At 36.1% G+C, this 72089-nt stretch overlaps 4 protein-coding genes across 4 annotated transcripts; 2 read left to right on the forward strand and 2 right to left on the reverse strand.

Moving 5' to 3' along the window:
- The first annotated feature begins 1903 nt into the window (after positions 1–1903).
- On the forward strand, positions 1904–6525 carry LOC113288816 (zinc finger CCCH domain-containing protein 6-like). Its single transcript, XM_026537938.1, has 4 exons — positions 1904–2362; positions 4617–4829; positions 4963–5087; positions 5182–6525. The coding sequence occupies exons 1-4, from the start codon at positions 2303–2305 to the stop codon at positions 6224–6226; spliced, it is 1443 nt and encodes a 480-aa protein (XP_026393723.1). The 5' UTR covers positions 1904–2302; the 3' UTR covers positions 6227–6525.
- A 471-nt stretch (positions 6526–6996) lies between these two features.
- LOC113288817 (B3 domain-containing transcription factor VRN1-like) lies at positions 6997–8929 on the reverse strand. Its single transcript, XM_026537939.1, has 5 exons — positions 8686–8929; positions 8417–8502; positions 7985–8339; positions 7653–7879; positions 6997–7437 (listed from the first exon to the last, which is right to left on the reverse strand). The coding sequence occupies exons 1-5, from the start codon at positions 8768–8770 to the stop codon at positions 7168–7170; spliced, it is 1023 nt and encodes a 340-aa protein (XP_026393724.1). The 5' UTR covers positions 8771–8929; the 3' UTR covers positions 6997–7167.
- A 7114-nt stretch (positions 8930–16043) lies between these two features.
- LOC113286032 (B3 domain-containing protein At3g18960-like) lies at positions 16044–17080 on the reverse strand. Its single transcript, XM_026534754.1, has 3 exons — positions 16890–17080; positions 16496–16593; positions 16044–16419 (listed from the first exon to the last, which is right to left on the reverse strand). The coding sequence occupies exons 1-3, from the start codon at positions 16972–16974 to the stop codon at positions 16150–16152; spliced, it is 453 nt and encodes a 150-aa protein (XP_026390539.1). The 5' UTR covers positions 16975–17080; the 3' UTR covers positions 16044–16149.
- A 925-nt stretch (positions 17081–18005) lies between these two features.
- LOC113286033 lies at positions 18006–21794 on the forward strand. Its single transcript, XM_026534755.1, has 2 exons — positions 18006–18443; positions 21485–21794. Exons 1-2 carry the CDS (start codon positions 18087–18089, stop codon positions 21512–21514), a joined length of 387 nt encoding a protein of 128 aa, XP_026390540.1. The 5' UTR covers positions 18006–18086; the 3' UTR covers positions 21515–21794.
- The last annotated feature ends 50295 nt before the right edge of the window (positions 21795–72089 follow it).

Genomic DNA, 72089 nt, shown 5'->3' on the forward strand with positions numbered 1-72089 from the left:
TTATAAGAGGAACATATCATCAAAATATTAGACTTGAATTCATTGTCGTTTGGGTTTAGCGTAGAAAATGACGCAAATCATGTCTGACCTTGTCCATCTAAGAATGTCCATGGATCTCCCCTCTTCTTTATAACAATCACACATCTTCTTAGCAACACCTTCAAGTACTATTCCGGAAAAATCAAGCTGGATTGCCGAGTCAAGTTGAGTTTGAAATTCTGCCACTTGAGAATTTTGAAAAAAAATAATATTAGAGATTGAGAAAGATAGAAATAGAAAAAAAATTTGAGTAAAATTTTTGCTGGAAATTTTGAGTTTGAAAATTACATATTTATAGGAGACAAAGAACTAGCCGTCGGCGTTCGACTTTCCATCGAGCGGTATTAAGAAAATCGCCTGTGATAAAGACTATATTGCTGGCGCTAGTATCAATATTGTCTGCTAGAGATTCTATCACTCAGCTCTATTGTTTTCCCATAGTGGTGCGGCTGGTTTGCCATGCACATGGTATGAAAAATATATTCATTTGACACGGTGTGCGGGAATATGCCTTATGCGTTTAACACGAAATATGTGGAACCTACATAACTATTAGACCATTTTTTTTTGCCATCGTGAACGGGAAACATGAAAAGTTGTGAATCTACGTAAAAATTAACCTAATAGTATAAGGTTTTCTTGTTTTCCTTAATGGATCTTCGTAGGACGTTGTTGTTTTCGTAAAAATTGAACCACCACCCCTAAGTTCGATGGGTAAGCCAAACATTTCAAATTGAGGCATCTTTTTTTTTTTGTTTTTTGCAAAGGTCTTCAAAAAGATTAATAATTTTCCTCAATGATTGGTAGAAGCCACATTAGAGGAACAAACCCGTACATAATAAACTTGTTTACCGCAATAGCTCATGAGCAATAAAATTATATAATATAGGTTGGAAAGTAAATAAACAAGCAATTAAATAAGAAGTAAATAGCATCCGCTCTCGGATAACTATTCAACCTCCCAGTAGAAAATGGGTTTTATTATCCTGTGCATGCACAAGATAACACCCAATCATTGCATCGGAAAAGTGCAAAACCAATTAAAAAAATAAGAGAAAGAATGTTTTCTTGCATTGAAGATTGTAAAACTTCACTCCTAACAAATGCATGTATGATAAATCTATGTATTTGCATTTCCAATACAAGAAAAGACTATCTTTCTTATCCAATGCAAGAAAAGACTATCTCTCCTATTTTTTTAATTGATTTTGTACTTTCTCGATGTAATGACTGGGTGTTATTTTATGCATTCATGCCCAAAATAACAAAACCGGTAGAAAATTGGTTAATGAAATCTTTAACATCACTCTTAATAACAATGTGAATAAGATTTTGCTCCACAATTTTTTTGAGAACTGCCCGAGCTCCGGCTTCATTTTGAGCAGCACATTCAACTTCAAAATCTATTGAAGCACAAAAAGAAGCGTTAATTGAGGCGTCCTTGAAGTTTGATCATTTGCATAGAATTCATGCTTCGGAGACGAAATGCTTTTCCACGACCTCATGTCGAGAACTCGACCATTGGACATCTTGGAAAGTGAAAAATCACTTGATTCCGTGCGAGTACAGTCCACGAGGCGATGAGGGCTACGGGCAGGTAACCTTGGACCAAGAAAAGACATCACCTAAATACCAAATCACCCTTTGATTAGACTTGGGGCGCAAATATCCGATTGGTAGGATGAGGCCGCTTCGTGTGCCACTTTCTCCCGTGGGTACGATGAATATGAACTGGACTCTAGATCCACCCATGTGTATCGGCACCTTTAATTAATTAATTATTTAAAATAAAAACAGAGAGAGAAAAGGAAAAGAAAATAAAAAGATATAAAAACAAAATTAAATTTTCAGTTTTTAAGATCAGAAAAACACAGAGCGGAGCGATAAAGAGAGGAGAAAGGGAGAGAGACGCGAAAACTTGATGCGTCTGTAAATGGCTGCTCTCTCAATAGTTTTCGTTAATCATTAATAAAAACACTCGATAAAATTATTTTCTGAGAAACTCTGTTGTATAATACCTAAAAGCTGAACGATTTAGGGTTTTGAAATAATATTTATTAATTTAGGGTTAAAAAAAAGAAGAAGAAAGAACGAAAAATTAATCATCAGTAGACATTTTAGGGTTTAGAAATTTCAATAGGTTTAGGGGTTTTTATGGATCGTAAATCCTTTCAATTGATTGTTTAACTATCTGATTATTACTCATTCAAGCAAAGAAGGAAAAAGAGAAGGGGATTTTATCAATCAAGTGTAGTGTGTTAATATGCGAGGATCACATAAATCAAAAAGGGTTTCTTGGGCAACAGATGAAAATCTCCGGCAGGTAAAATAACTAATTTAATTGGCTTTTTTCTTTATCTTGTATAAATTTTCCCCCAAATCAATTAATTCAGTTTATAATTTTAGTTTTTGTTTTGGTTTATCATTCATCCAGTAATCAATCTATTTGACCTGAACCATTCTTCCTTTTTTTGTTTTTTTGAAGTTTTTATAACTAGTTTTGCTTAATTTCCCCATTGAGTGAATCAAAAAAAGAAGATCCTTTTAACGAAAGAGCAGATAGAATGAGGTTCAAAGTTAAGAATCAAAGAGATGGTCTGCAACAACTAAGATGCCGATGATAAAAATAAAATGTTGCAATTTAAAGCATCTCATATGTCAACCAGATTAAAATTGGTTCACATATTTCATTGAATTACACAATGATTAAAAGAAACAACTTTTCTTACTCTCTTCGGTGGGTTAACTGACCTTGGACAACATAAAGATGGTGAAATTAATCAAAGTAAATAATTTTTGTTACGCATATGAACTTAAAAAGCAGAAATTGAGAATGTAGCATTGTACTCCATCCAGATCTTATATCTAGCGATCTGGAAGTTACAATATGAAAGTTATTGCGGTGAACTGGGATGATCAACTTGCATACCCCTTATTCACAAATTACAAACATATGAAATTGTTTTTGTGAATGATTAGTTTCCTTGTACAGTTTGACGTCAATGCTGAGGATGAATGTTTAGCCTGTAGAATTTGATTGATTTACACTTGGGATGCAATCACTTTGAATTAGCTATGAGTTATTAGAATGTTGAGGTTTTGGCCAAAAGAGCATCGTTTGATGCTTGACTGCTTCATCTGCCTTGTTAGTATGATAGTATCACTGAAAACTTTGCTCACAGACTGCCGGAAAAGTGCTGAAATACGTAAGGATACCAATATAAATGAATCAGTAGTTTCTCAAAAGGAAAAGGAAAGCTGAAGTAGGCATAAATCTGGATGCTAGAATGCAACTTGTTCAAACTCATGCAACACTTAAACACTGAATAAATGCAGAAATTCAGTAGGTTATAAACGAACTAAATCATTGTTCATCCAACATTTACAGAGGATTTATTCTATGTAATTTCTGTACTTGTGACAGTTCTATGTCAGACCCTAAAATATCAAATGGAAGTGTGAACAATAAATTTGAATTCAAAGGTGAAAGAAATCAGAGGAAAAGTTTATTAAATTTCAACATTCAAAAGCATGGCCACTGAATTATATTTCAGAATACGCACTCACATTTTGCTGTGAATTTGTAAGATATATGATTTTGCTAAAAATAGCTTCTTGGATCCACCGTTGTATGGTCATGTAGAATTTGCGAATGTTTGGAGAGAACAGTTGTAGATCTTGTCTAGGAAGAAACCTTTTCATCAGCTCAGTATATTATGTTCTGTAGGTAGTTATTAGGTCATAGTGTTCTATATTGTTTTGGTTAACTTTCTGATGGAGTGCGAAAATTCACTAGTGTAATCATCTCATTGTGTTGTTTGCATAGGTGTCTGTAACTTTTGAAATGTCTATCTCATATTGTTTATGTCCTCTACCAGACATTTGGAGTGGGAACTTCATGAAAGAGCATGCAGAGGATCTTTTTCTCTGCTCTATGAGGGAATTTTTTGAATTGAAAAATTAGAAGGCGCTTAGTAAGAACACTGGTTCGGGCCTGAGGTTATTTGACTGTGGGACACATAATTGTAGATTAGTTGGGGTGACATTGGAATGGAATAAAAGAAGCAAAGCTTTGCTGATTAACTTGAAAGTTTTTGCAAAGCTTTGCTAGTTATTGAGTTTCTGCTGGTTTCTAATAGCTTACTTTCCTAGTTTTAATTGGTTTAGTAGAACTTACATTCCATATTCTGACTTCTACTATCCTATTAAAAGGAGCAAAATCCTACAGAAATACATTCAATTCTCCATGTCAAGTTAATATATCCAGTTAATCTCTGGGTTTACTGAACTTTTTCTGGGGGTTTCATTCTATTGTCTACACAAATCTCTGCTTGGTCTGGGACAATTAGTTTTTTTTTTTTTTTTTGCTACTTTAAACTCTTCCAAGCTTTTCTATATATTATGCTGGTATGTTTGACAGTATCAAAACACACACAGACACTCACTTTCTCTCTCGGTTTCTCTAATATATCAAACCCCTTTTATGAATCACTACTTAAATCTGTCAATTCTGGCTTTCATCACCTGTTATATATAGTAATCGACTTCTAAATCTCTGATGCCATTTTATTGAACAGGTGAGGCTATTTCTGTCAGAGGATTCTCCTTCGCAAGTGGGATTAGGAGTTCAGGATCATCTCCAAGCAAAGAAATCATGGTTATTGCATTCCGCTGGTGGAGGAACAGATGATCAGCTGCCACCCGGGTTTGAAGATTCTGCACATTCTGAGAGTCAGTTAAAGAAAGAATTATCTCAGATATCTTTGGTCAAATGGCAATGCCCTCCACGAGTAAGATCGTTTTCTGATGTTTGTTTTCTTGACTGACCCGTGACCAAAATTTTCTAAATCCTTAATGAAATCTTGTGAATGTCAATTTGTCGTACTTATGCTTGTTCCTGTGTTCCTATTTTCTCTGATGTAGTTTTTCTTGGATCCGCATTGGCAAGTAGTGGCTGGTCAAGAAAGTAAAGAGGGTGGGATTCAAAACCAGCGAGAGATGAGGGTGTTGGAAGCATATTATCCACGCCGAGATGATATACCTGATAGGTCTCTCTCTCTTCCATGAATTTATTTTTTCTCTTTATGTAGTCCTCTTATTGTTGCTTGTTTTCCAAAACTGACATCACCATCTTCTACATAGCCCATCTGTTCCCTTGGAATGTGACAATATTCCTTACGATGATCGTCAAACTCCTCTTATTCCCGTCACTCCCATTGAAGATGAAGATACTTCCGATCCATCATTCAGTTCAACAGCAGCAACGGTTAATAATCCCCAGATGTCACAGCTACCAGTACTGTCTCAGACACCTCCCCAACACATGTCCACTTCTGTTAATACAGCCACCGTTGGAAAACCACATCGCGTCGGGTTTGTCCCTGGTGTTCAGCCAGATGCAGTTGGTGCTGCTGCCTCTGCTGCCTTCTCCGCTATCATGAAGACAAACGAGCAGGCAAGCATGATCGACCCCGAGTTGCTCATACAAATACTTAACAACCCACAACTGATTGAAAAGCTGGTTAGTGATTATGGACCATCACCTGCCAATGGCAACTTACAGAACAACACAACAACCAGGGCAAGGTCACCCCCATTGAACTTGTCGGCCCCACAGTCTAGTTCACTTCCTTTTCATATTAATAGGTTAGCCCCTGAAGCGAGTTCGATGTCAACCATGCATACCAGTGGACACTATTATCCTGTGAATAATGCTATGTCGAGCATGCTTCATGCACGTCCTCTTCCACCTCCACATGGCAGTGGTAATGTTCAGTTCTCCACCACTCCACCAATAGTAAACGTCCCACCTCCTCCGCCGCCTCTGAGAGACATGTACTACTATAAGAGCCTGATTCAACAACACGGTGGGGAAAGATCAGAAAGCGAGAATCACTCGCCACCTCAGGCACATCAATTTATCGGTAATAACCAGCAGCAACAGCACTTTGGGGCAGCAGTAGCGAACCAAGAACATCATCTATCATCATTACATAATTCAAAACAAAGGGAGACCGGAAAACCCAAGATTAACAAGCCTTGCATGTATTTCAATAGTTCTAGGGGATGCAAAAATGGAGCAAACTGTGGGTTTCAGCACGACCCATCTTTTAAACCGCGGATGCCAGAGTCTCAACATGGTGCAAAGAGAATGAAACTAGATAGAGAGATAACAGGAAGGACATAACCTTCTTTCCCATATTATAGCTAAATATTTATATGATCTCTTGCCCAATCTTGTAATGGTATGCCGTTTTTCCAGGCTCCTTTTTCCCCTTTCTCTTTTCCCTCCACTTTATTATAGTAAAATAGAGATTCCTCATTTTGCTTTTCTATTTTGCAAGTTCTGTTGTTTTTCTTGATCTTCTTCCTGTAGAGGCCATGACTTCGGAATCTCATAATTTACTCTGAAAAGGGTTGTTAACAATGCCAAGAGAATTGCTTGGGTTGGAGCTTATGGTGAAAAGTAGTTGTATTCTTTTGTCAGACTTTTGTTCCCTTAGCTATCTTGTTGCTGCATTGCTTAGTTCCAATGATTATTGCCAGTTTCCTCCCTCATCTCTCACCAGACTCTTCATTGTGGAGTTGCAAGTTTGAAATCATCCTATCAAACCTCTGTAGGGAAAGCTAAATATGCAGTTAAAATGCTCAGCAAAAGAAAGTAACAGATTGTTTACAAGCATCTGGATTGCCGCGTGCAGCTCAATTGAAAACGACCTTAGAATCCATAGTGCCACTGGTGTGTATATGGGGAATTTTGACGCATTGTAGTTCTAGACTCGGAAAGTGTTGCACATCTGGTACCATAGAATGAACGCCGCTCTTTTATCTGTTTTTCTTTGATGAGGTTTAGCTGATTAGTTTTGTCTGATCTTGATAGAATTCTACCTCGAAAACTGTTAACTTATAACTACCAAACGACTCTGGAGATTGCTCTGTAGCTTTTGGTCTCGCAAATATAAGTACGGAGTTCTCAAAATTGAAAAAACGTGATAATACAAGTAAAGATCAATTAACTTGTGCACCAATTAGTTAGAAAAGTCTGTTGTGCACACTGATAACTACTTAAAAATCTGAACTTAACAGAAATCAAGGTAGCTCAAGTACTCTTCATTGATAACATAGTTTTCAGTCACGATTAGCACGAAAGATATGAACTTTAGCATCAAGATAACTGGACTTCATATCCTTCATTAGCTCTACCAGTATAACATCTCCTGCATTCAGATAATTATCTTTTAGAAGTGGTGCAACTCCAACTGTTAACCTTCGCTCATCCGGCTTTCGCTCCCTGGGGAACCCGAGAATCCAAAAATCTTCACTTCCATCTTTAACCTGAGCTCTAATTTTTTTTCCGGGGGTAAACATGTGCATATCATTGAATGAAGTTGGTATTTGCTGCACACATATCATAAGAAAAGCACTTCATTAATTGATGCACAAATGATCGTGCAGCATTAAACTAAAGCTGATTTAGTTCATTTTGTTCATGTGAGTTTATAGAGCAGCCCTTAAGGTTGGTCGGTCTGGACTCCGGAGATTTACTAATTCTTCACTCAGGCATTATTAACCATTTTGCACAAAATTATATGTTGAAGCAAGATCAAACTTACCAAGTATTTGCGTTTGATGTAAGCTGGTTGGAGAGCAAGTGTGAAAAAAGGATTTTCAGACTGGAACTCATCACCGATAAGAGTTGCTCTTTGTCGCATACCTCGCATTGAGCTATCCTCGGCTTTACTCTTCAAATGAGTATGTTTCTTCTTCTTCTTCTCAACAACTGCGACTTCTTTTTCCTCTGATGATGATGACAACAACGATGCAGATGATTCATCTTCATCTACATCCATATGCATTTTACCAACTCAAATAACAATCTAAGCTAAAACAATTTTTTGAGTAAGTAAAGACATGCACAAAACAAAATAGCAATAACCATATATACCAGTAGAAGCATGAACGTAGTAATCTTCTTCTTCACTGCTCTTGATTTCGGAGGATCCTCGGTGGTCATCATCATCATCAGCAGCAGGATACTTTATTTCACAAGCACTTATGTCCAATATTATACCAAGGAACTGAGAATTTCCATGGTACTTGAACAGCAAAAGATGTCCAGCGCGTATAGAGTAGTACTCAAAAAATTGGTCTAGCTGACCAATCCGAAAGCTAACAGCACCATTGCCACCATTTGAATCTCTCTTCAACTGAACATCCCAGGTTAGACCATCTGGAACTCTGAGGGTTACATGGTGAGATAAATCAGCCCCATGTTTCGCGACGAACCTTGGCGGGATAATCTGCATATCAAGTTGATGAAGCTAATTAGCAGACAAATCACTTCGTTAAGCATTCATTAAGTAATCCTCCTACTTACCAAATTTCCATCTTGAATTATGGCATTATGTATTATCTGGAAGAATTGAGGATGTCTACGACCGATCTCATTAGTTCCATCATCATCTGAAAATTTTGTATTTTTGAGGAGAAATGTTATACTGAAATAGACTTTTGATTGTAAAGACTATTTCAGGAGGCGCAAATGAAAGCAATTATGTCTCAAACAAATCTACACATCACAAAGTAAGAGAACCAAAACGAGAAGAAAAACAACACACTATTACTAAGAGAGATTGATAAAGTTACCAGCAGAAGCGACAAAGTTTCCCTGAGAGTTGGACAGATCTGTTCCTGGTGTTCTAGTTGCTCTTTGATTTCGAGTGATCGCCATTTTGATATGTGATATGAGAAGAACTTTCAGATGTTTTGTTGTATGAGGTTTGGTTTGATGAAGTGAGGTTTTACTAGCGATGTGTTTTGTTAGAACAGAATTATAAGCTGTTCTTTTGAGGAACTCAAGTTCACATCCAGTATCGATGGTCCTAGATTATAAAAATGAATGCATTCAAGTTCCTAGATTTATGTGTTTGCTGATTAAGGAAGGGTTTTAATTTTCATCAGAAACTGAACGTGGGAGGACCTCAGCTCCATGCAGAGCAAGCTTATGGGTTTCTTGATTGAAGTAGATAGATAAAACGTCATGCTCAAATTAGTCGTCATCAAAACCTAAATAAAAAAAGGACCACCAGCATCCCTCCCTCCCCCATTCTTCCAACCTTGGTTGATATTAATTTTTTGAAAAAGAACAAAACTAGCTAGTTTCCCATGCACAGAGTTGGGGATATCAAGCATTTCACGTGATAGATTGCGATGTGTATCTACCACACAAATCACTATAATCTGTATCAAATTTTGCACGAACCGTTTTCTGGGCATAACCCCATCTTGTTTATAAGGCTATGTCAAGCATGCTTCATGGCAGTGGTATTGTTCAGTAAATATCATTTAAGTTTCAACAAATAACTTGGCCTCCTGTCAACTGTACGTAAAGATTCTACGATAGACAGCTCAACTGAATAACATTTTAAGTATGCGTAGTGCCAGTATATGGTGAATTTTGCTGCGTTGTAGTTCTAGGCTCAGTAACAATACAAGCAAAGATCGATCAATTAACTTGCGCAACAAATAGTTAGAAAAGTATCTGAAAAATCTATACTTAAATGGAAATCGAGGTAGTTTAGCTTCAAGTCTTGTTGATCGCACAGTTCTCAGGTACGGAAGATGTGAACTTTAGCATCAAGATAATCGGACGTCTTCTCCTTCATTAGCTCTACGACTAATACATCTCCTACACCCAAAGCATTATCTTTTAGAAGTGATGAAACTCCATCAGTCAACCTTCGCTTGTTAGGGAGTCCGAGAAACCAAAATCTTCCATTTTCACCCTCAGCTTTGATTTTCTTTCCACGGGTAAACATGTGCATCTCGTCAAATGAGACTGGTATTTGCTGCACATTATATCATAAGAAATGCCCTTAATTTACTTAACAAACAAATGATTGTGCTGCTTGCAAAAAATTAAATGTTGGCACATGATCGACTCACCAAGTATTTGCGCTTGATATAAGCTGGTTGTAGAGCAATTGTGAAAAAAGGATTCACGGACTGGGATTCATCGCCGATCAATTCTGCTCTTAGTCGTGTACTTCTCAATGCTCTATCCTCATCTTTATTCCTCGAATGACTGCGCTTCTTCTTGTTCTTCTCAGCAACTCTGACTTCTTCTTCTTCCTCTGATGATGATGACAATGGTGATTCATCTCCATCTTCATCTGCACGCATATGCAGTTTACCAACTCAAATAACAATAGAAACTACAACGGTTATCTGAATAAATAATAACATGCACTAAACATATATACCAGTGGAAGCATGAACGTAATAATCTTCTTCATCTTCGTCACTGCTCTTGATTTCAGTGGATCCTCCTTCAAGGCTGTGGTCATCACTGGTATCCTCATTATCAACAGTAGGATACGTTGGAAAACGATTAATAAAAAAATAATTTTTTAAAGTTTTAATAAAAAATTATAATTTATTGTTTTGTTTTATGAATGAAACTTTTTAATCCCATATTGTGGAGTTTCCAATTTTTAGTAGTTTTAAGAAACTATATAAACTTATTAGTCCCACATTGTGGTGTTTCCACTTCTTAAATTGTTTTATTCCATTATATAAAGAAATCCACTACTTTTGTAAAATCGATGGGAAAGGGGTTGCTCTATATTTTAGAGGGACCCCTAAGGGAAAATATTTTATAGTTTCTTAAGTTCAGATTTTCCTTAACGGTTTTTTCGGAGTTGCCAAGCTCAAGTTGAGCATCTACTACATATGCTAGTAGTAGGTGTAGTAGGGTGTTTTATCCTGGAGATATCCGTCCTGTGAGGGCTATAGCATCACTCTTGAGTGTATCCGGGCGCTAATGTCTTAAGGGCAACGTGTTGAACACGTGACTCACTCTGTTTTTCCAAAGTTTTGCCTTGTTGCTGTTGTGGAGTATGAGAGCTCGTTCGTTTCATCAATCGATCACTTCCATTATAAAGGAGCTAAGTATCAATAACTTTTGCTTATTTGATTTTTCTTTTTTTATTATTGCACCCAACAATCTTAAGACATTATATTTGTAATAATCGAAAATGGTTGGTTGGTTTGTGAATCATGGATGTTAATTGTGGAGTGAAAAACAAAAACGAATTTTTTGGTCAGCTGTAGAGTTTCGAGATTATCTCTTAACCTAGAAGAATTTCGATGAACCCTTTTGACACAATAGTAGACATCCTGATAGTTACCCACGTAAAATTTCAGAATTTTTGGAGTTGTAAAAGTATTTTTTTGATATTTTACAAAACAGACAAATGTTCCTGAAAAATTCTGACGGGCAAATTTTGTTGTTAACTAAAGTATTTTTTATGGGGTAATCATGAGTTTTTTGATATGGTGGTTCAAACGAAGTTTGTAAATCTAGATATTATCTTCAAAACTCATATTTTATCTTCCGTTTCGGAACTAAGGTTTGTGAGATGTGGTGTATTAGGTGATTGGGAAATTACCGTGTCCGTGGTCAGAGTATAAACGAAGATTGTGACATGAAATTGAAAAGGAACATGGCTACCAGGCGCATGTGGATGAACACAAGTCTTCCAAAGCTGACAAAGGCGAGAACATCAAACACAACTCTAAGCGTAGTCTTCATAAGAAAGGTATGTTTCGTAAAACTGAATCCGGCATTACTTTAATTAAAGGTGATTGTTATGTTTGTAAAATTCCTGGCCATACGGCAGTAAAGTGTAGACAACATAAAACCTTAATAAGTAAAAAGTTAATGCTAATTTAGTTGAAACAAATTATAACGAGTTCATTGACATGATGTCGGAAGTTATTTTAATAACCAATGTGAGAGACTGGTGGGTGGATTCTGGAGCCACTAAGTATGTTTGTTGAAACAGAGACCTGTTCACCTCTTATCAGAGGATAAGGGATGTCGAGAAACTCTATATGAGTAACTCATCTGCGACAGAGGTTTCATAAAAGGGAACGGTCGAGCATAAGTTCATACCTGTAATATTCTCACACTGAATGAAGTTTTCATGTTCCTAGCATATGAAATAATATTGTATCTTGTTCTCTTGAAGATGGTAAAAGATTGAAGATCTTAATTAAATGTGGAAAACTTGTTATAACTAAGGGTATTGATTTGTTAGGCAACAGTTATAGGACTTAGGATCTATATAAGTTTGAAGGAAAATCTGATGAAGTGAACATAGTTGATTCTTGTGCTTTCTTTTGTGTGTCTTTGAATGTTTTGCATGGTAGACTTGGAACCGTAAAATTATAAGTCAATGTATAAACTGCCTAGCATAGGCTTCGTACCCAAATTTAGTTTGGATGTTGAACACAAAAGTGAAATGAATATGCTATAAAATCTTTTAGCACAAATGTTCATAGTAATTCCAATCCCTTAGAATTAATTCAGTTAGGCCTAGTTGACATGAGTTCAACCCAAAACCACTATGGTAAAAGATGGTTTATAACTTCCGTAGATGATTGTACGAGGTACTATCTTGTATAATTGCTTAGGGATAAGGATGATGCCTTAGAAGCCTTAAGATGTATAAACTTGAAGTTGATAACCAATTAGAAGCCTTGAATATATTAATTGTATCCTTAAGGAGATCATAATTACCATGTTGATTAGTTCAGGATTACCTGCGGTCTTGTGGGAGGAGGAAGTCCTCTTAACTAGTATATCCTGAATATAGTACCCTTAAGGATCAGATGAAACTCCATATGATTTATGGAAAGGTAGATGACCTTTTTATGAATATGTCAAAGTGTGGGGGTGTTTGACTAAGATTGTCATTCCTCTTCCTAGAAGAACTAGATAGAAACCAAAAATGGTGATTGTGTCTTCATATAAGGATGCTGAGTATACTTCTACATATAGATTTTTGGTTGTGTGTTCTGATTTTTCATACTTTTGGTGTGATTTTTCTGACTTTGTTGTGAATACTATTACATAATCTAGGGATGCTGAGTTCTTTGAACATGTTTATTCTTAAACCTGTACCTCATTAGAGATGTGTTGTTGATCCCCTAGATTTATTTTCAAATAGTCAGAACTTATCTTAAAGGAAGATGAAGTTAAGGTTGAGCCTAAGAGAAGTAAAACAATTAGACTTGAGACTTCTTATGAAGCCGACTTCATAACATGCCTAGCGTAGTCTAAGCCCTGGACTTGTAAAGAAGCCTTGATATCTACTGAAACCCCATTCTGGTAAGAAGCTTAATTTAGTGAAATGGACTCAGTCCGTCGGAACCTGACTTGGGAGGTTTATAGTTTACCTCCAGAGAGTAAGACCATGAGATGTAAATGAGTCTTTAAGAGGAAACATTAGGTATATGGAACTATAGAAAAATATTAGGCTAAGTTGGTAGCTAAAGGCTATAAACTAAAAGAAGGTGTATATTTCCTTGATTCTTATTCACATTTGACGAGATTTACTTACGTTGAGATGCTAATTGTTATTGCTGTCATAAACAAATTAGAGATACATCAGATGGATGTTAAGACAACTTTTCTAAAATCGTGAATTAGAAAATAAATTTACATAGACCAACCTGAGGACTTTGTAGTGAAAGGTTATGATAACAAAGTTTGTAAGTTGAACAAAATTTTGTATGGTTTATAAAATAAGCACGTAAATAGTGACATGGAAAATTTGATCATGTGATAATGTGTAGTGGATTTAAGTTAGTGAATCTGACAAGTATATTTACAAGTAACTTGTTAAGGATGCCTGTGTGATTGTATGCTTGTATGTTTATGATATGCTTATACTTGATACAAACATAAATGTGATTAATTCCACTAAAAACATGCGCTGAATGAGAACGTTGACTTGAAAGACTTAGGCCCTGTTGATGTAATCTTAAGGATGAGGATTAGAAAATAATCTAACATATGTAGTCTTAGTCATTCTCATTATGTTGAATTTTGTGCTTAAGAGATACAATCAGTGTGATTGTGAGCCTGCATGTACTCCGTACGATTATTCTTGTAGACTCAAGAAAATTAAGGATAGTGGAGTATCTTAACTTGAATACTCAAGAGTTATAGGATGTCTGATGAATTTAATGAACTGTAAGTGTCCAGACATTGCCTATAGTGTGAGTAAGTTAAGTAGATATACTTGTTGTCCAGAGCAAGAGCATTGGGATGCACTTAGTAGAGTATTACGGTACCTAAAATACTCTATTACCTTTTGTTTGGTTTATGAAAGGTATCTTGCTGTCCTTGAGAGACTTTGTGATGCAAACTGGATATTTGACTCAGAGGAGTCTTAAGTCTACGAGTGGATATGTTTTCACTCTAGCAGGAAGGTTTGTTTTGGAAGATTTCCAAACATACATATATTGCTCAATTCATTATGGAATCTGAGAGTATTGCGACAGATAAAGCACGAGAGGGGGCTGAGTGCCTAAGATGCTTTTTAGAAGACATTCCTCTCTGGTATAGGCCTGTGCCAGCTATATCTATATACTGTGTTAGCCAAGCTATAATAGCTAAAGCTAAAAATAACTAATCTCAATTGGCGTTATTTCCATTGATTGGATAAAGTCCAAGGAGAATATCGCGCAACCTTTGATGAAAGGTTCATCCAAAGAGATTGTTAGAAACACATCGAAGGGGATGTGGCTTAAGCTCATAAATTAAACTTGTCATGAAGGATACTCAACCTTGCTGACTGGAGATCCCAAGATCAAGGTTTCAAATGAGACAACTAATTTATGGCGGGTAAAGGTAAACACTATCAGAGAATTTTTTTTCTCTGTCCCTTCCCTATGGTGTAGACGTGATAGTGTGACTGCATGTGAAGGATGACTTTTAAGAAGTCTTAATGAGTTTTATAGTTTCAATTTAAGATTGAAGTGGGGTGTAGCAGTAACACTCTTTCTGGAAACTCACCTATCTGAATGAGGAAGTGGGCCGCTTCCTATGAGAATATGAGTTTGATCCTCTAGAGCATTCTGAGAAACATGATATGTCCAGGGCCAAATTGGACAAAACGGCACGAGCTTGGCAGCAATCTTGGAGATATCACCCGTGGTTGTTATCGCGAATTACATCAAATGCTAGCAGTTCAAGACATAGTTCACTGTCTCTAGCAAGGAATTCCGGTAATATCTCACTAAGCAAAGGTTCAAGACCTCATGGACACCTCTGCCTAAAATGGTATTTCCTGCGCTTTTTATGTGATTTTCTTTTTGATGGTTTTGGTATTACTGGAACTTAGGACCTAAAGGTCACTAAGGGTTCACTAGTTCATGTTTTTTTCACTTTGGTGAAAGATACCTATAGTCTCACCATGTGAGAACTAAAGATGAAAGCTCTCAATATTATTATGATTTATGCAATCCATAGTATGACCCTGGGGTCAACACACTTTTGTGTGAGGGAGAGGACGTCGAAATGACTAGTATGATTTCAACACTTGCACGATCAGTCTGTTTGGATCGTGAGGTTGGGATGTTGATTTACCAAGATCTATCTGTGTTTTCATGTTTTATTGAGTTTTCATTCATGTGGGGGATTGTTGGAAAACGATTAATAAAAAAATATTTTTTTAAAGTTTTAATAAAAAATTATAATTTATTGTTTTCTTTTGTGAATGAAACTTTTTAGTTCCAATTTGTGGAGTTTCCGATTTTTAGTAGTTTTAAGAAACTATATAAACTTATTAGTCCCACATTGTGGAGTTTCCACTTCTTAAATTGTTTTATTCCATTATATAAAGAAATCCACTACTTTTGTAAAATCGATGGGAAAGGGGTTGCTCTATATTTTAGAGGGACCCCTAAGGGAAAATATTTTATAGGGTTTCTTAAGAGTTCACGATTTTCCTTAATGGTTTTTTCGGAGTTTCCAAGCTCAAGTTGAGCATCTACTACATATGCTAGTAGTAGGTGTAGTAGGGTGTTTTATCCTGGAGATATCCGTCCTGTGAGGGCTATAGCATCACTCTTGAGTGTAGCCGGGCGGTAATGTCTTAAAGGCAACATGTTGAACACGTGACTCACTCTGTTTTTCCAAAGTTTTGCCTTGTTGCTGTTGTGGAGATATGAGAAGCTCGTTCATTTCGTCAATCGATCAATTCCATTATAAAGGAGATAAGTATCAATAACTTTTGCTTATTTGATTTTTTCTTTATTTTAATTATTGCACCCAACAGGATACTCTATTTCACAAGCACTTATGTCCAATATTATAACATGGAACCGCGAATCTCCATGGTATTTGAACAGCAAAAGATGTCCAGCGCGTGTAGAGTAGTACTCTAAAAATGGGACTAACCGACCAATTTGAAAGCCATTTGAGTCTCTCTTCAACTTAACATCCCAGGTTAGACCATCTGGAACTTTGAGGGTTGCATGATGAGATAAATCACCCCCAAGTTTTGCAACCAACTTTGGCGGGATAATCTGCATATAAAGTTGATGAAGCTAATTAACAGACAGAAATCACTTAGTTAAGTAATTATTAAGTAATACTACTTACCAAATATCCATCTTGAATTATGGCATTATGCATTATCTGGAAGAATTGAGGATGTCTACGACCGATCTCATTAGTTCCATCATCATCTGGAAGAATTGCTAAGACCCAGGTTTCATTAACAATATCAGTGTGGATACGAAATATTAAGGGCAACAGTAAAAAGACTCATAAAAGAGTTAGACTAACGAGGTCATACAGCTTCATTTCTCTAAGTCTAAGATCCTAACAGTACCTTGACTTCAAAATAAATATTAAGGTGACATCAAATCAAACTAACACAATAATCAGCTTTTGATTGAACTCCATGCCTGTCCATTACTCTAAACTAAGAGAAACCAAATCTTAAGGAAAAACCATACACTGTATTAGTAAGAGAGTGGATTTATTAACTTACCGGCAGAAGTGGCGAAGTTTCCATGAGAGTTAAACTGATTTCTTCTGGGTGTTGTAGATGCTTTTTGATTTCGAGTGATTGCCATTTTGATTTGAAGAACTTTCAGATCTTTTGTTTATGGGGTTTGGTAGAAGAAATATGTTTTTTACTAGTGACCTTTTGTTAGAACATAATCCTAAGCAGGAAACTCCTTTCAGTACTTTGAATTTCAAATGAGTAGAGAAAGAAAGAAGTAGTGTACATATAGATGGAGAGAGGGGAAGTAAGCTAACTAGATTCTGCAGCAAGTCTTTCTCTGCGTCTGTAAGAGAGAGAGGTAGTATAAATTTTCATGTATTTTTTGCGTGGTCCATGGACAGAAACGGTTAACTGTGATCTTCATATTCTCTTTAAGGAACTCAAGTTAACATCCAGTATCTATGGTCCCTAGATTATAAAATGAATGCATTCAACTTCTTAGATTTGTGTGTTTGCTGATTAAGGAAGGATTTTAATTTTCTTCAGAAACAGAAAGTTGGAGGACCTCAGCTCCATATATTGAACCAGGGTACAGCTAATAATGTCAGTTTTAATATTACTTTAATCTCTCTACTTGCTAATAAAAATACTTGACCATGGTCAGTCATCATCTCCATCTATAACATCACTTTGCATCTTTATTTGCTTGGTTTTGGTTGCAGTGTGGTGTTACTCTGCTAAGAATTTGAAAGAGAAATTTCAATAGCATGCATGAATTTACATGCAGAGCAAAGCTTATGGTTTGTTGACAGAAGTAGATGAAAGGTCATGCTCAGAAGGTTAAATTGGAGTAGGTAAATGGTCTTAATCAAAAAAACTTTGGGTAAATAAAAAGGACCACTCTCCCACCTTGGTTGGATTTGAAAAATAATACTAGTCTTCCCATGTTCCCAATATACAGAGTAAAGAGTGCATCAGAGCATTTGACCTGTTAGATGGCGACATGCCGCATTTACCAAAAGACCATTCCTAAAACAAGTAGTGCCCTCGAGTAATATAAGTGGTGCCAACATAATTTCTTACCTGGGCTTAGAAATCCTAAAATCCATTTATTAAGGCCCATAAACAACTCCAACAGGCAATAAGAAGTGATTCATTTCTCACACGGTTTCGGACTCAGTTAGCAGCTCTCGGTCTACAGAGAGAAAACCAGAGAGAAGAGGGGAAAATTGAGAGAAAATGTTGAAATTTCTATCGAAAGTGAGGATTGAATTCAATGCATTAGACCCAAGAACAGCAGCATGTATGGAATTTCTAGCACAATGTAATGCGAGGAAAGCAAAGGAATCAAATCCAGGATGTCAGCTTGAAGTGAAACGAAGAACAGATGATCAACCTCCTCAGATTACTGTTACATTTGTTAATGGTATTGAAGAAGTTATTGATGCTACTACTAGGTCTGCTCAAAGTATTAGACAGATGATTCTTGAAAAAGGCCAAACTCTTGAAACTGAACAGATGTTTAAAGATAATGGTGAGGCTTGGCCTGTTATGATCCCTGAGCATGAACTTCATCAAACTTTCCCTGGTACTAAGGTATCTTCTTTATCTTTTCTCTCTTATTTTCTTGTTTTTGGCTTTAAATTTGTTTAGGCATTTTGTCAAACTCTTCGGTTGCATATTTCTGATTTGATTAATTCTGTTGTGTGAATCATGTATTTGTCTTGTTTGATTCGTAAGTTCTTGTTTTATTGGTCATTTGAGACGAATTTTTGCTTACTCTTAATTGGTATTTAATTTCTTGAATTCATAGTCAATTTTCTTCGAAAACCCAGTTTGAGTGAGTGGGGTAAAACCCTTTGTTTTGATTTTTGAAGAAATCAGAATATGAAGTAGTAAAGAGGAGAGGATCATCAAAATCTATCTATAATGATTGAGATTACTTGAGGTTTTGGTGAATAAGCTAACCCAATAAAATTTGATTTACTTACATATATAAAAGGAACAGTCTTGGGTTGTTAAAACCTGCAAAACTGCACATCTTGATAGCATTACAACGGGAATTCGATAGGAGTGACAGGCAGAAATGTATATAGCATTACAACTGCAATTTTAAGCACATCTAGTTCATGGTGTTTTCTGGAAGAACCCAGATTATAACCTCTAGTATATAGATTTGTGTTTGTGTTAGTTTGTACAATGTTAGTGAATATTTTGAAATTGAAGAAGATGGTTAGTGCTCAAGTAGTTGCAAACACCATGAACTGAAATGGTGGTAATGTTCCCAATGGAAATGGTAAGAGACAAAATTTGATGATCTATGGAAACTAGTTGGAAAATCTGACGCAGATTTTTTGAAAATTGTTGGCATCAGTGCTCGTGCTTGGAGAAGTGCTTTTGCAGCTCTATTACAAAATCTCTTGCAAGTTTTTTAGGGCAATTCCATTTCATTTTGTGGGATAATAATGATCTTGTTACACATGAACTCATGGTATGAAAAATGTTTATGCTATTGGAGCTGGAATAAAAGCAGCACTAACGAATGAAAGTGCTACCAGCAAACCAGTTATCTTTGTGCATGTACATCTGAGATGATAGTTATAGCTCATCATTTGGCGGAAGAACCTGAGAGGAATGTTGGGCCTTTACTTGCATATGCCTATGTTACCTTATTTGAAGGTCGTAACGCTTGGTACGTGAAAATGCTTGCCAAGGGAGAATTATGCCTTGATGTGGGTGATAGCATCAAGGGAAAGGGAATGATTTAGGGAGTTTATGATGTTGGAGCACCTTTATGAGCTGCTTAGCCAGTCTTGTTTAAGCCTGTTACTTCCTATAGATAATAAGCCTGTAGCCCCAGTTGAACTTTGTCTTATCTTGAAGACACTATACAAAATCCTAATTAAAAGAGAGCTTCCATCAGAGGGAAATGAGCGAGTTTGCAGGTATTCGTTCTTCAACAAATGCTCTTATTATACTCGTTATCACTGAAGGATATACACGATTCTGTGGAAAATATTTTCCGGTTAATGGAAAGTGTTCTTATTTTGGACCTTCTTGGATTTTGTTCATGTCCCCCCTATACATCTTCAATCTTGTATCACAGAGTAGTATAAAGCACCAAGTGGGAACCTTAAATACATAATCATTAGACTAGCAGTATTAATGGAGTATATATTATGTATAAAACTTTCAATGTTGATGATTCCATCTAATATTTTTGACCCGGAAGCTTACAGTTGTGATATCGTACCATTGAGAGATCATGTGTCCATTCCTTCACTAAAAATCGTTCCCGTGTCTCTTTCCAATTCCTTTACGTTTTTTTAACTTTTGGAAGGGTTTTGTTAAACATTCTTTTTGTTATGGAGCGAAGCGTCCATAAATGACAAAGGGATTCATGCCATTTGCTAGTTACTTTTTCATCTTATCAATGCATTTACAATCTCTTATTTGTTTAATGGTCTTTTTGCCATTAAAAATGTTTTTCGTTTTCAGTTTCATTAAGTTGCTAATGGGTTTTTCCGTGGTTCTTACTTTGAATTTCTCATTAACAGAGTCAACATTTTATTATCTCTTCTTGAGACACTTATTGGGAACATTGACGATTGTAGCCAATCTAGAATCCGTGTCGATAGAAAATGTCACTCTGTTCTAATAAGTAACCACATAAAATTTTACCCCTACAGCCAGGATTGACAAGATCTGTTTAATGATGGCATCTGACATGTTTTCTTGTAGTATAACTGGGTTTATATAGTGAATCACATATCTTGATTTTCACAATGGTCAATGGTAATACTTGCATAGGATCATACTTGGCCTATTAGTGTTATGCTGTTCACCTGTTCTGTTCACATTTCTGCCCTGGTCACAAGGCCAATATTGGTACATGAACCTGCACTGGTCAGTGGAGTACATGTAAGAGGGCCATGATAAACTCAATCTAGCTGTTGCTAGGCTGTCTACTCCAGCTTAATATTAATATTGTTTCTTGTAGTTTTTGCATAAATATCTCTTACCAATTCCATTTAGCTATTTTATGGATTTGGTCAATTGAATTAGTCTACTTTTCCTGCACTGATCGTTAGCGCAGAATCTGTGTCAATTAAGTAAATGCCTTATTGTTACTGGTAACCACATAAAACTCCACCTAGTAGTCACGGTCCCCATAGGAGAGTCCCCGAGAAGCACATAACAAGGTAATGAGTTTCATCAGCACTAGCAGTACAGTAGTAATTTGCTTGAAAATTTGTTTCTCTTTCCCTCCTTTTTCAGCGCAGCGAGTCATTAGTGTTAAAAAATTACAATTGCATTATTTTAAAAGAAAGACTGGGGGTTTTGTTTACATTGGCTTTCTTTGTGTATGCTTATGAATTTAACATTATGAGTTGTATTTGCATAATTAAGAATACGGGTTTCATCCTAATTCAACATTAAGAATAATTATTATCGTTACCCAGTAGTCTGGTAACGATAGATCTTGAACCTATTCTTATGGTGGCATCCAACATCATATTTCTATAGTATCTTTGTTTTGAGTCTGTACATTCTTTTGCAATTTGTTTGGCAAGGAAAGCAACCCTGGGAATAAAGTGGTAATCCTGTACTTATTTTGTTCTTTTTTCTTTTTACAGCCAAGGAAAGCAGAAGAGAAAAAACAGTAATTTTACTTTTGCCGTATTAGCCGCAGGTCCACTTGATGATGTCCTCCGGAGCAAATCCAGAATCATGTCTTCGTTATTTTTATATTCCGAGCATGAACTTGGGTGTTATTATTATTATCTATTGTCTGGACAAGAAATAGCAAGCTTTTGATTGTATGCATAACTGGGTAACTTGAAAGGAAATAATTGAACAACCGCATTGTGTTCCTAGCTGTCTCGGTGTGATGTTTACTGGAACCATTACGTTGTGATTTTTGTTTAACAATTTAGTGGTATTATATCTCGACATAAGTATTGTATTGCTCAAAAGCATTTGCTTCGTAGAAGCAAGTAATAGTAGCTTTTTAATTTAAAAAAAATCAATTTAAAATGTATTTTATTTTTTGATTAGTAAAGAAAATAATTTACTGATCAAAAAGGATAAAAAAGAGGGAGTATAAAAGACATATACAACCATGAGCAATAACCGTAAAAACAAAAAGAAATAAAGAATAATACTCGGTTTTTGGAAAAAAAATACTTTCACATTTTCATTTTAACCTAAAAATAGGTCAAATTGAAAAAGTGAAAATATTTCTTTTCTGGAAACGGAGGGAGTAGATTATAAGGAGCTTAAATAGGATCAAACAAAACATTGTGCTAGTTTTACATTTCATCGACTGCACTAATGAACTCATATTCATTTACCTCCAAAAACCAAGTGAACAAACGTAGATGTCTTATAAACACATTTATATAATAATTGCCAAACTCGTCAAAAAATATTATCGTGTTCCTTTCCTACCAGATGCACCAAACCCATCCAATATGCGTCTCTTCTATTAAAAAGTTGGTCGTTGTTGACAGATGATAACAAGTAAAATGGTTTTCACCTGTTGCCTAAAATCTTAAATAAAATATTGTAAGCTCTATGGATCAACTGATCAAACTTATATGTCTTTAGTCTCTAAAACAATCTCCTTTATTGGAGTTAGGGCAATAAATGTATTTGTCAGTCTGCAGTCTAAACAACCCATATCTTGCAACTCTCTTAACACATTGAGAAAATCAACTTTAATTATGTCCCACCATAATAGATAAAAATGACGGGAAGGACATCAGGATCTGGTACTTTATTTGGCCACAAAACCTTGGATAACTTACAAACACTCCCCTTCATCAACTTTTCTTTCCAACTAATTTCTCACCTCACTAGAAATATAATTAGAATGCATTGCATCTGTTGACACGGTTTTTTGATGCTCGGATTAAAGAGATATTTTGAAATAAACAAACAATACCGATTTAATCTCATCTTAATTATAAGTCAACACTTCCTGAACCTTGATAGAACCAATATAGCTCATTTTCTACTGTCATTAGCAGTCCATGGAATATTTATTATTGTTTTCATTATCCTTGATATGAGTAACTGTTGATCTTCTTGTCGACCCCCCAGCTCTTAGAATTGTCAACTTACAATATTCCTGCCTTTCCAACAACCTCTTGTCCCATTGAGAATTAGACAAACCATTACAAAATATTTTCCTAGAGCAAAAACAACTTCAATTTTTTTCGATTTTCCGTCAATCCCTATGTACTCTTCTTTGCTCCAAGCTCCCAGCTTTGGCTTCAACAATTGGATCCTTTTATAAAAAAAGAATACTGCCAACACTACTCGAAATAAGAAAAGAACTCCAAAAATCGTTTATTTAAAAAAAAAAGGGATATAAAAACCAAAACTACTCACAAACGAAAAAGAAATGGATCATAATTCACTCTTCAAATATCATGGTTATTTGAGTATGACCAGAATGAGGAAGAGCCAAAGCTTGTTGAGTAACTCGAGGATAAACACATTCCCAAGTTGTAGACAGTTATATTCTATCAATATGACTCTTGACACTCTGAAATCGATTATTAGTTTAAGTGATTTGTTATCCAAGCAATGGAAGATCAACTAATTGATGTCAAGATGTAAAATTATTAAACTTTCTCATACCATTTGTTGAATCTCTACCAGAAGACCTCTCACGCACAAGTCTCATTTCATCAAAATCACCTCCTATCACCTAAGGATATCGCCAAAAATATCTCAATTGCTTAATCTTTTTCCAAAATAGTTAAACTTCTTGGGCATTAGAGGTACAAGGAGTATAAGCCCTTGTGAATTATTAATAATATGATTTCAGGTGAATTTCCTTTGTTGTGGTTAAAATCTGAATCAAGCTCTATTCTTAGAGTTATTTCAGGTGAATTTCCACTGTTGTGGTTAAAATCTGAATCAAGCTCTCTTCTTAGATCTTTTGGCCCCACCGGAAAATATTTCGACCAATAGGAACCTCCATAGACACGACAAATATTCGTCCAGGAACACCACCATATTCCAGTTTTTTCACACCACCAATATTTCGTCCGGGAACACCACCATATTTATTTTACTATTTTTGAGTATCAGACCTAACAATAAAAGAGACTTGCGTCTTAGTCATCAGAGATAATTTTCACTCTGCAACTAAACCCTAATCACTGATGGTTTACCACAACAGTGGTAGGAAATGTCATATATTGATTCATATAACGGTGTAAGAGACTAAACCCTTTCTTCTTCCCCCGTTTCTTCTCGATTCTCTTAGTTTTTTCTTATTTACTATTGCTTCCCTCAAACCCTAATTTATTTATTTTTTTTCTTTGACTGCCATTTAAGGTTTTGATTTTTTTCTCCATGAGATGATAACAATAATTAAAAGTTCTGATTCGCTCGCGATTATATCTCTTCATATTGCAGTTTAATTACAGGTGATTAAAGTTTCTTCTTTAGTCCTATCATACCTCTTCCCATAACCCTAAGGAATTCTCTGTGTTTTTTATTCAAAAATCAATGAAAACCAAAGATCTGGTTGTATTTTCTGTTTTCGGCATTCTTAAGATTGTTTTTTAGGGCCTTGAATTTGAATTTTGTTGCATGTGTAAATAAAAGTTTCGTTAAATGAAATCCAAGGTTTTGACGGGTTATTTATGGCTATATTTGTTTCTCTTTTGACTTCTTAACCAAAAGAAATCAAAAGACAGTACTAACAAGTTTTTGTGGATTAGATCAGATGAAAAACATGCAAATATTAAACAAGATGGCTGAAAAATGAAGGGGAGAATCTTTACAAGCAAGATACAGCATTGGATGAAAGGAAATGTGCAAAACTGAGCGGCATCAACCATGAGCATATATGAGGTAAGAAATCCCGGCGTATCAATGATTCCATTGGATACTTGGAAGTGTTTTTACTATAAAATCTACTATTTTTTGCAATGAGGAACAAGTCTGTGCCAGATGTTAAGTCTTAATGACCTACACGATCTCTAGGAAGTTCCGAGCAAAAATATGAAACTACCTCTATCGTACTTTAAAGATGGAAATGCCCGAATGAATTTGATATTACATTTTAGTTTTTTTTGTGACTATATATCATTTAGGTTTTGACACCACGAATAATCGATGCTTGTAATTGGTAACCGGTCCTGGTAACTGGTGTAACCGATCACAAGAAATACCATGGGAATATGAAACCGATCTTGTGTAGCCGATCCTAGTGACTGGTGTGACCGATCACAAGTATTTCCATAATTAGGTACAACCGATCCTAGTAATTGGTAGAAACGATTGAACCCATGTATGTGATTTAGTATTTGATGAATCACATGTAATCTTGGGAAACAGGTCAACCAATTCTAAACTTGTTTGGAAGTGTGGTATAACTGATTCCAAGAATGTAGATCTATGTAAATATGAAATAAGGATTTATAGTGAAAAGATGTCAACATACTTTGAACACGTACAGTAACTCTTATCAGTTATTTTTCAAAGATATTCCTTAGTACTCAAGGAGATCCTATGCCGAGATAAATTAAAAATCTTTTAATTAAGGTTTTAGGTTTTATATGCTTTAATTACCAGAAATTAAATGCATATCTCTAGAGAATAAAATTTAGTAATATGCATTTACTAATTGGAGATTTTCAATTGAAAGATTTCGGAAATATTGGACAAGCATTTATTGGAATTAGAAAAACCGAATTTTGCTATTCATTGCATATCTTGGGAATATTTTCGGTTTGGAAATTCCTTGATGTCCAAAAATCCTTGGTCTATAAATACCTAAGTTTGCATTTCTAGCAAACCATCCTAAGAGCCAGGAAAACTTCATTTCTTGTTGTTTCTGGTCGAGCCGTCTAATAGGAGAGGAAAATATCCTAATTAGGTGAAATCTCTTACGACCGTTCGTTTAAAGACTTCTATGGGATCAAGAAGCTCTACGAGTACCGTTGGTGGGAAACTAGATAATTGCAGAGTTATTAGTTTTCGATTGATTTGATTGACTAACGGTGTTGAAACTTTGATTGCACCTGGTTTGTTTATTCTTGGGAATCTTCTCTTCTGATATAAGATTCACTCAAACTAGATCGAAGTATTGACGAGATATTTAGAACTGTTGTTAGATCTAAAGAAATCTTATGATAATCCATTGTTAACAGACTCCCTTCTGTGTGTGATTGATCACAAGAGATTCAAGTGGTGTTGTGCAGGTTATTTGAAGATTAAAGAATATTTGAAGATGAAGAAGATTTCATATTTGTTTTTGTATCTTGTTGTGTGCACAAACCTTGATCAGATGGGATCCAACTAGAATCAGATTTATTCGATTGATTAGTTGTGTGAGATCGACATCGATTTATAGTTTCTCTTTGAGATCTATATTGATTGATTGCAAATCTAAACTTGACTACTTTGGTAGTTATTGGATAGATTGATCCAACCAAGCAAAAGATTTTATTAGATTAAACGGAAGATCCTTTGCGTATGACTTAATATATCTTTATCTTAAAGAATCAATAGAGTTGTTACCAAACAGATTCGTTGTTGCGTTACTGTTTGGAATACGATCAAAAGGAATTGTACCAATGCGTGACTCTTGAAGTCGGAAGCGCAGGGATACTGAGGAAACTAAGTGAACTGGGGGTAATGTCCTGAGGCTAAATAATGGTATGTAATGTCATGCTCTACTACCTTATTTATTACACTGTGACAAGAAGAAAATATCAATTTTTCTTGTGCTATGAATGTTTTGTTTCAGAACTGTTCATTGAGCTAAGAATAAGAGTAATTATCTTATCATATTGATATAAAGTTTTCACAGTGTGTGATCCTCATGCTTTTGGATTTTTTTTTGGTTTTTGTGAACAAACTATCACACAAATTAAGTTGAGCATTATTCTTAACTTACAGTCTTGTTCTTAAGCTGTTAAATGATATCATCTAGACTTTCTTTGGAATTTTTCTAGACAAGGAATCCTAATTTTCATCGGTCACGGTATCAGTATGGGTCCAATCCTGTTAAGGATCTAAAGGTTACGATACACGTACCTTTCTTCTTCTTCTTCGTATCGTCCGCGTACATGAACAGGGTTTGTCTTAGGGTTTTCATACCAGCACCATGAAATCTTAAAATTGGTTTAAGGGAGAGTTAACTAGGAAATCTTCTATAAAGGAGTCCATCAACTAAGATTATAATCTTGTTCTTCTTCTCTCAATTTACAACTTTTAGCTATTATGGGAAGCTCTAATGGGGATGGTGAGAGAACAAAAAGATTTTCTAAGGGTCTTGTTGCATCCACTCACATGAGTAATATTATACCAAGTGACCAAGACTCTATTAGAACTGTGTTTGTCAATGATTCTAGTATTAATACCTTTGAAAAAATTTCTACTAGGGATTTCATCCTAGATAAGAAATTGGTAAATGAAAGTAGTCATAAAGAAGATTTATCTTGTTTCGAGAAGTATAATCTTGGTAACATCTTAAATGGTCTTGGTGAAGGATTTGACACTCTTACAAGGATCTTTTATGCTAACATTCATGATGTTAATCTTGATAAATTTGTCTTCAAGACTATGATTAATAGGAAAAAGATTCAATTTGATAGAGAGTTGATCTCAAAGATTACCAAAATTCTCGTGGTAATTTTTGATAGGAAAAAAAGTCATCTTGTGAAGCCATTTCTTATGGTCTTTTTCGCAAGAATTTTGATTGGATAGAGGGAAAGTTTCCTACCCAAGATCTTAGTATATCCTTAAGGATCTTCGGTAAACTTGGCATTTCTAATCTTTGTCCCTCCACAGTCAAGAACTCTTGGTGGAGTCGTGAATTTGCGGAGTTGGTCTATTTCCTTGAAATATGTGCTCAAGATATTGATATTTGTGGATTTATTATTCTTCAAATGGTTTCAATGACGTCATCCAACAATAAGTTAGGCTTTCAATGCTTAATTGGGCAAATATGTAGCAAACATTCCATAACTCCTATTGGAAACTCAATTGGAACTCCCAAACCGGTTCGTCCAAGTATTATCAAACGTATGAAGATGAATTTATACAAAAGACAAAGATATGATACTCTTGAAGGCTCTTGTGATCATACCACTTTGAGTCTTCTTCAACAAATTCACAAGGTTGTTCGTAAGGTCAATTCCAAGGTAAAATGTGTGATGAACAATTATGTGTGCTTAGCTCCTTTGTTCCATATCATCTTTTTGTCTAGGAAACTTCTAGTGATAATTTTTGCATGTGTTCGAGAAGGATAACTAGGGTTTGGTATAGCATATTTTGTGATTACACAAGCTATTTCGAACAATTTTCATCTTGCATGTTTTTAGATTTATTTATTTAAATTCTAAGTTTTTGGAAGATGAACTTGCATTATTTAATCTTATTGGTTTTATATATTGCAAATGTCTTATGAGATATATGTGCCTTTACGTTAGTGAATTGTGCTGTTATCTCATAAATGCTCAAAAGTTAAGTCCATTATGTTTTTTATGCATAAATTGATAAAAGATAGAATGAACTTTTTGAGAAATTCAGCAGTATTTATCTTTCCCTGATCCACTTTATATGAAAGTATTGTATTTACTCTATAAGTTTTCTTATGTTGAGCGATTCCGGCTAAATTAATCAAAAATACCTTATTGTGGTTAATTTACTCGAAGTTTACTGGATACAAATCCATGTGATTAGTTAATGTCCAAAGAAATCTTTCTTTTCTCGTAAAAGTAAGGTCTCTCATGTTGTTATCTTGGGAATGACATTTTAACGGGGGAGAGTTCTTAAATGAACTTGTGTTTGATTGCTATATCTTTGTGGGGAGAGCGGTTGTGGAATTTGGAGGGTTAACTTGTATCTTAATAAACTCCTTGATGAATACACTAAGTTTCGACAATGTGAAATCATCTAAAGATGCATATCATCTCCTTGTTTATTCATGAATTATCTTTTGAGAATTCATAATGATCCATAGTTTTCGTACCTTTGCCAATTTATACTGAAAAAAGGGGGAGAATTATTTAGTAGTTCACACTACATACATATGGTTTACAGATCGTTATGTAATGGGAGCGGACTCCATTCTATAGGTTTCTACCTATTGTGTAAAAGATGAAAATATTGACTAAGGGGGAGTGATACATATCACCATAGCATTATTTCAAAGTTGTGATGCAATTGGACTTTGATTTATATAATATAATACTACCACTAAATAACAATGATTGAGAACATTTGTTTTCTTGTTGCTACGGATTTTCAACAATGATGATGTTGAGTTGAACACATTCAGAATCGATGGAGAACTTGAAGTAACGAAGAAAGGAAGTTGAAGATCCAAGGAAATCAAGCAAGATGGATCAAAAGCTACAAAGTTTATTTATTTTGTAGTCCATATGTATTGATAGTTTTGTCACTAAAATTGAAAAATGGGAGATTGTTAGAGCATTGCTCGGTCAAACTCGCAAGCGTTGTTATCTCAAGCTTGTTTGTTAAGTTTAGTTGATCAAAGCTATATACTTGATATCTAGTCTACTTATAGCTACGTCTCAGATTAGGATAGAAGTATGTAGTTGAGCTTTAGACTTCACGACGTTCACAAATTGAAGAAGAAGATCTACTGAAGATCTTGGAGGAACTTCATCAACAAAAGCTATGTGGAGACTAAAACTTATCTATCACTCAGAAGTCTATTCTCTTCTATTTTCTAAAAGAGACTAAGTCGTATGGATATATAGACTTTTACGTTATACACAGTTGAAATTTCGAGCCGAGTTTATCTCATTTATATATTTCTCGAAATATGTGTTGGAAGCTTTTAGCTTTAGCTTAAACTTCATCATCTACTTGACGAGTTTAGTTGGAGACAATTAATTTGTTGGAAACTAAATATTAAGTCAAGATGATCATGTGAAAATTACATTGAAAATATCTTACATTATTTGCGCGAGACAACCATTTGATGTTAACTTGGGAAGTTTCGTATTGATCTTTTAATCACTTGAAAATTACATCAACTAACTTGATGCTCCATTTTAAATTACACAATTAACGATCAATATAAGAACATTAAGTGATTTATTCCCCACAACTGTTGCATTGAGCGTCTAAAAAATTAACATTTTATATTGGATTCTTAACTACCTTCAACTAAAACTCATGGTTTGGAAATACCCAAAGCTATTTGGATCCATTAGACTTGACTTTCCGCGATTCCTCCACATCTTTCATATCTTGCATTCTACCGATTCCCTATGTTTTTCATATCTCGTATTCCATCGATGGATAAGAATTTCCCAAGTATCATAGCTTGGATTCCACTGGATGCATACTTGGTAGGGGTAAGCATGAACTAGATCGGTTCCGTTTTCTCCTAATGTGTGCAGGTTTCAATTTTTACATTCGCATCCGAGCGGTTGGATACAGGCGTTCCAATGAATTTATTTTATAATTAATATTTAAAATATATAAAATATTTATTAAAAATGATTTTTATCATGATTTCCATTTACACACAACATTTACTAACATTTCCTTTACTCACCCATTAAATACCAGTAAAGAAACTCATCGCATCAAATACTAGTAAAGAAACTCATAAATTTCATTAATAATAATAATATTTTTAATTTATATAATGCTCCCTCCTTCCCACCAAAGTTGAACATATGTGATAATTTAATTTCTAATGCAGAGTATAGTAATATCGTGAATATATACTAGTATTTAAGGTCACACATGGTTCAGTACGGTCCGGTTCTCCTATGGAACTGGTCCCTATACTTGGTGTTGACCGATACTTCATTTTAAGGACCGGTACCTGTACTTGCACCTGGCTGTACCTTTACTTCCGATACCGATCCAGTACAAGACCCGTATCGGGTTTTTACCTGAAAAACAGTTCAAAATACTAAAGTCTAAAACAACATTTCCAGCAACAATGCAACATTACAAAATAAGTTCAGTTAGTAATATACATACTTAAGTAGTTAAATTCAACATTTCCATAACTTCAACATTATAAAATACTAAAAAGGAAAAACAACATTTCCACACCATAAGTCTGTCTCCCTGTAATTCACTTCAATACCAATCCCTAAAGTTCAATCCCTGCATCATCTAGCTCAACCAATCATTTCTTCCATTCACAGATTCATCATTATCACAATTTCTTCATTTCAATCACCAGTGCCCCCTGTAACTCAAATCTAATCTAAACTACGCCACAACTTCATTCTATACCCATCTCAATCTCAATTCAACACCACCAGATATTCAATCATATTTCTACCAAATCTCAGACTCTACACTTGTTCTTCTGTTTCATACATACACCAGCTGCAACTCTTATAAACTAAATATTCTAAAAGTATCAAATTCTTCTTCATGTCTTCATATGCTACTTGAATCTTATCTATAATCATTCCCAGATTGTTTCGTCAATCCACAACCATAGAATCTCTCTCAGATCCCTAATATGAAAGAACCCTAATTTCCGGCTGATTTAGGGATGAACATAAACCCTAATTTTCTATGAAATCAAAACTAAACCTCAAACAAAACTCTAACTAAAAATTTACGGAAGACCCATCTTTAAGTTGTAATGGTCCATACTAGGAAAGGATTTTTTAATATTGCTGTCGTATAGACGTGCCATTTCATATTACCGAACTAAGGAACTCTGTACCAGGGATTAAAAGAAACTTCGTAACAACCCGTAAGTCCTTTTGGTGTACAGGACAACAACGAGAATATCAACCATTAGTCATAGACTCATGGCGGGAATATCAGCGATAAGTCATACGGGCAATACGATTGGATCATTGGAAATCAATTTCTCCTCCCGTGTGACTTGTCGCTCATACTACCGCTATGAATTATCGCTCATATGGTTATTATCGATCGTATGACCGATGATAAGTTTGCGCAGAGAGTTCATATAGAGATCGTCGGGGGTTCTGAAGGATATGCTTGTGTCCATTGTTCCGAGGGGGTCATCCGAATCACCATCATAAACCATCCCGTCCTAATTATCATTCTCACAAAACTTCTTCTCCATCCTAATTGATCAAAAAAGTCCGTTTGCAAGTAGAAGAAGAACAACACTAGTTATCTTGTAAACAGATGGAGCAAGCATCAAGAGATTGGAATTCCTTGCGTTATCCGCTCCTGCTCTTAATTGAGAGGTATAACCTATGTAAATCAGGTAAAGGAGCTTGACATAATATAAAGATGTTATTGTGTACGGGTCCTCGAAATTGAGGAGTGTATTGAAGGAGGGGGGTTAACGTTAGTGGTACCAAAGATTTCGAATAACAAAGTACATGCCTCACCAATCACCATCCATGAAACAAAAGGCGTTCCATGTTATGAGGAATCTTGTTCAATTATGAATTTCCTTGAAAAATCCTGTTACGTTATGGGCTTGAACATATACTATTTGGTTGAGAATCCTGCTACAAAGATTTGTTTATATTGCTTCAAGTTGCCCGTTTCTGGTGTGATGATGCCAACACGTCACTCCTATGGTATTGAACCAATACGTGATTAAACTTCAATCGGAGTCTAGCTATATGTTGACATTGCAAGAAATATGTTTCTGTGTTACCAAGAGTGTTCTTGACATTTACAGGTTGAGTTTATACTATGTAGATATGGTTTGGGATCAACACAAACCTACAATGAGAAGGTTGCCATGGTACTAAAAATGTGCATCGGTGCACATCCAATATATAATAAAACTTTTGTCGATAAAAATCACAAATGTGCTCCCGCGTTGTTGGATTCATAATAAACAGGATCTTGTATGCCGTGGTGTGAAATGTAAAAACATACCATACTATTGCAAGATCCAACTATTGGGTGTGAATTAGTCCATTCATAAATTCCTTCATCCGGGACGTGATTATTGTTGGCTGTTACCAAGAACCAAGAACCAAAACCCATTTTCCAGTAGCAAGTATTGGGTTGGGTAGGAGACAACGTTAGCTCCCAAATATTGTTGTCTGTTACCGAGAACCGAGAACCGAAACCCATTTTCCAGTAGCAAGTACCGGGTCTGGGTAGGAGACAACATCTCCCAATTATAGGTCATATTGTTGGCTGTTACCATCAGGTTGAAATCTTCCTCGTTAATATGTTCTCTATAGAAGAGTCGAGTAACTTTGTCTTTCCCTATTCCGTGTGTGACACCAAAAAGGAGTCCGATTCTTTTGTACGCAAGGACATTATTCCACTCTTTGCAAACCCTTTTGCTTACTAAAGCGCTTTCTGTAGTTTCGAGGCGTTGTAATATCTCGGTAGTCAATTCCGGCAACATCTCCATCACAATTAGTGATTAAATATTATTATCAGCAAAAAATAACAAGAATTAAGGATTTTCTTATTGCAGATTGCTACAAGGATATACGAGCAAAGCTTATATAGACATCTCCCGCAGATTGCACATGTTGGCCAATGGTCGCGTTCTTAATGAGCAGGCGTTATTTTGAAATTTTTTTCCGGTTATAACTATACGCACCTATTGGTCAATGGTCGCGTTCTCAATGAGAAGGTGTTATTTTGAAATAGTTACACGGTTACAACTATATGCACTTGTTGGCTAATGGTCGCGTTGATGTGCAGCTCTCGTCTGTCGCTGTGAGTATGTCTTACCGACAGCCAATAGGCGAATGAAGTGAAACAAACTTGAAATAGAGTGATGAGTACATATTGGTTGTTGTGTATGCTTACAGAAATTGAAATAGTAATGGAAGTGGTTGTTTTGTTCCAAATGGTCTTCGAAGAGCCTTAGAGAAGCTACAATGGTTACATGGTGGACCCGGGAAAGCGTATAAAATTGAAGTGAAATGAAAACGGGCCTACAGTAATACCGAAAGTGCACGGTCGTCAGTTGTAGCTCATGCAAGTACGGGTCGATTCCACAGGGACTGGGTGTGTTTGGAGTGTGTAGCTATTTTGGGCTTCTAAGTTGCTATTGGGCTTTGGTAACTTCTAGGCACAGTGGGCTTGGCTTTGGTTTTGAAGTGCACTGGGCTCTTGATTGAGTTTGTGCTTTGGCTTTATTCTATAAGAATGAACTGGGCTTTGGGCCTTTGGACTACAGATGGACTGAACTGAGCCTTGGGCACCCTAACAGTGGTCTGGGCTTTTGCTTCACCCTAGCAATGAGCTGGGCTTTTGGCCTTAACCTAACAGTCTACAATGACAAAGAAACAGAGAACAAACCAGGAAGGACAAAAAAACAATGGCAAAGAAAGAACAGTGAAGGTAAAGAAACAGTAGTGAAGAGTAACAAAGATATAGTGTATCAAAGAGTGACAGTGAAATGAAAACAGAAAAGAAACAGAGAAAGAAAACATATGAAATGAATAAGAAAACAGTGAGACAAAAACACTAAAGTGACAGTGGTAAAGACAATGAAACAATGGAAGCATATACAATGGCAGTGAAATGGTGATTGTTAACAGTGGCAAAGTGCCAACGAAGCAAAGTAAGTTACAAAAGAAAGTGGTAAAAGAAAGGTGGCAGTGAAGATGATGTGAAGCAATGGTATTGAAGTAAACCAAGGCTATGAGCCAAGGGCAGAGAGGAGGTTGCAGTTGTGGCTAAGCTAAGGCTTAGAATCCACCTTGTGTCCTAGCTAAACAATGCAAAAACTTAAGCATCCAACTAGAATGGGAAGAGAATAAGCTTGCTCACTGATTTTCCCCTAGCATTGACTGTCTTTTGAAAGCACAGTCAATCAAAGGCATATCAGAGCACCAACTTCTTCCCATTACTCAAGCAAAACAGGCCTTCCTAGCAATTCATCATTCATTAGTGCACTAAGGTTTCATCTGAGCCTCAACAGTGAACTCAGAACATAATTAACACTACAATGGAACTAAACATGATTAACAGGAACAACACACATTTAAACTACAATGTCAAAACAGTAACACACATTTAAACAACACATTTAAACAACACACATTTAAACAACACACATTTAACAGGAACAACACAACATTTAAACTACTAAACAGTGAATGAAAATTGCAAAACAAGAACCCTAAAAAATTAACAGTGAAATTAAATTAACCCAATTAGGGGGTGTCTCGGCTAACCAAGAACAGTTTTTGCATTCTCTACAGCTTCCCTTTTATAGCTTACAACAAAATCCCTAATTTCACAAAACCCTAAATTTGTAAACCCTAACTTTTGGGGAAAAATCAAATTCGACATACCCATGTGTGAATTCTGCTCGACCCATGCCCTGTTGATGTTCTACTGCTCCTCCTCTAGCTCTTGTTGCGCTGTTGGCCTAGCCCTAGACTTCTGTGAACCCTAGCTTCTCTCACTGTCGAGTTTGCAGCATCAGGACTCGATGCTACAGACGAGAAAGGGAGAGACAAGGGTGGTGATTGACTCCTGAGTTTGTCGGGGGAAGGTGGTAGTGGTGGTGTTCGAGGTGGAGATGGAAGAGATGGTGGTGATGGATTTGCAGAGCTCTGCAAATTTTTGGGAAGAAGGGGAAGAACTCGATGGAAATGGGATTAGGGTCTGTTTGTTTGGGGTGTAGGTGTTCGGTTGCTAGGGTGTGAAGCAGGTTCAGCGGAGTTTGATGATCTGCGACAAGGAGCGATGGATGGGAAGATGGTAGGTGGATCCAACGGCGATACGGAGGTAAGCGTGGAGCGACCGTCGGATGAAGGGATGTAGCAAAACGGACGACCCAAGATGGAGATGGTCGTTGCGATGTAAAGCGGGGGCTTCGGAGTTTGATGTGCGATGATGGAGCGACCGTAGGATGCTGAAATGCTTCGATCTGACGGCTGAAATCCGAGACGGGCTTGGATAGTGGAAATGTGTTTGAGTAAGGGTTTTGGGCCTTGGGTATGCCAAGCCCATGTCTTCTTTAAGGACAATTCTTCTTCTTCAAGCCCACTTCTAGCCTTTTGGTCTTGTGCACAACATTCTTCGCGGCTTCCTTGTGTAATTCCTCCCGGCTTTTCACTACTTTTCTGCTCTTTTCCGCTCTGCTATTCATCCAAACTTTATTTATTACCTAAAAATGCAAAATTAAGTAAGAAAAATATTTATTCTTGAAAACAATGAAAATACAGAATATGGGATAAAATGTAGAATTACTGCACAAAAGATGAGTTAAATGCCAACAAAAAGGGATAAATATATACAATATTTGGCACTCATCAAATACCCCCAAACCTGAATTTTACTTGTCCTCAAGTAAAACAAAACTAAGGAAATCCTACCTATACCACTGTCGCTGGTCTCTCGAATGCATTTAGCGTATGCACTAAGCCTTTTAAACCACTAAGTGTCCCTAGTGGACGAGTTGAAGTCTCGTGAAGGTTTGCTTAGAACGTACCTACAAAGTTCTAGGTCAAAATATAAGCTCAGATTCCATCAAATGTGACATGTGCAAGTCAGTTAAGCTCACAGCAAAATGGAGATGTCAATCTAGCTATCGAAGGCACAATCCTAGCACTGATAACAAATAAAGACATGTGATAAGAGTGTAAAGTGTATCTACACATGTGTAAAGAAAGATCGGATGTTATGACTACTAATCACCAAGAGAGAGTTTCTCAGGCTAAGAACCAAGGTCGAAATCTAGCTAGCTGTCCGGACTTTACGAGAATTGTGAATGAGTTGGAGGTATTTCACAATTACTCGCGTTGTACATCAATGGCATACACCCTTCCTTGCTTATTACAATGAAACACAAAAGATGACTTTACATGACTCTTATTTACATTGACTACTCTTTTATTTTTGGAACAAGAGAGATGGAATTGATAAATACTTGATTTTTTTTATTTTTTTTTTTTTTTCTGATATTTTTTTTTTGAATATATACATTTTTTTTTTTTTTTTTGAAAAGGAAACACTTTTGATACATATACAAAAGGAAACAAAAGATTACATGACACTTTGCAAGAGGTAGCCCTTTTTGATGCACCCAGTTAAATTCGATGGTTGTCTTTCTTAATGTAACCTCCACCTTCTATCCCAACCAACCAAAGAACAAGCTAGTCAAGTTTCGTTCAGTATTCTAAAGTGATTGGCAATCGTGACTTCCTATCAAACACCTTGAAGATCGAGGCTATACATGTATTGGTAGATCGTGCGCGTGCAAATTTCTTATCACTATGTGAATTGTGCTAGAATCAGGGTGCCTAAATATCTAGACTAAGACTCCTAATAATTACATATTTGCACAAGAGTCAACATTTCAAGGTAAATGAGCTCCATTTTTATGTTTTTTTTCAATTTTTAATTTTTTTTTTTTTTTTTTTTTTTTTTTTTTTTTTTTCAAAAAGAAGGAGTTCTTGTTTTCAATTATGGCATATTATCAAAGTATCTACTTTTCACCCCCAAACCTAAACTAAACATTGTCCTCAATGTTTCAAAATATGAACAAAATTATAATACAACATATGAAGAGGATCATGTTGAGTAGAGAAAAAGGAAAGAGAATACCCGATTTCGGCGAAAGCAATATTAGAACTCCGTTATTCAAGGCAAGAATCCAACATATGTCAGCCGAGATCATATTGGATTAGCAAAATTTATACAAAAGGAACAAAAAGGTTTTTAAGAAATTTTATCTACTGGATTATATACAAAAATTCACCATACACTAACAATCTAAAGAGTTGATGATCAACCCAAAAGACAAAGTGTAGAGGTTTCAACAGCTTCACACAATAATAATATGATAGGCATGCAAGTGAAGCTGTGAAACAAAATGAGCTACCCCCAAACCTGGATTTTTCAACGGATATAATTTTGAAAACAAAATCGCGCAGTTTCGGGGGTTCATCATGCACAAGGTCTAACTCAAAGTGAACTGTGCTAGGGACGGGCAAACATGCTAATTCCAACTGTGGTTCCTCAAATTTATTATACTTAGAAGCAAAATAGTCCAAGAGGACTTGGGAAGCACACAGTTCCAAACCTAGATTAGGGACTCTCAGAAAAGTCGGTTTGACAATATGGGTACAAACCAAATCTAGGTTGGGTGGAAGGCCATCAGATTGTGACTTATGTAGGACGATAGGCACATCATTACTAATCACATCAACATCTCCTAAGTCTTCTACAAGTGTCATAACATGCTCACAATCATCAAACAAATTGGCAAGATCACAATCAGAGTCATCAACACCATCAACAAATTTATTCTCATGCATCGGCAAATCAGGAGAAATATCACAATGTGACCTAGGTAGAGAATCAGACACATCAAATATATTTTCATGCATATTAGTGTCTACAGAAGATTCAACTATTCCTATGTCATGCTCATCTTCACAGAATAATTGTACGAATCCCATGTCAATATCAAAATCATATGAATTACAATGAGTATTAGAAAGAACAACATGCATGAAGGTCGAGGGCGAGAAGCCATATGTTTTTGAACCAACAGGTTCCACAATATTTTCATGTTCTTCTAACATATCATCATAATCATCATAATCATCATCATGGTAGCATGCATATTGGTCCTCATTAACAGTGGTGGTGTCATTAGTCGATTCATGTTCCTCTAAATTAGGTTCATATTCAACATTATTTACATGAATGGGACTAGACACTTCATTAGGGACAACATACATTTCCTCATGAATTTCCTCCTTTTGTAGGTGAAGCAAAATCTGATCTAAATATGCATGAATTCGTGATGTAGATCTATCATAGTCTTGCTTGCAGAGTCTTAAAGCTTCTGTGGTGGAGTCTAAATTCATGGGAGTACCAAATTCTTCATGTTCAAATTGTGGTGAATGGTACATGTGTGCATGGTCATTAGGGTTTACAAAATATTGATCGCAACCCTCAAAGGATTGATTATGGTCCCAATGACTACCATTCTCACAATTTATGGGCATTTCATACCTTGGATTTTCTCTAGATTGCCTAAAATTATGCAAAATATGACAAATCTCAACAGGGTGGTCTAAACTACCACATGCGGGACATGCATAGATTTCAGGTTGCCTAAGAAAATTAGATGTGACAGATTCCTCATGTGATTGCATTTCTAAAGTTGTGATTCGAGCTTCTATTTGATCCATAAGTGATGATTGTGTGAGTGAGGCTCTAGCAGAATGTTCATTTTCACGTTGTGATGAATGATGCATGTGTGAATAGTTATTAGGGTTCATGTATTGAGGCTCGGGACTTTGAAAATGTCCATAATAATTCCTATAACTATTGACATCATGGAATGGAGGAGGATCACAATGTGAATTTGGCCCGTAAGCAAGTTCTCTAAGTGTTTTGTTTCCACTCCCCGAAGCAGGCCAAAATCTAGACATGATTGGCTCAAAAGCTAAGTAACTATGTACAAAGCTCAGAATTTGGTTTTTAAAGGGTTTGGATTTTTGGGAAAAATTTGGTTTTGGTGGGAGACATTTTTTTTTTTAAAAAAAAATTTTGGGAGCAAGTTTGGTTTTAATGGGTTAAAGAAGAAAAAATTTGGTTGTTAAAATGGGAGCAAGTAAAATTTGGTTTTTTGAATGGGAGAAAAGTTTTGGTTTTTGGAATTAGGAGCAAAATTTTGGTTTTTTTTTTTTTTTTTTTTTTTTTTAAAAAGAAAATAAAATTTGGTTTTTGAATGGGAGCAAGCCAACTGTTGGTTTTGTGTTTGCTTTGGCTCAGCTGGTTTGAAAACGTTTGGTGAAACTGAGTCCAAAATCTCGGCCTAGAATTTGGGTACTCGGCCCACTAACGAGTTAACCTAGCGTGATCGGTTACAAGCTCAGCTGGGTTTAAAAACCCAGAATACAAAATACAAGTCCAAATTAAACAAGCTCACAAAAATTAAAAACAAGCCCACAAATTAAACAAACAAGCCCACAGAAATTAATTACAAACCCAACAGAAAATAAAAAGCCCAAAAATTGGCTTTAATATTACAAGCCCACAATTAAAAATTGGAAGCCCACAATTCGGGTTCTCTTAAATGGGTTACCTTTTAAGCACAGCCCAGCTGCTCTGATATTGTTGCAAAAACCCAGTTGGGCTTTGGTTCTTTTCCTTGGTGGCGTCTCAGCAGAGGAAAAACAGGTTCAGAACAGCAGGTCCAACAACAAATAAAGTGAAGCAGATGCAGATGCAAATGCTATGCAGTGAAATGCAAAAATAGCTAATAAAACTACAAGAAAAACACAACACCAATCCCCGGCAGCGGCGCCAAAAACTTGGTGGACCCGGGAAAGCGTATAAAATTGAAGTGAAATGAAAACGGGCCTACAGTAATACCGCAAGTGCACGGTCGTCAGTTGTAGCTCGTGCAAGTACGGGTCGATTCCACAGGGACTGGGTGTGTTTGGAGTGTGTAGCTATTTTGGGATTCTAAGTTGCTATTGGGCTTTGGTAACTTCTAGGCACAGTGGGCTTGGCTTTGGTTTTGAAGTGCACTGGGCTCTTGATTGAGTTTGTGCTTTGGCTTTATTCTATAAGAATGAACTGGGCTTTGGGCCTTTGGACTACAGATGGACTGAACTGAGCCTTGGGCACCCTAACAGTGGTCTGGGCTTTTGCTTCACCCTAGCAATGAGCTGGGCTTTTGGCCTTAACCTAACAGTCTACAATGACAAAGAAACAGAGAACAAACCAGGAAGGACAAAAAAACAATGGCAAAGAAAGAACAGTGAAGGTAAAGAAACAGTAGTGAAGAGTAACAAAGATATAGTGTATCAAAGTGTGACAGTGAAATGAAAACAGAAAAGAAACAGAGAAAGAAAACAGATGAAGTGAATAAGAAAACAGTGAGACAAAAACACTAAAGTGACAGTGGTAAAGACAATGAAACAATGGAAGCATATACAATGGCAGTGAAATGGTGATTGTTAACAGTGGCAAAGTGCCAACGAAGCAAAGTAAGTTACAAAAGAAAGTGGTAAAAGAAAGGTGGCAGTGAAGATGATGTGAAGCAATGGTATTGAAGTAAACCAAGGCTATGAGCCAAGGGCAGAGAGGAGGTTGCAGTTGTGGCTAAGCTAAGGCTTAGAATCCACCTTGTGTCCTAGCTAAACAATGCAAAAACTTAAGCATCCAACTAGAATGGGAAGAGAATCAGCTTGCTCACTGATTTGCCCCTAGCATTGACTGTCTTTTGAAAGCACAGTCAATCACAGGCATATCAGAGCACCAACTTCTTCCCATTACTCAAGCAAAACAGGCCTTCCTAGCAATTCATCATTCATTAGTGCACTAAGGTTTCATCTGAGCCTCAACAGTGAACTCAGAACATAATTAACACTACAATGGAACTAAACATGATTAACAGGAACAACACACATTTAAACTACAATGGCAAAACAGTAACACACATTTAAACAACACATTTAAACAACACACATTTAAACAACACACATTTAACAGGAACAACACAACATTTAAACTACTAAACAGTGAATGAAAATTGCAAAACAAGAACCCTAAAAAATTAACAGTGAAATTAAATTAACCCAATTAGGGGGTGTCTCGGCTAACCAAGAACAGTTTTTGCATTCTCTACAGCTTCCCTTTTATAGCTTACAACAAAATCCCTAATTTCACAAAACCCTAAATTTGTAAACCCTAACTTTTGGGGAAAAATCAAATTCGACATACCCATGTGTGAATTCTGCTCGACCCATGCCCTGTTGATGTTCTACTGCTCCTCCTCTAGCTCTTGTTGCGCTGTTGGCCTAGCCCTAGACTTCTGTGAACCCTAGCTTCTCTCACTGTCGAGTTTGCAGCATCAGGACTCGATGCTACAGACGAGAAAGGGAGAGACTGATGGTTTATCAAAAGTGATTGTAGTAGTGGTAAAAACAGGGTCTTTTCAGACTTGTGAAGGTAACAAAATTTCTAGATTTAAATAAAATTTAGGAAAAATAGCAAACTGAAGTAAAATTTTATGGAGAAATAGGGGTTAAGATTCCACCAATCAACAATACTTATGTGATCTAAATTTTTTTTACTATGCAATTTAAATAATTGGGTTGATTCTAAATATTGCCAAGAGCAGATTTTCCAAAATATCAAATGTTAATCACAAGTATAATGCATCAAGAGTCTAAAACTAAGCATGCATTATCAAGGGAAAACACAGTTGATTAATAAAAACCATTTAAATCATTTTTATCAATGCAATTAATCATATAAAAATATTGCATAAATTAATAAAATAGAGATTACCACATAATTATTGTGAGAATGGCTTCCTCTGTCACCCCTGGGATTGGGTTTAGCTCCTCATCTCAAAAACACACTCACAAGATGTATTCATGGCTAAATAAGTGTTTTTATTGATGAAAATAATTGATAATTGAAGTTTGTAACGCTGTTGTACTGTTGCAGCGTCACTGTTACAAAGGGGTAGTGCTGAAAATAATCGATAGAACACAAGTGTTGTATAACAACGACACAGAGAGCTCGATGTTTGCACTGTTGAAGAACTACGACCCGCAGTGGACAGTCGATGTCACTGTTGATAAACGACGGCCTTGGAGAGTCTGTTCTTCACGTTCTTCCTCCTCGCAGCAGCAGCAGCAACAATCAATGGTATCTTCCTTGTTTCGGCTCTGAACTCTCTCCTATTTCTCTCTAAACTTTTCTAACCCTAAACAGAAACCGTGTGCACTGTCTTGACTTTGTGTGGATTTTCTGACTTATCCAGCCCAATTAGATGGGTCTAATCGCTTCTAACAGGTCCCTTATGTCTTGTAGAGTCCGTGGGTACCAAATTTGCCCATTTAATCGCCTCCTAGGTCGCTCAAATCATTGATCCAAAACTGTTGACGCTGCTGCCTTTTTTCCCGCCAAAATCCAGTGTTGAAACTTTGAAGATGACCTCCCCCTATCCAGTTCCGGTGTCCCTTTAGTACATGCCCTGAAATGGGGTGCCCCTTAGTAATTAGGTTACCCCTTATCCAAAGTGAGAGTCCGTATAGTAATTTTCTCCCACGAGCGCAAAAACCACTTTTTAGCCAATTTCGCCGCAAAAGCTTATTTCTCCAAAAACACCTACAAAGACATAAAATAACCAAATAAGTACAATATCGAGTACTAACAATATATACAAATGAGCTATATTAGACACATAAATGCGTCTATCAAATACCCCCAAACTTATTATTTGCTAGTCCTCGAGCAAATCTAATCTAAAATAAAATGACTACACTTAGCACGTGCAGTAAGCCGTTAAACCACTAGGTGGCCCTAGTGGCGGAGTGTTGTCTCCGGGGGGTTTACCAGAGGTGTACCCACAAAACCTTAATACTCCAGAGCTTAGCTATCTACGCAGAACCTTGGAAGGCACTAAAGAATCTCCTTGGTTGGCATACTTATTGACTACAGGAAGAAGTACCCTGATGCGAAATTCCAATTGCTGTACACGAGTTTGCACTCAAGCACACTAAAATTCATATAAAGTGACAGAGCTCTACTCAGATAGTTGCACTATGGACATCATATTCGGAGTCTAAACTAATCACATGGATAGATCAAGAAGATGGATATAGAAAACATAGATGGTTTTGATGTTTACTAAGTGAACGACGTTTCCCATATCTGTCTGAAGGCCTCCGCCAAAATGAACCTATCCTAATGGATTGAGATACTAGTCTGACTAATATCAACACACTGGCATATACAAGGGTACCAGTGGTCGATAACCTAACTCTAGGTCAACACAACTGGCATATACAAGGGTACCAGTGGTCGACTTTATTGAATTTATTCCTTTTGGTCAAATGGTCTGGTCTCAATTTTTTATTTTTTATTTTTTATTTTACTTTTTGGTAACTACCATTTTTTTTTTCATCTTTTTTTTTCATCTTTTTTTTTTTTCATGGTATCTCAATCACTCTAATTCACCCTAGCATTGGTAACAACTTGAATCGTGGGCCCCACCTATCACTTAGAGAAACATAGTTTAAAAACAAAATAAAATAAAAATAGAAGTGAAAAGGACTCAACGAGATATGGTGAAACTATCATGTTATTTCTAACACCTGAGCTCTGTGCTTTTATGAATAGACTCTTTAGATGTTTCCATCTAATCAGATTGGTTCCTCAAACTCCTACAATCAAAATGCTTCCATCCACTTAGATTAGTTAGTGCAATCCTCAATAGGCATAAATTTCTAAGCTCTGGAGTTTATTTATTCATACTAAAAAGTTTCTCCCATACCCCCAAACTTAAACCTAACATTGTCCTCAATGTTCTAAAGATGAAATTAAAAGCATGAACAAGGAGAAACTGTTACCATTTGAAATGAAAGAGTTACGGAAGGATATTACCTGGTTGCATGAGATTGGGTTACCTCCCAAGAAGTGCTAAGTTTAAAGTCTTCAGCCAGACTAAGAAAAGTATTAGTCAACTCGAACCGTATAACAGTAGCCGGAATAACTGTGGGTCTTTAACACCAAAAAGAGCTGACAAAAGGAAACTGCAGTGAACCAAGAAAATGTACAAGACTAGCATGCCCTTACCTAGTTTCCTGATTAAGATATCTATATCTAATTGTGGTTCAGGTTCAGGTTCTATAAAAGGGTCTAAATATATTTTTAGGCTGCAACTCCTCAAAATTGAGATCCGAATTATTAGGTCCTAGAGTCTGTAAGTACTTAAATAAGAACTTAGAAGCACAAAATAATAACCTAAATAATTGAGGATCCTCTAAGTCAATCAGGTTTGACTTACATAATTGACCACAGTGAGAGTAGTGGTCATTCTTAAGAAAATGTGTCGATTCTAATATCCTAAAGTAATTAGGTTTAGTCTCAGAACTTAATAATTGACACATTTGAAATTTATACGTTCCCACAATTGTTTGAAAAATATTTGGTGGGAAAAAAAGTCGATCTTAGTATCATAGCCTGGTCTAACCTCATCAACCAGAGGATGGGTTTCTAACAACTGAACTTCCTTATGGACATCACTAGGTTCAGGAAAACGAGTATGAAAGTAATCTTGTAAAATGGTTGAGGCATTGATGTCAAGTCCTAAGTGTGGGGACTTTCTGAGAGTTAAAGGTAAGGCACTAGGGAAGTGATAATCACCCCCAAACTTAGAGTTTTCAGTTTCTCTAGATAGACCTCTAATTTTTCTTGAATTTCCGTATCTTCAGAGTCCTTAAAATATTCAAGAGATTCTTCTAAGTTATTATCAGGTAGTGCATCTTTACTCATCTCTACGGGTCTATCTTCTTCTTCCAAGACTATTGTTTCTAAGTCGCTAGACTCTAAAACAGTATTTTCGAAATGAACCCGTTCCTCTAAACCACTATCGGCTTCGTAATCAAAAGGAAAAACTACATCGTCTAAAACGGTGGTATCCCTAATCAAATCCTCGCCTTTTGAATAGGTGAATAATCATAAAAATTATTTGGATTTGAAGTAGAAATAATATAATCACTATAAAGCTCAATTGGATTACTAGATTCCTGATTACTATGCCTACATGTTTCAGATTCTTCATCACTACTATCCTCATCATCATAATAGTACGAAGATGATTGAACCTTATCTAAATAAGTAGTGTTACCAATTATAACCTCGTTATCTTGATTATGTGAAAAAGTATCTTCATTCTCAAGGGTATTATTGGATACACTATATTGGCAATTCAAGTTATTTCGAGCAATACTTTCATTCGTCTCTAACTCAAGTCTACGTGTCGACTCAGCTATCCTCTCAAGGGTCTCTCCAAAGAAAGTTCCCTTAGTGTAGATCTAAGTTTTGAGTTAATCTATTGAGGATATCTTCTACAGATTCAGTTGTTGTTGCAGTTCTTTCGTCCATAACTACATTATTCACCTCATCTAATTTATACGTCGATTCAGCTAACTGACGTGATGACTTAGCTAAATTCCTGAGAGTCTCTTCTAGAGAAGGAATAGGAACTGAAGGATCATAATAAGGACTACTTTTCAAAAGTTTGATTGTATCCTCTAAAGACGAAGAACTAGTATTATAATCTTCTTGCTGTATGACTGATGCGCGTGCGGATAGTAATTGGGCTCACCATGGTATGAACCATAACCTTGAAAAGGTTGGCGTCCCCAGTCACTATTCTCACTATGGTCATAATACTGATGATGTCCATATTCAAATTCAGGTCGATATTCATTGTATTGGCTTCTATCATACCAGTTCGACATTCTTAATTGCAGGGGAATTCTACGCAATCACAAACAAGTCCGACTCGACCAAATCAAACCTATAGAATCTAGCAAACAAAAAGCATGATGGCTCCACTTAGATTGTTTTCTAGACCAGCTTCTATTCCTTCGAAAAGGAATTCGTTACAATTTGAGCACACCCCTCTGGAATCAATCCGAGCTAATGTAAGTTGAATCGAGGCGAGGGAAGCTCAGTGGAGCTTTGATACCCAAGGCCTCACCGCTATCACAAGGCGGCGCAGTCACGCATTCAACTCACAGAAACCATCATGAACTTTGAAATGTGCTTAAAGAGCAACCAATATTTTTCGAACGAGTTTCCTATTAAGCTCGTTACCCTATTGGTCTCGTTCTATTCAAAATTTTAGGCTTAGGTTCGCGTTTGGTTTCGTTTTCCTAAGGCGGGCAAGAAGGAAACGGTGATGAAATCCGAGTCCTTATCTTGTTTAGGCCAGGCCTTGCCCTTTACTAGGAAAATAAAGACAGTCCGGTTCGTCCTCAAACGCTGGTGTTTCGATTGGACTTACCTCCCGTACCAGACGGGCGATGAACCGTTGTCGTCGACTCGGGCCACGACTCCTATGACGTGTGCGAACCCGAGGGGCCGAGACGATATAGTAATCGTCGTCCTTCCCTGCAAACAGTTTGTTTTTAATTTTTTTTTTTAATTTATAACCCTTCCGTAGGGTTTTAAAAATAATGTCCAAAGTCCAGAATAAAGTCCAAATAAAAAGTCCAAAATTACAAAAATTATGAAAAATAAAGCCTATTTACAAATTCTAAAAATAAATAAATAAAAGCTATATACAAAAAAAAAATAATAATAAAAATTAAATCCTAAAAAAAAAAAAATTATGTCTTTTTCTTCTTCTCTTTTAGCTTTTAACTTTTAGCTTTAAGCTTTTTGTTCCCAAGTCCTTAGTATTCCACTTCGAACCTGTAAATCAAAGACACAAAAAGAAACGTAAAAAGGAACAAATAATAGTAAAAAAAATAAAATAAAATAATAAACCTAAAAACAGAAACCGTGTGCACTGTCTTGACTTTGTGTGGATTTTCTGACTTATCCAGCCCAATTAGATGGGTCTAATCGCTTCTAACAGGTCCCTTATGTCTTGTAGAGTCAGTGGGTACCAAATTTGCCCATTTAATTGCCTCCTAGGTCGCTCAAATCATTGATCCAAAACTGTTGACGCTGCTGCCTTTTTTCCCGCCAAAATCCAGTGTTGAAACTTTGAAGATGACCTCCCCCTATCCAGTTCCGGTGTCCCTTTAGTACATGCCCTGAAATGGGGTGCCCCTTAGTAATTAGGTTACCCCTTATCCAAAGTGAGAGTCCGTATAGTAATTTTCTCCCACGAGCGCAAAAACCACTTTTTAGCCAATTTCGCCGCAAAAGCTTATTTCTCCAAAAACACCTACAAAGACATAAAATAACCAAATAAGTACAATATCGAGTACTAACAATATATACAAATGAGCTATATTAGACACATAAATGCGTCTATCAGAGACAAGGGTGGTGATTGACTCCTGAGTTTGTCGGGGGAAGGTGGTAGTGGTGGTGTTCGAGGTGGAGATGGAAGAGATGGTGGTGATGGATTTGCAGAGCTCTGCAAATTTTTGGGAAGAAGGGGAAGAACTCGATGGAAATGGGATTAGGGTCTGTTTGTTTGGGGTGTAGGTGTTCGGTTGCTAGGGTGTGAAACAGGTGCAGCGGAGTTTGATGATCTGCGACAAGGAGCGATGGATGGGAAGATGGTAGGTGGATCCAACGGCGATACGGAGGTAAGCGTGGAGCGACCGTCGGATGAAGGGATGTAGCAAAACGGACGACCCAAGATGGAGATGGGAGTTGCGATGTAAAGCGGGGGCTTCGGAGTTTGATGTGCGATGATGGAGCGACCGTAGGATGCTGAAATGCTTCGATCTGACGGCTGAAATCCGAGACGGGCTTGGATAGTGGAAATGTGTTTGAGTAAGGGTTTTGGGCCTTGGGTATGCCAAGACCATATATTCTTTAAGGACAATTCTTCTTCTTCAAGCCCACTTCTAGCCTTTTGGTCTTGTGCACAACATTCTTCGCGGCTTCCTTGTGTAATTCTTCCCGGCTTTTCACTACTTTTCTGCTCTTTTCTGCTCTGCTATTCATCCAAACTTTATTTATTACCTAAAAATGCAAAATTAAGTAAGAAAAATATTTATTCTTGAAAACAATGAAAATACAGAATATGGGATAAAATGTAGAATTAATGCACAAAAGATGAGTTAAATGCCAAGAAAAATATATAGAAATATGCACTTTTTAGCACTCATCATTACACTCTAAAGAAATCAGACATACTTCAGAGAGAGATTAGTTACATTGAGCTCCATTGATTTCCCTTGGAAAATGTAAATGCATTCCACGATGCGCTGACCTCCTTACAAAAATGGATGGAGATAACACATGCCAGTCGATTTAATTATGTTTTTTCCCTCGAGATAAACTCGTCGTAGACGTGGCAGTCTATTTCTGTACATCATCTGCGAAACAATTTGCAGGTAGATGTCGCTACTGATATCATTTAGCATCCACGTGATGAAAATCGTCTGAAATTCTAGGCATATCAGAAGGTTGCGCCGAGGAAGAGGATCTGAACAACGAAAGTTCACCTCCTGCAAAACACACCACCAGTACTTCTCAAGACGAGGGGTTGATGAAGACACTCGAGACAAGAGTTTTTGGGCTCACTCAACACATGGATGGTATAGCTTCCCAAGACGAGGGGTTGAAATCCCCGCATACGTTGAGAAAGGGGATTAAAATCTTTTTGAGTTCAAACCGTACTTTTATTTCGCTATCGACATTCGACAATCTCTCCGTAAGACTCAACCTTACGGTTTTGCTATAACATAGTTATGCAATTTAAAAGTGCGGTGAACCATTAGGGTTTATCCCAGTTGGCCAAGAGCCTGACTCTCAACTATGTTCCTTAATAGTTAAAGCAACAACAGATGGAAAAGTAAGTAAAAAAGTAGGCATCAGAGGGAGAGAGGCAAAACTTGAACCTTTAACATTTCCATGATATAATACAAGACATTTGAAACAAGCATGAAATGGAAACTTTTGGTAAAAAACATACATAGTATAAGTCCTTCCAGAGGTATTATAGATTACTTTCTTAGCCATAGGGGTTTTAAAGTCACCATGACTTTAGCTTTATAAAAATTACCCATGGGAGTAACCACAACTTCAACTTTACCAAACTGTTCTAAGATTTCACCTGCTTTTCCTTTGTTAATGAGTGAATTTGGGATAGTAACTTGCACTGGCATAAGAGTTTTTTGCCAAACCAAATCAAGAACATACTCTAGTTCTCCTAAAGGTTGAACAACAAAAAATTTATCCAAACAACAAAAAAAGTCATGATATAGTAGGTACTCGATTTTCGAATTAAACTTGGAATTTCATATAATTTCAAACACGGTAAGTTAATTTTTCTTTTCGAGTTTCTAAAATTTTTAAACCAATCAAACGTTGCCAAGTGACTTCACAAAAACTCTCGTTTCACAAAAGCTACGAAAAGCCTATTTAGACCAATAGAAAACGAGGGTTTCTGAAAGGTTAACGTGGGAGCCTTATTTATCTAGACCTTTAAATCTTTGGATACCCATGTAATATCCATGCATGTCTACATTTTTAAGTGTTTGGACCGATGTACTATCCCTTGCATACCAATTTCAGCCGGTATTATATATTTTAATTTGATTTAGTTAAACGGTTATCAAAATAAAAATTCTTGTCAACTTTGCAGGGAAAAACAAATAAGTCATACGGGAATTAGCTCATGTAAAATAGTTACTCCACTCTTTGCAAACCCTTTTTCTTTTTAAAACGTAGCAGTGCCGTCTCAATCATTTTAGAGGCTTGGGGCGAGCATTCATAAGAGGGCCCTTTAATACATTTATATATGGACAAAACGTAACTGATGCATAGATAATTCATTGATGGATGTATGTAAAAGTCTAATAAGGGTCCAAAAATAACTGAAGTTCAATATCTAGATGAATGAACTGATTATCGATAGTCTATACTATACCTAGTATGGACGGCTGAGATTAAAACTATATCTAGATCTTAACGGCTCATATTAGCCGGTACTAATGGTCCGGTTCCAGTCTGGTACCACCCAAGAACCGGTCCCTGTACTTAGTTTTATCCTGGTTCTCAAACTGAGTACCGATCCCTGTACCGGATACACTGGTTCCGGTTCGGTTTTTACGGTACCAGTCCGGTACATGTCTTCTTAATCGGTTCTTGTGCAGCCTTACTAGTATTCGAACTAAGCGACTAATATCAGCATTAATGAACAAGATAAGCACGTCGAAAAAGAGTAACTATGAACTTAACAGATATTAATGACCAACGGGTTTTATCACACCAGAAGTAACTTTTTGACTTATTGAAGTCTAAAAGTCAGAATTCAGTTTGACTGTCAAATTTCAAAACGAATTCTAGAAGTCGAAAAGTTACAGAAATCAGAAGCAGATCTGTATCCAAATGCGCTCCTATTTAGATAGCATATCAGAAGTAGTTTTTTGACTTCTAAAACTCGACAAGTCAAAAGTTAGTTTGGTTAGGGAAAAATATCGTTTGGTCCTTTTTTAGGTGGGCCCATGTCAGTTTAGTCCTTTGGGAAAATGCCTTTATTGTTTGTTCCATAGTTATTTAAAAATATTAAATGGATCAAAGTACCCTTCCATGTTAATTCCAACTTATTTTTTTTATAAAAGTTCATTCGTCAAAATGAACTCATGTTAATTTCTACTTAATTTTTCAGAAATCACCTTTATCAGAAGTTCTTACGTCAAAATGAACTCCTGATAAAAACCTATATGAAACCAGAGTTCATTCTAGAAATGAACTCCTGATAAAAACCTATATAAACCAGAGTTCATTCCAGAAATGAACTCCTGATAAAAACCTAAAAAAATAGAGTTCATTCCAGAAATGAACTCCTGATAAAAACCTAAAAAAACAGAGTTCATTTCAGAAAACGAACTCCTGATAAAAACTGTTAGAGCACTGCTCTGTCGAACTCGCATGCATTACTTTCTCAAGCATATTTGTCAATGTTCATGATCAAAATTATAAGTCCTGATTTCAAGTCTACTATTAGATAAGTCTCGGACTAGGATAGAAAGTGCAGTTGAGCTCAAGACTCCATGGCGATCATCATACAAAGACGAAGATCTACTCAAGGAACTGGTGGAACTTCATCGACTAAAAGGTATATGCAGACTTGAACTTATCTATCACTCAAAAGTCTATCTACTTTATATCCTATCTTGAGACAAAAATCATTTTGCTATATACACTTTGATTATACACATTTGCTATTTCGAGACGAGTTTATCTCACTTATCTATTTCTCGAAATATGTGTTGGTAAGCTTTCTCTTTGGCCAAGTTCATATTTACTAGTGACGGAAGTCATGTTAAGTTTCAATCACTTGAAAATGGCTTTGACGAAAAATGGTTTGTGAACAACAAATATATAACGTCCTCTAAGAATGTTTCATTGATTGAAATGAGAGTTTAGATTATATAACCATTGTTGGATATAAGCATTGTGTGGTAACTCATACATGTATAAGTCCTTATTCCTTGAACCAAAGTATGCATACTTTGTTGCTCAGAAAAACCTAAAAAAAAGTCCGCGAACTTAGTCCGCATACCCAGTCTGCGTACTGTCAGAGGTTCTCTTCCCGAGAAAATTTGCTGGAGTTTGTGAACTATTTAAAAACTTATTTCGGGTACTTAAGTCCGCGTACCAGTCCGCGTACTTAAGTTGGTTATTTTCTAAAAATGATTATTCGTGAACTTAAACTTATATAAACTAAGGAATGCAAGTTTGCAAACCGTGGCTATAAAGTTCATGAATCGATTCGAGTGAATCAAATCGTTTTTGTTTCAATTGTATCTATTATAAAGATCTAAGCAATTGAACAACTCTCTAACTAGTTCGTTTGACTCATTTGAACTAGTTGATATGAAAGTGCTCATATGGCTAACCATTTGGTTAACTATTATTTAACCAACTAGATGTACATGTTTGGGTACGGTTACACAAACCTAGATAAAAGTGCATTTCATTTGTGTATAACAAGCTAAGTTTTGATCTAACGGTTGAAAGATATTAGCTTGAATCTAATCAGGTTTCATCTGACGGTGAATATTGAATGCTTTGTTACTAAGCTAACATTGATTGCAAACCCTGATTTGAAAGACCATATAAGGGAGAAATCTAGCAACTGGGAAACCTAATCCCCACACCTCCTGTGTGATACTAGTTGTATTAGCTAGATTCGATTCTCCTTTAAACTTAGGTTTCTATCGAGACCCTGTAGGTTAACGACTTGAATACTTCATTGGGATTGTGAAGCCAGACCGATACTACTTTCTCGTAGTTGTGTGATCTGATCTTGCTGTTTCTATCGTACTAAGTATAATCGTAAGGATTGGTTTGAGATTTATTTCTCCGATAGGCAAGATATAAAAGAAGTCACAAACATCTTCGTCACATCGTTTGTGATTCCACAATATCTAGTTTCCCACCATACGATTTAGATTATTATGAGGTGATTGATAATACTGAGCTGTTCTTCGGGAATATAAGCCTGGTTTATCAATTGGTTCTTGTTCACCTTGATTTATGAAAAGACGGAACAAAAACTCGTAGGTATTTCTGTGGGAGACGGATTTATCTATTACTGTAGACTTTTCTGTGTGATACATATTTTTTTATTAAAGTCTTCGACTTTGGGTCGTAGCAACTCTTAGTTGTGGGTGAGATTATCTAAGGGAATCAAATGCGTAATATCCTGCTGGGATCAGAGACGTAGGATCGCAACTGTACCTTGAATCAGTGTGAGATTGATTGGGGTTAAACTATAGTCCATACCGAAGTTAGTTTGTAGTAGGTTAGTGTGTGTAGCGACTTAATACAATGTGTGTTCAATATGGACTAGGTACCGGGGTTTTTCTGCATTTGCGGTTTCCTCGTTAACAAATTTTTTGGTGTCTGTGTTATTTATTTTCCGCATTATATTTTGTTATATAATTGAAATATCACAGGTTGTGTGTTTGAATCAATCAATTGGGAAATCCAACCCTTGGTTGTTGATTGAAATTCATTGATACTTGAACATTGGTCTTTGGTACCGTTGAAGTGATTTCCCTTTTATTCAATTAGACTCGCATATTTCTATTTTCTTGAGTAAGTATTGAATTGAGAAAGAGAGATATAACTCTTTGATATACTTTTATTAAGATTGATTCTGACAGTCTAGTTGATTCTCTTAAAAGTATACTAGAGTCAGTCCATACAGATTGTTAATCGAAATATTGGGTGTGTTTGTTAGACCCCAGCCTTTTCAATTGGTATCAGAGCAGGCAAACACATTTAAAGACCTTACAAGTCCGTGTTTGTAGCGAACTGACTCTATCGATAGGAATTCTATCTCCATAAATGTACACCAGTTCGATGGCTCAAACTACCTATGGTGGAAAATTGTTATGCGTGCTTTTCTTCAAGCTCGTGATTTTCAAATATGGGTACGTGTTGTTAATGGCTATGATCCTCCGGTTAATACAGAAGGCGATGTATCTATACCTAAGGATATTGGTAGATATAGTCCAGAAGAAATCCTTGTTGTAAAGCAAAATTCTGACGGCTTAAATGCTATCATACATGCCATTACCCCAGATCTTCAGCACCATGTGACTATGTGCACTAAGTCTAAAGAATCCTGGGATATCTTAGAAACCGTATTTGAAGGAAATACCAGTGAGAAAGAAGCTAGACTTCAAAATCTAAATTCTGATTGGGAAAACCTTCGTATGGCAGATAAAGAAACATTTGATGAGTTTAATCACAAAGTGTCTGAAATTTTTAATGCATCTTTCGCATTGGGTAAGACCATTCCTGAAAAGGACATTGTGATGAAAATTCTCAGATCGTTGCCATATAGATACGATTCTAAGAAGCATGCCATCATTGAAGGAAATAATCTCTCAACGCTATCCAGAAATACTCTGGTTGGGAAGCTAAAGATCTTTGATCGTGAGGAAACGTCCAAGTCCAGTAAGGATGTTGCTTTCAAAGCACTAAATAACAGTAAATTACTTGACAAAAGTAAAAGTGTTTACATCTCTGAAGATGATCTTTCTGAGGCTGACTCATCAGATGAAGATCTTGACAAGTCATTCTCATTGATCACAAGACAGTTTAGGGATCTTTTTTTGAAGAGAAGTAAACGGTTCTCCAGAGATAAATCCAAGTCATCAGATAAACCACATAATCGTGTTCCTCCTAAAAATAGGGATAATGATGAAACTAATGACGAGGATATGCCTCAGTGCTTTAAGTATAAATGCTTTGGTCATTTTGCAAATAAGTGTCCAAATCGAAAGAAATACACTGGGAACAAAGGTCTTGCTGCAACTCTTGATGAAATGTCTGACAACTATGATTCTAATAAAGACGAAAAATAAAGTGTTGCACTTATTTGTGAAAATATTGATTTTGATAATTGTAGCAATACATACATCAATCTTGATATTCTTTCAGAAGAAAACTCAACCAATCTGGAAGATTAAACTGACCTTTATATTGGAAACTCTGTGAATAATGTTTCAGGTTCAACTATGTGTCTAGCAGCTTGCACATCTCAGATGCCTGAGTTATATTCAAGGTTGACGTTCTCATATTGTTCTCTCAAAGGTCATGAACTATCAAAGTGTTACAAGTACAAACACAAATTGAGACATGTTAACAAACTTCATCGAAGAGCAAATCGATTAGCAAACAAGCTCAAACTTGTTCAAAAGACCGCTGAGGTATGTAAGATTTTATCTTCGTCTAAGAATTTAGTTTCCAAGGATGAAACAAGACCATTAGAGAATAAAGTATGGTCCAATCGTTTTGATAGACAAAGGTCTATAGATTTCTCTCAAGAGGAACATGGTGGACAGATTATTGTTCACCGCAACACAACTTGATTGTGTTGTTTTGTAGATCTTGTCTCATGTGCCTGATCAAAAGAGACAAGGTTGTGCACCTATCAGGCTTTAGGAAAAGTTTACTTTCATATTTTCTTAGTTTTGTTTTTGGAATTCGTTATCTATCAATAAAGGAGGGTTATTCTCGATAATTCTACTCTCTCTAGGGTTCAGAATTGTGCGTGCACGAACCTATTAAAGGTTGCGTAACCCTACATTCCTTTTTCTTTCCCTGAAAATTCTTTTATCTTAAGACTTCTTGTTGAGTTGAATTGTGATTTCCTCTCACAAACCCATACGCTTATGGATACTCCAAGTATTATGTCTTCTGATGGAAAAGATGTTAATATGATTGTCAAGCCATCAATCATGAAGGAAAAAGAGAAATATCTGTTTCCTCCAACTTTGAAAAGAAAAAGAAGGAATGTGAGGAAGCCAAGAGTTGTTCCTTTAAATTCTCAGAAGCTTTCTGATGTTCTTGAAGTATTGAAGGAGACACGAAAGGAGATTCAACAGATAAAGGCTGTTGTGGTCAAGACTCTTGATATTCAGAAGGCCCTAGTTCGACATCAGTCAAGAAGGTTTATTGATACTAACTCCTATATTCATGAAACTTATGTCCCAATGATTGTTGACGACAAGGAGTTCGGGGACGATAAAGAATTCTTCAAAGGTCTTAATGTCTAGTAAATCTTCTTATGAGAATTTTATTCTTGTGTTTTTAGGAAGAATAACTAGAGTTTGGAATAGCCATTTTTGTGATTACACATAGATATGTCCAACATCTTCATCTTTCTTGTTTTTAGACTTATTTACTTAAATTATAAAAAGTTGTTTGGAAGATGATTTTTGCAGTATTAATCTTTATGGTTTTATATATTGCAAACTTGTTATGGGATATGTGTGTTTGCGTCCGTGAACTATGATTGTCCCATACTTTGTCAAAAGTTAAATCTTTCGTATGTCGATATGCATGTATTGATAAAAGAAGAATGAGATTTTGACATTACAAAATTTTTAAGCCTATTATGTCATCTTGCAATTCATGGAAGATAGGATGATCTTTTGTTTACGAGGATTATGTCTATTGTATGTCATTGTGAAAATAGTGATACAGAATAGAATGAATCCTTGTATATTCCGCAATATTGATCTTCCTTGATCCATATTTTATGTATATACTGTGAGGATCCGTAAGTTCTCTTATGTCGAGCATGACCAATTGAATTAATCACACTCTTGTGTAATTTATTTGTGTATTCCGATTGAATTGATCATGAGTTTTCTTGTGGCTAATTTAATTGAGTATATTTGGATTCAAATTCATATTCATATGTGATTTGTTATGTCCAAAGAAATCCTTCTTTTCTTGTGAAAGTAAGGTCGCTCTTGTTGTTATTTCGGGAATGACATTTTATGGGGAAGATGTTAGAGCATTGCTCGGTCGAACTCGCATGCGTTGCTATCTCAAGCATGTTTTTCAATGTTAGTGTCAAAACTATAAGTCTTGATTTCTAGTCTACTATAGCTAAGTCTCGGACTAGGATGGAAAATGTAGTTGAGCTCAAGGACTTCATGGCGATTCATCATACAAGAAGAAGAACTACTCAAGGAACCGGTGGAATTTCTCGACAAAAAGGTATGTGAAGACTTGAACTTATCTGTCACTCAAAAGTATATCTACTCTATCTCCTACTTCTTGAGACAAAAAGTCGTATGCTATATATAGACTTAGATTATACACATTTGGTATTTCGAGCCGAGTATACCTCTCCTATCTATATCTCGAAATATGTGTTGGTAAGCGTTTCTCTTCGACCATGTTTATCTTTACCTAGTGACGAAAGTCATGATATGTTTCAATCACTTTGAAAATTGCTTTGACGATAAATGGTGTAACAAATATATAACGTCCTCTAAGAATGTTTCAATGGTTGGAATGAGAGTTTAGATTACATAACCAATGATGGACATAAGTTGTTGTGGAAACACATATGTGCATAAGTCCTATCCCTTGAACCAAAGTTTGCGAACTTTGTTGATCAAGAGAAACCGGAAGAATGGCTTGTTGCCAAGTCCGCGAACTGCCGAACTTCTCATCCCGAGAAATTCTACTGGAGTTGACAAACTTGTTGCGTGAGTACCAGTCCGCGAACCGGCGGAAAGTCTTTGCCCAGATTTTTTGCTGGAGTTTGTAAACTCTGCCTGGTTGCTTAAGTCTTCGAACCTAGAACTTAAGAAGGTTATATATCTGAAGATGATTTCTGAACTTAAACTTACAAAGACTAAGGAATGCAATTTGCAAACCGTGGCTATAAAGTTCATGAACCGATTCGAGTGAATCAAATCATCTTTGCGTCAATTATGTCTTGTATAGTACATAAGATTTCCTTGCAATTGAACAACTCTCTAACTAGTTCATTTGAGTCATTTGAACTAGTTATGGTGAAGAAGAATATGGTTGGTATGAAATGCTCATAGGGATAACCTTTTGGTTAACTATTGTTTAACCAACAATGTACACGTTTGGGTACGGTTGACAAACCTAGAAGCGTGCATTTCATTTGTGTATAACAAGCTAAGTTTTCGATCTAACGGTTGAGAAATATTAGCTTGAATCCAAACCAAGGCGAAATCCTGATTTGATAGACTATATAAGGGGACATCTAGCAACTCTGCAAAACTAATCCCCACACTTCACGTGTGATACTAGTTTGCGTGGTAGAGTCGTGTCTCCTTTAACCTTTGGTTTTCTTCTTCTAAAACCAGGTTAACGACTTAAAGACTTCATTGGGATTGTGAAGCCAAACCGATACTACTTTTATCGTAGTTGTGTGATCTGATCTTGCATCTTCTATCGTACGAGTACAATCAGATTGATTGGATTGAGATTAATATCTCTGATAGGCAAGATATAAAAAGTAGTCACAAACATCTTCGTCTCATTGTTTGTGATTCCGCAACATCTTGTTTCTCTACCATACGATTGAGATTTTTATGAGGTGATTGATTTATCTAGTCTGTTCTTCGGGAATATAAGACCGGATTATCAATTGGTTTCTGTTCACCTTGATTATTATCAAAAGACGGAACAAAAACTTTAGGGTTTTTTCTGTGGGAGACAGATTGATCCTTTGATAGACTTGTCTGTGTGAGCCAGATTTGTTTATTTTCAAAGCCTGTGATTTTGGGTCGTAGCAACTCTTAGTTGTGGGTGAGATCAGCTAAGGGAATCAAGTGTGCAGTATCCTGCTGGGATCAGAGGCGTAGGGAGTACAACTGTACCTTGGATCAGTGGGAGACTGATTTGGGTTCAACTACAGTCCAGTACGAAGTTAGTTTGGAGTAGACTAGTGTCTGCAGCGGCTTAATACAGTGTGTGTTCAATCTGGACTAGGTCCCGGGGTTTTTCTGCAATTGCGGTTTCCTCGTTAACAAAATTTCTGGTGTCTGTGTTATTTCAGTTTCCGCGTTATATTGTTTTATCTTTATAATTGAAATAATACAGGTTGTGCGTTATATCATCAATTAGAGTAATCCAACCTTTGGTTGTTGATTTTTATTGATTGATCCTTGGATATTGGTCTTTGGTAGCATCCAAGTTATTCCTTGTATTTGATTAGTACTCGCAGTTTCTGTTTGAGGAAATCAAATTAAGAGAGAGAGAGATATAAACTCGTTGATGTACTTTTAATTGATTGAGTCTTGTTGATTCTCTTAAAAGTATGTTCGAGTTTTTCCATACAGATTGCTAAGAGAAATATTGGGTGGTGTTGTTAGACCCCCGCTTTTTCAGGAGAGTTCTTAATTGAACTTGTGCTTAATTGCCAATTCTTTGTGGGGAGTGCTGTTAGAAAATAGCTCGGTTGAACCCACCAAGCGTTGGTATGTCAAGTTTGGTTTTCATATTTTAGTGAATCAAAACTCATTTAAGAGTCGCTTGATTAAATGTACTAGAGTCAACTTCGTATAGGTTAGCTTGAAAGTTTTAGGATATGAGACATTACAAGTATTGCGAAGACTTGAAGAATTGAAGAAGTAAGGAGATACAACCACAACATTATTCTTCCACTTGAGTTTAGTGATATTTGACTTGAACTGTTTCATTCCCTAACGTATCTTTCAAGTCGTGCATATTGAAAACAAAACTGCAAAGTATGAACACTCTAGAGAGACATAGTATTAAGGAATACAATACGAGGTTTATTTCTTAATCATTAAACTTTGTAGATAAGACATTGACATAATGGTTTTAAATGCTATTGTGATTATGTATGGGTATGAGGTGAGGATTTCATCCTAGGAAACAATGTTTTACATGTCTTTTAAGGAAGTAAGTGCACGAACTTGTTTTTTGAATCGAAAAGGAAATCACCAGGCGTTATTGGGATTGCTCTTCATTGCATATCTTATGAACGACCAATATGTGTATTTATTATAACCGCTCATGACTTATTTGTGTTCTTGGTAAAACTATTCACATGAGGCCTGACTTATGTATTGGTATGACTTTTATTAGTGAAACCGATCTTAAGTAATCACATGTGATATGATCGATTTTGTGATTTATTGAACCGAATCTGGGTAAAGGGAAACCGATCATATGAAGAGGTGCAGTACATCACAAAGGGGAATCAATCCTTGTATGAGGTGCAGCAAGGTTTATAGCAGAAAGGGGAATCGATCCTATGGACATGTGCAACACGTTTTTAGGCAAAGGGGAACCGATCCTATGGACATGTGCAACACATATAAGTTAGATACCATATATATGTGGGGAACCGATCCTAGTACCTAGTCAACCAAAGTTTGGAAAGCTAGTGTGACTATGCACAGTACTCACATGGAGGTAGAACCGAAACTTGTTTTGGTAGAACCGTTAAACCCATGTTTTGTGATTGAGTGTTTCTTGATCAATCACATAGTTTTTGAAAGTCAGATGAACCAATTCTAAACTTATTTGGAAGTGCGGTAAATCGGTTTCAAGTGTGTAAGTATGAAATAGGACTTACAAAGTAAGGATGTCGACACACTTTGAACACGTGCAATAATGCGTATCTTTTATTGTTCAAAGATATTACTTAACAACTAAAAGGAAGAAAATCCCAGGATCGAAATTAAATAAGTTAAGAATCTTTTAATTAAGGTTTTTAATTTTATATATGGAAAATAATAATTAGTAATGTGCATTTACTAGCTAAAGATTTTCCAAGGAGATTTTCGGTCATTATTCAGGACAGAGCATTTCCAGGAATTATGAAAACCGAATTTGGAAATTATATTGCATATCTTGAGAATATTTTCGGTTTTGGAAATTACTTGGTGTCCAAACTTCCTTGTCTATAAATACTTTGAGTTTGCATTTATAGCTAACTAATCCTTCTTGACAGTAAATTTCCTCGGTTGTGTTGTTCCTGGTGAAACCGTCTATTCGGAGAGGAGAGTAACCTAATTAGGCAAAATATCTTACGGCCGCTCAGTTTAAAGTCTTCTTTGGGATTGAGAAGCTCTATTGGTACCATTGTTGGGAAACTAGATAATTGCGGTTTATCTTTTGTTTTCAGTTGATTTGATTGACGGTGGTTGAACTTTGATTGCACCTAGTTTGTTTATGCTTGAGAATCTTCTCTTCTGATATAAGATTCACTCAAACTAGATCGATGTTTCGACAGGGATCTTTAGACTGTTGTTAGTGCTAAAGACAATCTTGTGATAATCCATTGTTAGCATACTCCGTTCTGTGTGTGATTGATCACAAGAGATTCAAGTAGTTGTGCACAGGTGTTTATTGAAGATCTAAGAAGATTTGAAGACAAAGAAGAGATAGAAGATTTCTGACTTAGGTTTATAAATCTTTGGTGTGCACAATACTTGTTTCAGTAAAAATAGGATCCAACTATAATAGGTTTATCATTGTGGTAGATTAGATTGATTATTTGAGTAGATCAGAATCAATACAATTCTTTGTGATTAAAAGTATTTATTGCAAAATCTTACAATTACCTTGGGTGATTGAACATAAGATAGATCTAAGGACTTGACGAAGGATTTTATGTTAAGATAAACAGAAGAGCCTTTGTCCAACTCATATCACTTGGTTGAAGAGAGTTGATACCAAACATATTTGTTGTTCCTTTACTGTTTGGAATACGAACCAAAGGAATTGTTCCAAGTACGTGACTTATTTATAAGTTGGAGGCGTGGGAATACAGACGGAACTAGGTGAACTGTAGGTTTAGTTGCTTGGTCTCAACTATACGAAGTTGGTTTATTTTGTATAGCGGCTTAATCCTGAGAGTATTCAATTCTGGACAAGGTCCCGGGGTTTTTCTGCATTTGTGGTTTCCTCGTTAACAAAATATTGCCGTGTCATTTACTTTTATTTTCCGAATTATAATTGTTTTATTATAATTAAAGTAAATTACACAAACGTTAATTCCTATTTACTTGGTCAACAATCCTATTGTGTTTAGTTAAGTCCGAACCTTTTTATCAAGTAAAACATACTTCGTTGTTGTATTGTCTCGACCCTTATCCATAGACGATCACACGAAGTGTGACTCGATTAGTTGTATTGTCTCGACTCAGTCTATAGACAACCACTTTCGGAGAAATGACTTATAGGAAGGAAAAGTTTTAGCTTGAGGTATATTTGGGTGCCCTCGCCTTTTCAATTGGTATCAAAGCAGGCAAACACGAAAAGATCTAACAATCTCTGTTTGGTGCAATTCATCCTACAAGAATTTGAATCAGATGAACGATTCAATTAACGTTTTAAAGATTTTAGATGGTCTGAAAGAAGACTCTGAAGAATATCCCTCTGCTCTTGTTAAAATGTTAGATAAAAGGATTGAACAGAACCAGTCATATACTGATGATATCAGTAATATCATGATTGATAGAAAACTGGTGAAAAACACTTAAGAGTCTAAATCAAGAGATTCTCAAGAATGCTCAATTCTTTCATCCATACATCTTAAACAGTCTAATAAGAGTCAGACCAGGAACCGCTTTCAAAAGGGATGGAATTGTTTAAATCAGAAGATTTGTTTTACAAAATATCTGATTAACCGTATTAAGAAACTTTTTAAGAACTTAACAAACCATCCTGAATCTGGTGAAGATTGTCTTAGAGATTTTGCACTTAAAACAACCTCACCATTCCAATGGTTTCTGGATAGTGGATGTAGTAGACATATGACAGGTGATCTTTCTTGCTTCACAAAAACAGAATACTACAAAGGAGGATCTGTGACCTTTGCAGATGGAAGCAGCTGTCTTATTAGAAAAAAGGGCACTATCAAACTTCCAGGTATTCCCGAAATCCATGATGTTGTTTATGTTAAAGGAATGAAATCTAATCTTCTATATACCAGTCAAATTTGTGATAAAGGTCACAAAGTTATCTTCAATATGAAAGGTTGTGATGTTGAAGATAAGTTCGGAAAGTAATTTTTCGAGGACGAAGAAGTATGAATAATTGTTATCTCCTTGATATACAATCCAATTTATATTGTAACTTGACTAAGGTTGAGTCAACTCATTTGTGGCATGAACGCTTTGGTCATATCGACTACCGAATGCTAGGTAAGCTCATTAACCGTGAACTTGTCAAAGGCATTCCAAAAATTAACACTAAAGTAGAAGGTGTCTGTGGTGCATGCCAAAAGGGTAAGCAAGGAAAAATTCCACACAAACTTTCTCGGGATATATCCACTCGTGCTCCTCTCGATATTATTCATATGGATCTATTCTGTCCAATCCAACAAGCATCTGTTGGAGGAAATAAGTATGCTTTAGTGATGGTAGACGACTATACACGGTTCACTGTGGTTGCTTTTCTGAAGCACAAAAATGACACTCTTGAGGAGTTCAAAATCATTGTGAATAGAATTCAAAATGAACAAGGTCGCAAGCTTAAGAAGATAAGAAGCGATCGTGGGACAAAATTCAAGGATACAAAATTATATGAATATTGTAATAGTCTTGGAATAAGTCGTCAATTCTCTGCTCCTATTACACCTCAGGCAAATGGAGTAGCCGAAAGAAAGAATATAAATATCAAAGAAATGGCAAGAGTAACGCTTCATAATAAAAACCTATCATTAACCTTCTGGGGGGAAGCTGTATTTACATCTTGTTATCTTATAAACAGAGTCTATCTAAGATAAAAAAACTCTAAATACCCCATATGAATTATGGTATGGAAGAAAACCTATTCTAAGTTATTTAAGGGTTTTCGGAAGCAAATGTTATATTCTCAAATACATAGAACATATAGGAAAATTTAATTCCAAAAGTGATGAAGGAATTTTTCTTGGGTATGCTTCTGATAGTCGTGCCTTCAGGGTATACAATCTCAGAACCAAAGTCATGATGGAATCAATTAATGTGGTCATTGATGACATTAGCGATTTTTCCCAAGACAATCACATTGCACCAGAGCTTCCTCCCTCTGAAACTGTTACTAAAGAAAAACAGACTGAAACTGAACCATCTGTTGTTCCTTTAATTAGTGACACCAATGATAAAGATGATAATGAAAGTATTGTTGAACAACCCAATGATACTGAAAATATTGTTCAAACACCTGTTAAATGGGTACATCAAAGACACTCGTCTGAAGACATCATTGGAGATGCCAATGCTAGAGTTATGACTCGAAGAGAACTTCAGAGTGTCTGTCACTATTCATGTTTTCTTTCTTCAATAGAGCCCAAAAACGTTGAGGAAGCACTCAGTGAACCTGCTTGGGTAAACTCAATGCACGAAAAACTCAATCAGTTTAAAAGACAAGAAGTATGGGAACTTGTTCCTAAGCCACCAGGAGTAAACATCTTGGAACAAAGTGGATCTACAAGAACAAATCAGACGAATTTGGGACGATTGTCAAAAATAAATCTAGGTCGTTGCTCAAGGATTTTCTCAAATAGAAGGTATTGATTTTGATGAAACTTTTGCTTTTGTTTCCCGTTTAGAATCAATAAGACTATTACTTGCCTATGCTTGTTATCTTAAGATAAAACTTTTTCAAATGGATATTAAATATGCATTTCTGAATGGGGATTTAAAAGAAGAAGTTTTTGTTGCTCAACCTAAAGGATTTGAAGAACCATTATTCCCAGATTATGTTTTTAAACTTAAGAAGGCCTTGTATGGCCCAAAACAAGCTCCAAGAGCTTGGTATGATAAAATGACTTCCTTCTTGCTCCAAAAGGGGTTCTCTTGAGGTGGTGCTGATAAGAAACTTTTCACCAAGTGGAGTGGAAAAAATGTTCTTGTAGCACAAATATATGTAGATGACATCATCTATGGGTCCACCTCAAAGGCTCTAACAGATGAATTTCCGAACCTTATGAGTGGATAATTCGAAATGAGTAATGTTGGAGAATTATCAAATTTTCTCGGTTTGCAAATACAACAACAAAAGGACAGTATCCTTCTTTATCAAGAAAAATATGCAAGGAATTTAGTTGAAAAATTCGAACTAAAAGATGCACAACCTATGGCAACTCCAATGCCAACTACTGGAAAACTTCAATCAAATCCAAGAGAAAAATCGGTTGATCAGAAACTATACAGATCTATGATAGGAAGCTTGCTATATATAATTACAACAAGACCAAACATTGCCTTTAGTTTGGGATGTTGTGCTAGATTTCAAGCAGACCCTAGAGAATCACATCTCAAAGCTGTAAAACGAATTATTAGATATGTTAAAGGTACAATAGATTATGGTCTTTCATACTCTATGGATACAAGCAATAGTCTTGTTGCCTATTCTGATGCTGATTGGACAGGATGTGTAGAAGATCGAAAAAAGCACCTCTGGTGGTTGCTTCTATGTTGGTCAAAATCTTGTAGCTTGGCACAACAAGAAACATAATTCACAGTCCTTGTCAACCTGTGAAGCAGAATACATTGTTGCTGGTACATGTTGTACCCAACTATTGTGGATGAAATAAATGCTCATTGACTATGGAATAAATATTTCAACCATGAACATACTGTGTGATAATTCAAGTGCTGTTCAATTGACTGAAAACCCAGTTGAACATTCTCGTACTAAACACATAGATATCAGATATCACTTTATTAGAGAATTATATGAAAATGGTATTATAAAATTGGAGTATGTTCCATCTGAGTGTCAGTTAGCTGATATTCTCACCAAACCATTAGATAGAGCAACGTTCGAAAATATAAGGAAATCCATAGGGATTGTCAAGGTACATTAGTACCTTGTGCGTCCGGTTTTTTCAACTTTTTCTTGCAACAGTTAAAAACCAGTTTTCACCTTTCTCTAGTAAAGGTTGGTTGTTGTTATTCTTTTGTTTTGGATAAGGATGACAACATAATGGTATTTCGATATCGATTCTCCCTGGAAGAAGAAGATGCAAACATATTGGAGAAGTGGATGCGAAATTGAGTTAACAATCTTGTTAGTTAATTTTTTTCCTGTTTAAGAAAAGCCTGATTTTATTGCATATATCTTTTTGCTTTTGCTTAACAAAATTTCGGTAAATTGAAGTTTTACTCCATTATGTGTGTATGGATGCGTGTATGGTTCAATTGGTTTCGGTTAAGAAAAACTATTGTTATCTTTCTTTATTGTGTGGTATCAATCGTTTAAGATTACAAAATTTCGGTGCAATTGCGGTGCTTTAATGTCTATGTTGTTTCAGTTGCTTCCGGTTGAGGTGAATAATTATGCAAGTTGATTTATTTGGTTTGTATAAATTATTTATGGCTTAATAAAAGAAAATGTTTATGGGATGAATTGTTTAGTCCAATTCGATTCCGGATAAGAGAAACTAAGTTAATTCTGATCTTTGTTAGACTTATCAAAGTGGAGGTTTCGGTTATTCAAGTCTAATCGAATGCATTAACAAGAAATGCTAGTTAACGAACCTAGTATTTGGCTTGTTTAAAACCTAAAGGTCTAAGTTATATGGATAATTAGAACCTGAAGAGAAATTAGAGTTACCTTTATTTTGGTCTCATCGAATGAAGCGATTGTATTTGTACAATCGGTTTCGCAAAGGAACTAATATGATTAGTTGATTTTTGGTTTGCTAAACTATTTGTGAAAATTTTTTCGGGCAATTATTTCCATGATAACATATCAAAACATAATTACTTTGTAGTTTCGGTTTTGATATTGGTTATCAAAAATGGTGTGTGGAACCCTCGTACTTGATTCTACATGTTACAAGTCTATTTTGAGATTTGTAAGATCCTTTTTGTGTTGTCCTTTATTTTTTCGTTTCTTTGTCATTTTGTGATAAAAGGGGGAGAAATATATGGAGTAAACAAGTGATACTGGTATCGATTTTATATTGATTGGTATCACTAGGGAAAAGGACATTGGTGCTTGAAACATTTATCTAACGAAAGAGGAAAATCACAGACTAAGGGGGAGTAACATATAATATGAATTGGTATAACAAAGACGTGCGGATTGAAAATCTACCTATCTCATCTTTAGGGGGAGTATTATCTTTGTTATTATAATGTTAACAACGACATTCTTAAGGATTGAATGTATGCAGGTTATATGTTGTTGAATTCGGGAATCAAGCGTATGTGTAATGAATTCTTGTAATTTGTTTATCCATATGATGTAAGAGTTTTGTCATTAAAATTGACAAAGGGGGAAATTGTTAGAGCATAGCTCGGTTGAACCCACCAAGCGTTGGTATGTCAAGTTTGGTTTTCATATTTTAGTGAATTAAAACTCATTTAAGAGTCGCTTAATTAAATGTACTAGAGTCAACTTCGTATAGGTTAGCTTGAAATTTTTAGGATATGAGACATTACAAGTATTGCGAAGACTTGAATACGTGAAGAAGTAGGAGCTAAAACCACAAAATCATCCCTCCACTTGAGGTTAGTGATATTTGACTTGAACTGTTTCATTCCGTAACGTATCTTTCAAGTCGTGCATATTGGAAAAAAAAACTGCGAAGCATGAACACTCTAGATAGACATAGTATTAAGGAATACAATACGAGGTTTATTGCTTAACCATTAAACTTTGTAGATAAGACATCGACATAATCGTCTAAATGCTATTTTGATTATGTATGGGGACGAGATGAAGATTTCATCCTAGGAAACAATGTTTTACATGTGTTTTAAGGAAGTAAGTTCACGAACTTGTTTTGTGAATCGAAAATGAAATCACCAGGCGTTATTGGGATTGTTCTTCATTGCATATCTTATGAACGACCAATATGTTTGTTTAGTATAACCGCTCATGACTTGTTTGTGTTCTTGGTAAAACTATTCACATGACGCCTGACTTATGTATTGGTATGACTTTTATTAGTGAAACCTATCTTAAGTATTCACCTGTGGTATGATCGAGTTTGTGATTTATTGAACCGAATCCGGGTAAAGGGAAACCGATCCTATGAAGAGGTGTAGTACATCATAAAGGGAAATTGATCCTTGTATGAGGTGCAACAAGGTTTATAGCAGAAAGGGGAACCGATCCTATGGACATGTGCAACACTTTTTTAGGCAAAGGGGAACCGATCTTATGGACATGTGCAACACATATAAGTTAGATACCATATATATGTGGGAAACCGATCCTAGTACCTAGTCAACCAAAGTTTGGAAAGCTAGTGTGACTATGCACAATACTCACATGGAGGTAGAACCGAAACTTGTTTTGGTAGAACTGTTAAACCCATGTTTTGTGATTGAGTGTTTCTTGATCAATCACATAGTTCTTGAAAGTCAGATAAACCAATTCTAAACTTGTTTGGAAGTGTGGTAAATCGGTTTCAAGTGTGTAAGTATGAAAGAGGACTTACAAAGTAAGGATGTCGACACACTTTGAACACGTGCAGTAATGCGTATCTTTTATTGTTTAAAGATATTCCTTAACAGCTAAAAGGAAGAAAATCCCAGGATCGAAATTAAATAAGTTAAGAATCTTTTAATTAAGGTTTTTAATTTTATATATGGAAAATAAGAATTAGTAATGTGCATTTACTAGTTAAAGATTTTCCAAGGAGATTTTCGGTCATTATTTTGGACAAAGCATTTCTAGGAAATATGAAAACCGAATTTGGAAATTATATTGCATATCTTGAGAATAATTTCGGTTTTGGAAATTCCTTGGTGTCCAAACTTCCTTGTCTATAAATACTTTGAGTTTGCATTTCTAGCAAACTAATCCTTCGTGACAACAAACTTCCTCGGTTGTGTTGTTACTGGTGAAGCTGCCTATTCGGAGAGGAGAGTAACATAATTAGGAGAAATCTCTTACAACTGCTCAGTTTAAAGTCTTCTTTGGGATTGAGAAGCTCTATTAGTATCGTTGGTGGGAAACTAGATAATTGTGGTTTATCTTTTGTTTGCGATTGATTTGATTGACTAACGGTGGTTGAACTTTGATTGCACCTAGTTTTTTTTATGCTTGAGAATCTTCTCTTCTGATATAAGATTCACTTAAACTAGATCGAATTTTCGACAGGGATATTTAGATTGTTGTTAGTGCTAAAGACGATCTTGTGATAATCCATTGTTAACAGACTCCGTTCTGTGTGTGATTGATCACAAGAGATTCAAGTAGTTGTATGCAGGTGTTTATTAAAGATCTAAGAAGATTTGAAGACAAAGAAGAGATAAAAGATTTCTGACTTGGGTTTATAAATATTTGGTGTGCACAATACTTGTTTCGGTAATAAGAGGATCCAACTCTTATCGGTTTATCCTTATGGTGGATTAGATTGATTAGTTGAGTAGATCGGCATCAATATAATTCTTTGTAATTAAAAGTATTGATTGCAAAATCTTACAACTACCTTGCGTGATTGAACATAAGATAGATCTAAGGACCTGACGAAGGATTTTATGTTAAGATAAACAGAAGATCCTTTGTCCAACTCATATCACTTGGTTGAAGAGAGTTGATATCAAACATATTTGTTGTTCCCTTACTGTTTGGAATACGAACCAAAGGAATTGTTCCAAGTACGTGACTTATTTATAAGTTGGAGGCGTGGGAATACAGACAGAACTAGGTGAACTATAGGTTTAGTTGCCTGGTTTCAACTATACGAAGTTGGTTTATTTTGTATAGCAGCTTAATCCTGAGAGTATTCAATTCTGGACAAGGTCCCGGGGTTTTTCTGCATTTGCGGTTTCCTTGTTAACAAAATCTTGCTGTGTCATTTACTTTTATTTTCCGCGTTATAATTGTTTTATGATAATTAAAATTACACAAACATCAATTCCTATTTACTTGATAAGCAATCCTATTGTGTTTGGTTAAGTCCGAACCTTTTTTATCAAGTAAACATACTTCGTTGTTATATTTTCTCGATCTCGCATCCATAGACAATCACACGAAGTGTGAACCGATTAGTTGTATTGTCTCGACTCAGTCCATAGACAATCACTATCGTAGAAAGGACTTATAGGAAGGAAAAGTTTTAGCTTGAGGTATATTTGGGTACCCTCGCCTTTTCAAGTGCGGCTTTGGAATATTATAGGGGTTATCTTGTATCTTTATAAACTCCTTGATGAATGCATTTAGCTTCGGCTATATGATGGCATCTAAAAAGTTGATATGTGCTTGCTTTTGGACATGAAATGTCTCTCTGGAAATTTCATTAGGATCCCACTAGTTTTCGTACCGTTTCCAATTTTATTGACAAAAAAGGAGGAGAATTAATGTGTAGTTCACACTACAAATACATATGGTTTTCGGATCATTATGTAAGGGGGAGTGGTTTCCATGAGAGATGGAGTATTGACTAAGGGGGAGTGATACATATCACCATAGTATTGTTGTCGAAGTTGTGATACAATTGAACTTTGATGCTGTATAATAATAGTATGACATTGTATAACAATGATTTAGAATTCTTGTTTTCTCATTTTTATGACTACGGATTTTCAATAACGGTGATACTAAACTTACAACCATTGGGATCATTGGAGTACTTGGAAGTGACGAAGATTTCGAGTAATGTTGAAGAACCAAGAAGATCAGGCATGTGGAAGAGAAGCTACAAAAGTTTGTTTATCTATTTTGTATTCCATATGTATTGATAGTTTCGTCACTAAAATTGACAAAGGGGGAGATTGTTAGAGCACTGCTCGGTCGAACTCGCATGCGTTGGTATCTCAAGCATGTTTGTCAATGTTAGTGATCAAAACTATAAGTCCTGATTTCTAGTCTAATATTAGCTAAGTCTCGGACATAGAAAGTGTAGTTTAGCTCAAGACTCCATGGCGATCATCATACAAAGACGAAGAACTACTCAGGGAACTGGTAGAACTTTATCGACTAAAAGGTATGTGGAGACTCGAACTTATCTATCACTCAAAAGTCTATATACTCTATCTCCTATCTTGAGACAAAAGTCTTTTTGCTATATAGAATTTGATTATACACATTTGCTATTTCGAGTCGAGTTTATCTTGCTTATCTATTTATTGAAATATGTGTTGGTAAGCTCTCGCTTTGGCCAAGTTCATATTTACTAGTGACGAAAGTCATGTTAAGTTTCAATCACTTGAAAATGGCTTTGACGAAAAATGGTTTGTGAACAACAACTATATAACGTCCTCTAAGAATGTCTCAGTGATTGAAATGAGAGTTTAGATTATACAACCATTGTTGGATATAAGCATTGTGTGGTAACTCATACATGTATAAGTCCTTATTCCTTAAACCAAAGTATGCGTACTTTGCTGCTCAAGAAAAACTGGAACAGAGTCCGCGAACCCAGTCCGCGTACTGTCGGAGGTTCTTTTCCCGAGAAAATCTGCTGAAGTTTGTGAACTATTACAAACTTATTCCGGGTACTTAAGTACGCGGACTTAAGTTGGTTATTTTCTAAAAACGATTATTCGTGAACATAAACTTATATAAACTAAGGAATGCAAGTTTGCAAACCGTGGCTATAAAGTTCTGATAGACACATTTTTGTGTCCAATTTGTTCTCAATACCATATATTGTTGGCACTCGATTTTGTACTAATTTTGTTATTTTATGTATTTGTAGGTATTTTTTTGGAAATAAATATTTTAAGAAAATTCGGCTCGAAAAGTTGATTTTGGCACCCGGAGGACACGTGTTATTCGGACTCCCAAGTTTGGATAAGGGGTAACCTAATTACTAAGGGGCACCCCCAGGTCACCCCCAAGGCATCTGATATTCGCACCCCAGTCCAGGATAAGGGGCACCTTCTTCAACAATTTGAAAACTGAAAATTGGCGGGAAAATGTTCACAGTTCAGGAGAATTTTCGATCGAAGAAATGAAGTAGTTGTAGGTCGATTCAATGGCTTAATTTTGGCAGAAAGATGTGATTTAGCCTATGGAAGATAGTTTGGGTGTCGAATTTGATCGGAATTGGCTGGAAATATCGATTTGATTCTCGAGCTCAAAACAGAGCTACACGGAGTGAACACGACCTGTACACGGTGTTTTGTGTGTTTTGGTTGTGCATGGAAGTGTTTTGGAGGAGTTGGATGACTTATGAGGCATGTATAAGGCTTAATAGAGCGTGCATGATCGAAGTTTACGTGTGAAATTCTAAATCTGGTAAGAAAATATTCAAAAATAATGTTATTCACTGCCGAGTGAAGACGAATTATTTGGAGTTATGGCGAGGGATTTCAGCGTGTCTTTGAGTATAAATATGATCTTTGGGTCTACTAAAATGGTGGTCGAGAGTTTTGGGGAGGTTTGGAGGCGAGCAGAGAGGCGCATGAGGAGTTGCAGAGAAGTTACCTGCTGCTGCTGCTGCTGCCATTAACACGCCTGAAGAACACGAAGAACGGACCTGCCAGAGCAGTCGTTCTTAAACAGTGACAGCTACAGAGGCTCGTGGGTCGTAGTGTGGGTCTTAAAACGCTACAACAACAGTTTATCTTATTATCGTTCTTCCTTTTGTCACGGTGAACAGCGCCTTTGCAACAGTTATTTCTGTTGCAATTTTTCTGTTCACTTGTTTTA

Source organism: Papaver somniferum, chromosome 6 (assembly GCF_003573695.1).
Source record: "Papaver somniferum cultivar HN1 chromosome 6, ASM357369v1, whole genome shotgun sequence".
Lineage (NCBI taxonomy): Eukaryota > Viridiplantae > Streptophyta > Magnoliopsida > Ranunculales > Papaveraceae > Papaver > Papaver somniferum.

Bases quoted from the DNA above. Each gene is read 5' to 3' on its own strand.
- LOC113286033 (XM_026534755.1), top strand. From the start codon at position 18,087: ATGTTGAAATTTCTATCGAAAGTGAGGATTGAATTCAATGCATTAGAC. The intron at 18,444-21,484 runs GTATCTTCTTTA...TTCTTTTTACAG, and splicing joins AAACTTTCCCTGGTACTAAG to CCAAGGAAAGCAGAAGAGAA.
- LOC113286032 (XM_026534754.1), bottom strand. From the start codon at position 16,974: ATGGCAATCACTCGAAATCAAAAAGCATCTACAACACCCAGAAGAAAT. The intron at 16,594-16,889 runs GTAAGTTAATAA...CCTGGGTCTTAG, and splicing joins AAACTTCGCCACTTCTGCCG to CAATTCTTCCAGATGATGAT. The intron at 16,420-16,495 runs GTAAGTAGTATT...CTTTATATGCAG, and splicing joins TAATTCAAGATGGATATTTG to ATTATCCCGCCAAAGTTGGT.
- LOC113288816 (XM_026537938.1), top strand. From the start codon at position 2,303: ATGCGAGGATCACATAAATCAAAAAGGGTTTCTTGGGCAACAGATGAA. The intron at 4,830-4,962 runs GTAAGATCGTTT...TCTCTGATGTAG, and splicing joins AATGGCAATGCCCTCCACGA to TTTTTCTTGGATCCGCATTG. The intron at 5,088-5,181 runs GTCTCTCTCTCT...TCTTCTACATAG, and splicing joins CGAGATGATATACCTGATAG to CCCATCTGTTCCCTTGGAAT.
- LOC113288817 (XM_026537939.1), bottom strand. From the start codon at position 8,770: ATGGCGATCACTCGAAATCAAAGAGCAACTAGAACACCAGGAACAGAT. The intron at 8,503-8,685 runs GTAACTTTATCA...CAAAATTTTCAG, and splicing joins AAACTTTGTCGCTTCTGCTG to ATGATGATGGAACTAATGAG. The intron at 7,880-7,984 runs GTATATATGGTT...ATATGGATGTAG, and splicing joins CTACGTTCATGCTTCTACTG to ATGAAGATGAATCATCTGCA.